The sequence below is a fragment of the Sebastes umbrosus genome, chromosome 2 (assembly GCF_015220745.1).
Source record: "Sebastes umbrosus isolate fSebUmb1 chromosome 2, fSebUmb1.pri, whole genome shotgun sequence".
Classification (NCBI taxonomy): Eukaryota; Metazoa; Chordata; class Actinopteri; order Perciformes; family Sebastidae; genus Sebastes; species Sebastes umbrosus.
In genome coordinates this window covers 10,931,438-11,003,526 of record NC_051270.1, presented here as the reverse complement: position 1 = coordinate 11,003,526, position 72,089 = coordinate 10,931,438, and the positions used below count along the sequence as shown (strand labels likewise).

At 38.5% G+C, this 72,089-nt stretch overlaps 1 long non-coding RNA gene across 1 annotated transcript; it reads left to right on the top strand.

Moving 5' to 3' along the window:
• Positions 1–45,361: 45,361 nt before the first annotated feature.
• LOC119479829 lies at positions 45,362–58,554 on the top strand. The gene is made up of 3 exons (XR_005204764.1): positions 45,362–45,583; positions 50,165–50,349; positions 58,427–58,554. It is a non-coding gene; the product is annotated as an uncharacterized LOC119479829 (long non-coding RNA).
• The last annotated feature ends 13,535 nt before the right edge of the window (positions 58,555–72,089 follow it).

The window sequence follows — 72,089 nt, the reverse complement described above, 5'->3', positions numbered from 1 at the left end:
AACACCTGACCAAGTACTCAAAACCACCTCTGTGGTAGTTCCCGCTACAGTAGGTGTCTTCAGGACCACATTTTGCCATGATGACACACACATAGATTCACAATGTGAAAACAATACCAGCGTCGCTGTCGTGGCTGGTGAAAAAGAATACAACTTTGGTACAACTCGGCTGAATGTTATTCGACACCCAGGCAGGTCTGTGTTTCAGTGTTCCCACAAAAAGCGTCTTCCCCAGCCTATTGCACTGGTTCCTTCTTTAAACCATCTCATTAAAAATCAGTTCAAATCAGTCCAAAGAAAATAAAAAGACAGTTGGTCTAAATGAAAAACTGTGCAAAAATAAATTTGAAAAGTAACTGTAGAAATTACAGAAATGTGTTTCAAACTAACAGTGTGTTTTATGTACCACTCCAGATTATTCATAAGGCAGCAGCTGCTGAATTTTCTGACTCAGCATGGGCATAATTACACAGGACCATTTTCCTATCTCTACCTCTTGTGTAACTAAGACACTACCAGCCATCTTTTACTCCTATTTTTGTTCAGAAGCAGGGCACTGAAAAGCGGCTCGGCTGGATCGGGTACATTTTGTCAGAGAGGTTCCATTGTTTCATTTCTATGAAACGCTGCTCAATGAATTCCTCTAATTAACATTTGGTTAACAAAGAATTATGCAAATACAGTATATGTTCTGATTTAAATGAGAGTCAGCTCACTATGCTGTTATTTAATAACCTGATCAGATGGTATCTAGGAGAATACATGTGTTTCAGGACTACTGTGTATAAAACATTTCTGTGATTCTCAGTTTACCAAATGGTGCTCGTTTTAGCGTTCTGCCAGACAATATGTTTCCCATTTCCATGCAGCTTTTTATGAGAGAGGGAGAGAGTGCCATCACCATTTGACATCCATGAAGTGTCTGTTTTATTTTAACTGAATCTATTTCGTAAATCTCCATTCACTACAATAAATCCAATGATGCAATGCCCCAGCTGGCCGCGGTTGTCAGGCTGTTCTCATTTACTTTTCGTTCTTATACAAACACGCAGGACGTTCACCCAGGAGACCGCTGTTTGTGTCCTGTGTGATACCAAAAGTCAACGTTGACTTAATTTAACTTACTTTTGTTATGTAGCGTACGCAGGTGACGTTAGTTAAGTAGGCTATGCAGACTACAAACACACTTTTAACCCAAACCACAATCTCTACCTAAACATAACCAAGTAGTTTGGTTGCCTAAACAGGTTCGTCACTGCAGGGGCTTGCGCAGGCGCAGTGATTGCTCGTGTCAACAAGTTCTCACTCCCAACTTGTTAAATACCACCGTTTGCCCCTTGGCATCAGAAACCAATGTACGGAGGCACACTTTAGCAACAGTATGTGACGAGACGGGCTTTCAACTAACTCCACCCGCAGAGTTATTTGACAGTCAGAGCAAGTGATGTAGTTTTAATAGTGCAAGAGTCCATTCGGGGTGTTTGGGGGGGTGGTGGATGGGTCAAACAAGCACAAGACTTTCAACCAGGAGATCACTGTTCGTGTCCTGTGTGAAACTAAAGGTAACATTGACTTATTTTGTCACGTCAGTCTTTAGTCATGTGACTCGGCGGAATCGGCAGTCGTGTGAGTCACATGAGTCACTAGTCACGTGAAGTTAATGTCATCCACAACCGTTTCCTAACACTAACTAAGTGGTTGTGTTGCCTAAACCTAACTTCCTGTGAAAACGTATGTTTATTTTTGAAAGGACACCATGTAGCCTATGGAACGAGCATGTATTTACACGCCGTCGCTGCCGCAAGAGAGAAACAGCGTGCGCCGGTCTCCAATACCGAGGGCCACTGACCAAGTAGCGGTATTTGACGAGTTGTGAGTGAGAATGTGTTGCTCGTGTTGCTGGACGTTCGTAGGAGAATACATGAAAAAAGCAAATAACTTTTCATGAGATATCATAAGTACTGTTTTATGAGGATAGGTTGAGGTTGTACACACTGTCTGTGTGTCTGTGTCAGCAGATCAGGTTGGTCAGTCACTTGAAACAACTTTAGTCTGGATGGATGTAAAGAGCAGCACAGCCTCCAGAGGGGTTTAGTTTCTTTGTCTAGTTTTGTTGTCTTTTGTCTAAAAGTTTAACCTGCCTCAGTCTTTGCCACAAAGCAGTGCAACTTCATCAAGCAACATACTACACTGGCCAATCAAACACGTACAAGCGCACATTTCAGATAAATTACAATGTAAATGGTGTAATTCTACTGTTTACTGTACCTCCAGATTGTATAAAGCGTTGGGCAATATGGCCGTTTTGTGCTAATGAGCAGTGAAAACGACAGTTGAAATGCATGTGTTTCTCAGCACGTTTGGAGTGAACAGAAGTAGCGGACTCATTCTCACCCTGATGAGGAACAGTCTAAGCTCGAGGCTGCAGCTGCACTCTCGACAGCATTGAGGCAGCTGTTCGTGCACCATGCAGCAGCTCTGTTCAGTGTGATAAACAGGTTTTCTCTCTGTGTTGTCTCTCCGCTTTTAAAAACAAACTGATTTTTTTTTACCTTCCTGTAGACCAAACATTGTGGACTCAGTATTTACCATTATGAGTCTGAGAACATGATTGACAGCGCAAAAATGAAAGCAAACACATGGATTTTTTTCTTGTTTAACAAAATACTTAAACATCTGGATTTTGCAGATATCGATAGACAACGAGAACGGATTATTTGTGTTACGAACAGTATGTTAGGATAAAGCAAAATTGTTAACCACTTGACCTTCACATAAGGATGAGGTCTACCACAAAACAAACCATCAAAAGAGGACAGACCCACCGCCACTCCGACAATACAGCGGACTAATGGCGTCTGTGAAGAATGGGATTGTAATGATGTGACCTCTGCGGGCGTCGAGCGGGGAGCAAACAAAAGGATGAAAGGTTTTCCCTGTAAGACCTGTAACTGATGCCATGTTAGGAACCATCTGCCTCATACTTGTCCGGCCTGTCATCTCTGATTCTTATCCAGCGTAACTCAACACAACCGGAGCCAGCTCTGAGACACGCTGCTGCAGGCTGTCCTGCTGACTGGTCAGACCTACAAACTACTTAACAGAGACCGTGGAAAGAAAGAGGGACACCTGCTGAATTACAGAAGCTGAATGGTGATGCCAGTTGTGCTTATTTGGGATGTGTCTAAAATGGTTAACCCCAGAACTGAAACACTGTGTGATGTCATGCAATGTAAGTTAACATCATGGCTGTAAGGTGTTCCTGATTTTTTGTGTGATATTCTGCCGAATCGGTGCCTTTAATGTCCCCACATGTATTAATATGCATAGCAAATATCTGTATAATACATTATATTATCAAGCAAAGTGTCCTGCATGTTTTTCTAATTACAATTTAAAGATACATCATGTAAACCTTCATAAAAACTATCTAGAATGCTGAAAAAAATATGATTTTAGCCCATCCCCACTCTTTAACATTACACTTCACAATGACATATAATGATTAGAGTCCTTCAGAAATCTTTTTTTTTTTTTTATTATTATTGTGTGTCTCTATTTCCAATTTAGACAGAAAATACATTTTCTCATGGAAATTCATAATATGTTAGTTAAAATACACATGTTAGTCATGTTTCTTGGTTTTCACTCAGTCCTTTTACCCCGTCTAAAAATGGGACATTCCACATGTCACATGATAACCAGGAAATAGCACCATTTGAGTCTCCTGAAGGCCATGGGAAGACCTAAAGTAAGTTCTCTCACTCCATTTTCTGTATTTTTGATCATGTTCTAAGTATGACTGAGAATGTCAATCTCAACATACAGTCCTGTTACCCTAAATTATTTCTTAGATGTTATTACAGTATGTTGTTGTTTTTTTTAAAGAGTTTTGGTAAACCTGGAAATCAGAAAATATATCTGAGATTGACCGTTACACATTTTGAATAGTTAAACACATGTGTTATTAGATATAGTGCTGAAAAAAGATTAAAAAAAATAAAGTTTAAATTGGAAAGTTACAGGTGTCACTTGTAGAGACCAAGCAAATGAGAATCATCATCCAACTCTGCAGTTTACACTTTTCATCTTTCAGCTCATTGTTTTGGTTTCATGGCCCACAACTTTACTGTTTTGGTCGACTCCCATGGTTCTCATCAGCGTTGTTTCCAGACAAGAGATGCTGGCAGATGTTTTCAGTAAAAAAGCTCTGATAAACCCACAGTACGCTACCTGACATTCATGAAATAGCAAAAAGACACAGTTAGCCACTAGCTAGTGAACATCAAGTATGAGTTGGTTAGAAGCTGCAAACCATTAAAGCCCCTATATATAACTTATATGAAAATAGCCCTCAGCTCATTTGTGTTAATAAACACAGCCTTGACTGAAACCCTGCTAAGCATGATCAGTTCACCCACTGCAAACCCACTGTGCTCTAATTCAGGCAAGGTAAGCTGGGTAATTAGGTTGTAATTGGCTTGCTAACAATCAAATTAGTTCTTTTGGCACATGCATGTTCCTTGTAGTGTCTATTAGGCGGTAATTAGTCCTAAAGTTACACATGGAAAGACAAAATGGCTGTTTTGTGTTGTAAGTTTTGTTTCGCCATCTTCTCACCTGCCATGGAGAATGTGTAACACAACGTACATGATAAGCATTAGAATTCAATAGGTGTTTATCTGCCACAATCTGTTTTCTTTGCTGTCTTGATATCAGTTGTTAGTGAAGCCAAACAAGACAAGGACTTGTCTTGTGACTGAGCTCCATGCCCTGGAGACAAACACGCAGTGGTGATTCAGAGCTCTTTCTTTCCCTTTTTTTAACTCAGTATGTGTCTGTGCATGTAAGCTACAGTTACTAAGCTAAAATGTATATAGACAAGGACCTTTGTTTTGAATGTTCACAGATAATGTGAATCATGATGTGACATTTCCAAACTGTTGGTGAACATTCAATTAAGAATAAAATACAACTTTATTCAGTCCGGTCGCATGAAAAGGTGTATGAATGACACAATAACGTGCAATAAGAACAAAGGTTACAATATTGTAACCCTGGTTCTATAAGCACAGGCGGAGCACTCTACTGGACTCTATGGGTAATACTCTCAGTGGGCGAAGGCGTGCGTGTGATTGGAGTCTTACCCATAGGGTCCAGTAGAGGGTGCATGAGTTAGAACGCTTTTAGTGTGTCATTTTTATGCTCTGTATTGACGGCAATGTAAACGCATCTGCTCAAATATGCTACACTCAGAGCTAATTACATAGAATAAAAAGTGCTTCTGGTGGATGGGGTAGGAGGTGGATGGGTCCAACAAACACAGGACTTTCAACCAGGAGACCAGTGTTCGACTCTGTGTTCTTTTTTTGTAAGTTACGTGACGTTTGGGATGTGTTTTCCGTACTTATGTTATGTTGTTTCCATATGTATTTTATGTGGTTTATGACATTTTACCTAAACCTAATACGTGGTTTTGTTGCCTAAACATAACTGCAGATGTTACCGTAGTTTCGTGGCGTGGCGTACAAATGACATGTGAAAAGCCTAAAATGCGTCCTCATGACACTTGGAATATCCTTGTATTGATACGCCTTCCTGTGAGATTGGTTTGCTGTATTATACAGCTGTATTAATTGAATCAGAGAATCAGAGGAAATCTTCATAATAAGGTTAAACGAATCCTGCTTTCCACCGTGTTATTTACTGCAGAGACAGATTAAAAACTTGATTTTCATCATCAGTCCCCGATGAATGCTGAGAAGGAGTTTCACAAGTTTTAAAATGCTTATTACTTGGTGCATTAGGACACATGTTTACAAGCAATTAATTTATCCTTCTTTTTTTTCACGCCGCACCATCTGCGCCTTTGAGAGATAAACTTAAGAGCTGATGATCAGCAACACTGCTACGACTTCATCTGATATTATAGACAACCTGTAACGTTGAAGGCATGAAATCAGTTTTCAGAAAAAGTATTGAAGGGTCTGAGGAGCACAAAATTCTCATTAACACTCACAAAGTCTCATTTTTTTGCTGCACTTGTGGTTGACCTGGTTCACCGCAGAGCCAAAGCCATATCGCTGTGCAGCCTCTCAGCGGACTAACAGTAACAATAAAGCATTGTCTCCGTGCCAAATTGCTCATTAGCAGTAAAAAATACAAATATTTTCCTTAGAAAAACAACATTTGGCGATATACAAAATGCAGGGTTATTTTCCCTGTGCATTAATCTTCTCCACAAAAGTACACAAGCGCATATTTTTTATGGAGGTGAAGCTTAGAAGTGATGCCCTCAAGCCACTGCGAGGCAATTTAATGTAAGCCCTTCAGTGTGTGATTCACTTTAATAGAAGGAAGCTATTTTGAACAAGAAATGCTACCGAGTCACAACAGCTGAGCTTTGTCTGTTTGATTCGCTTGGATGGCCTCTGGTCTGATAACATTTGCTTTGAAAACAGGTGTGTGTGCCGGGGGGAGGGGAGATAAAGACTGAGATATCTCTTAAGTAAAATGATCTGGAGAAAGTTGTACCCTGTGTATCTCCACCATTTCACCTCCTGATCGAAATGTTGAATGTCTCTGCATCTGGGCCGCCTCGAGTCCTCGTCCTCGTCTTACATCATGTGCCTGAAACAGTTTCTATTCTCCAAATACGGCAAACACACACCAGAGGCCTGTACTACGAAGCAGGATTTGAGTTTAGCGAGGTAACTTCACGTTTAACCCCTCGGTTTTCAGTTCTACGACGGTGGTTCACTTCTTACTGGGGTAGTGTTGTGTTTGTGTGGGTGTTGATGCTGAACACCTAACCTGCTCCGGAGCAGGTTATGTTCGAGATAAGAGATCAACTTGTGTGCTGAACAATCAGAACTCGATGTGCGGATCATATGATAATATTACACAAAGACTAAGAAGTTAAAGTCATAATCCAGACTAAAAGCAACATAGTTTAAACTGACAAATACAGAAAGGACAGCTGGCTAAAAAGTCGCCAACAGTGTGAAACGGACTTGGGAGCAAATAAAAATAAATTTGCATTTACTGTCCCGCAGACGCATTGCCTTGCGTTACTTGCTACCGATACTTTTATTTAGCCTCTTTGCTGTGGGTCACTATAAGGCATGAAAGTACGCCTGATTACCGCTTTGAATTATATTTTTATAATTGTTTTTTTATTTGCTCCCGAGTCTGTTTCACACCGCCGTGTTTGGGGATGCAGCTGAAAGAAGTATAAAAGTACTAGTAGTAGAAAAAGTAGTAAAAGGGTAGGCCAGATGATGAGAAGATACCCTGAGTTTATTGAACTCGCTTCGTAGTACAGGCCTCTGGAGTTTGCTAAAAACACATTTCTCATTCTGTTTGCATCGCCTGTGACTATATTAGCATAAAAGCTGCAAATTACAATACAAACAACATCCTCCTGTGTGCATGCAATTTCAAACCTTGACTCGATTGTGAGAGATAAGTAAATACTAAAAACGGTGGGTTTTTCTTCGATGATCACACCGTGGTCATGGTCACAGTGAAGGTCTGTGAACCATCTAAGCAGTTTGCCATTCACCGCTAATGCTTTCAATCACTGAGTGCAGCTGAAAACAATCCCCTCTGTGAAGAGCATTGGGTAAGTGGATGCATTGTTGATTACCTGTAACCACTCATAATACAAAGACACAGCTGTTTACTCTTGGTGCTGCCCATGGAGACATTACTCTCTCCCCGGGGGAAAGAGATGGGTGATCAAAAATGAATAGAAAATGCTGCACGCAGCACATCAAAATAGTATTTTACACGTTTGCAGAGAAATTGCTTATTCAAGTTCATCTCCAGTGATTTCTGCTGGCAAAAGCAAAACGCGGTTTTCATTGGAAAAATGCAACACTTTCTGTTTTCATTTGCATTGTCATTTCTCTTCATTTTCTCCACGAAGGTATATTTTTCATGTGTGTTAAACAACTGGTTGGAACACAGTTGCTGCGAAGCCGCAGGTTAAGAATTAACTTTCCCAAAAGAGCCTATGAAAGTGTTCTTCATGGTTGTTTTGCTTGTGGAGAGATTCATTTTCCCCGTGCAGCATTCAAACATGAGTAACCGTCCTCTCTAGGGAGCTGATGTTTATCCTTGGATCTCAAATTCCAACCTTCCCAAACAGGGCATGACTGACCTGGAAGAGTACAGATGCCTTCTTTATTCTGCAGCTCCAATCTCTCAGGACGGGGCCGAAGCAGCCGAAGAGAAGATATTTATTTTTTTCTTTCAGGGGAGGTGTGTTGGAGATGCTGTTTGCATTTTAACAACATGCCTCGCTTTATCCCTTATACTGTATCCAATTCACTTTAATTGATTTCTCTTTCAGTTTTTTCCCCCCCCTTTAAATCAGTAGATGGCTTTGTAAAAAGAATGGTAATGTGCTTGGCAGAATGCCTAATTTATCTCTTTTGTACGTGTGTGCAACCATGTACGTGTAAGTGTGTGTTTGTATTAGGAAAGGCAACATAAATAAGGGAAATAAAAGCAGAAGTGGACATTGTCCTGTTAAAATACTTCTCTATAGCTCAACCTGCTGCTTAATTCCACTCATTTAACATACATATAACTGTAACTGTGAATGGGATGTGGACTAAACTCCTCAGTCATTGTCAGAGGCTGAAATTTGTCACTGTACTCCACAGTGCTCCGGGACGAACACAAAGATCCCCCTCAGGGAAGAGAACAAAGGGGCAGGTGCAAACTTCCTTCTCTCATTCACTTGTATGTAAAACTGACACGGTGCCAGCCACAAATATATGAGCTCTAATACACGCAACAAGGTGCCAGCTTGTGTTTCATCACTTTGTGCAGCGAGATAGAGCTCGGCTTTGCAGACAAAGCTGTCCTGAATACAGCAGTCTAATAATGCAGCCATGATGCTAACAACTTTATACATTAACACGCCAAACGGCAGCAAAAAGTACGTTTTGAACGACTTGCTGACTCCAATCCTTTAAGGTGATGCCATTACGCTGCTTTTAGGACACTTGAGTTAACCAACCTACCCAGCCTGAGATGATTTATAATTATAAGATAAAGCAATAAGAGACTAAAAGATGTGATTTTGTCGAGGCCTTCTTGACAGCTAGCTCTCTCTCAGCTGTTTAGTTTTAGGTTTTGCTTAAGATTAGTTTTTATGGTTGTTGGTGGCCTGGTTTCTGAACTGTTGCTGATATCTCGGATTTGTTCTACAATTCAGATAGGTCTGGTGTTGTCCCCCTTTCTCTCTCTCTCAACCCTGTCTCCTGAATATTGCGTTCCCATACAACGAAACCGCATTGTGAATAATGTTTCAAGGGAACTATTTTGTTACAGATTACGTTTGTTTTTGACGTATCACATATACATTTGTAATGATAGTCCGTGTAAGTCCGCCTAGGGATGATGTCGGGGTGGTTGACGGGTCAAACTACACAGGATGTTCACCCAGGAGACCGCTGTTTGTGTCCCGCAAACTAAAAGTCAGTGATCACTTATATATTTATGTCTGTAGCTTAATAACATAACAAATGTAGCAATTTTAAGCCAAACCTTGATGTGTTTTACTAAAACTAACCAAGTGGTTTTGTTGCATTTTTTGTTTTGTTTGTTTGTTTGTTTTATTTCAATTTACAACATTAACCATGTGTTTACATTTTGGGGAATCTATTAGCAGAAATTGAATATAATATTCATAACTATGTTTTCAATAGTGTAGAATCACCTGAAACTAAGAATCATTGTGTTTTTGTTAGCTTATAATGAGCCCTTCATATCTACATAAGGAGCGGGTCCTCTTCATGGAGTCTGCTATGTTGCTCCGCCATGTTACAGTAGCCTAGAACAGACAAACCAACACGTCACATTTTACATTACCTGAAAGCCACCTTAGTTCTCTGACCGTGGTTCACCGTGGTACCGCCAGCCGCCGTCTGACTTCCGTCGCTCCTAAAGAAGTGTTATTATGCTAAAGATGGCCTCTGAGCCATCCTTACGTAAAGGCATTACCACGGTTTTGTACTCGACGGCTCATGTTACCTCAGTCCTGGAAAGGGAGGAGTGAGTGGAGGGGTACTCAGATGGTTGCAATCTGCAACCGCGCAGATGTTGCCAAATCCTTCAAGAGCACAATGCCCTGACAAGGACACAATGCCAGGCTGACTAATAAAATGAAACACATTATCAGGCGAGGTTGCCTATAAATTAGTTGTCTGTATGCAGCATGCCTCACCTACATCACCATTTAGCTGTTTACTTTTGAATGATAGTGTGATTTATTTTCATACTAAGTGTGTGTAATAAAGTATCAGACAGCCGGGGCACAGAGTGAGAGAAATGCAAATTATGTATTTTCTGTCCATAACTAGTTTTCTTGTGAAGAGTTGGTCTAGTCCGGGGAATTATGGGCTATTATTGTTGTGAGGAGACATACTTCTTTAAGATCCGGGGTCCACACCTACTCAGTCACACATACCAGCTGTCCTGTCATGTTTTATTTCCTGCCCCTGGGTGATAGGTGATTTCTGACTTTGCTAAGCTGACTCTAAGTCTGTGCACCCTCATCAAGCCTGGGTTGGTTCTGAGCAGCTGAGGACGGCGAATGGGGCATTGATATTTAGGATCACGTTTCCCATCGCCGAAGACTGAAATAGCCCACATTATGTAAAGCGCTGTTATGACAGCAGCAGAGAGCACATCTAATGTGGGCTAGGGTCGACAATGCCCAACTCTGCTATTACAAGTAAGAGCTGCAATTTCAGATGATCCAAACAAATTATCTCCAGTTTTTTGGCTGCAGTTTTGTTTCATAGATGGACAAAAACAGGTTATTTTTAACACATGTTGGCTTTGAAACAACATTTTATGTATTCCAAATTGTGTTAGTTTAAATTTTTGCTTTTGCTTTGGAATAAAAGTAACTAAAACCAAGCAGAAAATAGATGGATCAAACAAAGGTCTGGTTTGACTTTCTCCTACAACACAGCTGGGTGCCCCTGAAAAGACCAACTAGTCATTTAATAAAAACCTCGTGATTATGACTCACCATCAATTATTGACGGCGTGTGTGGGGCACGGCTTTGTCTGGATCAATGCTAATGTTGCGCTGGCTGCTCACCGGTGCTTCTGAGGAGTTGCCGTGTGACCTGCAGTGGCTCGCTGTTGTTTTGTTTGAGCAGCAGCAGGTGGCTTGCGTCCTTGGGTTTTTGTTGCTTGTGAACTTGAGCCCTTTTTGGCACATCAGCAGATTCCCAGGAGACTTGAATGATCAGGTTCAGCTTTCTGTGTTTAGATCTGGTTGCATCGTGAACTGTGGTGTGTGTGTATCTGTGACCAGGGTGCAAAGGAACAACACAACTGGATTCCATTCATGCTGTTACAAAGTTTACTTTGTAAGTTTTTAAAGTAATAACCAATGTGTGAACGAATGAATTAATATGTCACAAAGTATTATAATTGTAGTGTTTATATTTTAGAAGAAATGGCTAATAACTTAAATAATATTTGCGTGTTTCATACCAACAATCACTGAGTATGATGACATTACATATTAAAGTTATACATACAAGGATGTTAATTAAACAAAAAAACAAGTATTCATTGAATCATCCATATTCCTTCTTGCTGTAAAGACTTGAAACTTAACCTGGACTCGCAAAAAATGATGTGAGCATCTTTGCTTTTTAGTCCCTGCAAGTATACTTTGTATACTTCAACGTATAGTGCTTAGCCAATGATTTATGTATTACATAAAGATACTTGCTCCTTTTGCTATTTTACTGTATGATTTGTGATGAGATTAATACAATGTGTTTTTCTCCTATGCTTCTACGGTGAACAGATAATCCAAAAACTTGATGAACTGAAGTAAATTCATATCAAAACCAACTTTTACAAACTCTCACACACTTTAATAGGCTGCTCTATCAAAAAAATAAGCACAACTACAACCAAAGTATTCTTTTCTGTAAGTCTATAAGGCAAAAATACTTAATTATACTTTTCTTGAGTTTATCTTGATCAAAAGATTAAGTAGGGCTATAAATATACTTTTCTGTATACTTATCAGTATAAACCAAGTATTCTTAGACTTTTAAGTATACTTGTCTGTATGAGCAAGGTATACTTAAGTATACTTTTGTTCAGTTAATAGGTACATAAAAAGTAAACTGAAAGTATACTCTCTTATTTTAAGTTCAAAAGAAGTATACTAATTGCACACTTGAATAAACTTCATTTTGGTAAGGGGTATATTCTTTCCCCCCCCCCACCTCTTTCCTCAGCCTGAGCGCGGCCATGACAGACGAGTTCAGATACGGTGTGATGAAGGATGGCTAGCCTGCCCGATAGCACCGCACAGTTCAGGGCTCTGTGACAAAGTTCAAATTATTTCCAGGTTGCCGGGAACTTCTACAACCCTTATCAATAAACTCTGCCAGTTGCAGCAGCAGTTTGTTATGACAGATGTATTTTTTTCACTTGACAAGCAGAACTACCTCTCAATTACAACAAGTATGCATGTTATGAGGCTGCCGGCACCCGGCCATGACAGCTGCTGTTAAAACGCAAACATCTGCTCATTCAGGAGTTATTTCGGAACCTTTAAAAGTAGGGCAGGTAGTTTAATTATAGGTTTGGAGAGGACATTTAAACTATACTGCACCAATGCCAAAGCACGCCTCCCACTCTATATATTTTTTCCATGCAGTTGAGAGTTCTCTGCAGAGGTCAGACCTCTCTGTTTCTAAATGCATCATTGTACACTCATTATAGAGACAGTGGCATTGCATTATTACTCACTGTTGGAGTGTCTGCTAGGAGGAAGTGGGTGGGTGGGTTACCGTAGCTCAGAGGAATACTGCATGTTGATTCACCCCCCGCTCACAATAATTTGCATAGTTCAGTTCATATATCAAACGAAACAAAAGTGTCCTTGACAGTTCTTCAAAGTTGCACCAATCAAGATTTTTTATATTAACAAATGACTACTTGTAATGTGAAAGCGGTCGCTTGTACTGCCAAACCCACAGAGAATTATCACCCGACTCTGTCGTTTCCCTCATCTCTATAGAGCATCTTTCGGTTATTTTGGTTTCACGGCCTACAATCTTACTGGTTTTGTTTCACGCCCACCATTCTCATCAGCATCGTTTTCAGCCGCAAACAGCAGACAAACAAAGTTATTGACTAGCTGGTGAACATAGTGGAGCATTTAGCTGCTAAAGAGCCAGATATTTCCCCTCAGTAGTTGGTGGAAACCAAAACAAAGCTAAAAGAAAGTCAGTATTGGCCTTTGCTATTCATCACGTGGCCAGAAACACAATGTCAGATAAATGCTAAAGTTGCTCCGTTTTTGCCGCATGTCAATAGGAAACTTTTTGCTAACCTCTTTGCCATATCATTTTTTAAAGTGATAATATGTCAGTGTTTTGTTTGCAGCTTGTTGCACCGTCAATCAATTCAAATCAGTAGAAATATTTCTACTTAATGGATTAGGACAAAGTTTTATAAACATTCATGGTTCCGAAAGGATGCATGACTATGGTGGTCTTCTGACCCGATTCGATGCAGGCCATTAAATAGGCGTTATCACTCGCTAAGCACCATATATATGGCTCAATAGGGGCCTACTACGCCTACTACGTTGTAAAAGTGAAACTTCAAAGCAACACGTTCTAATGTTGTAAAACTGAATGAAACGTTACGTTGTGAACACAAACAACATGGCTTCTTTAGGTTTAGGCAACAAAAAAAATGTTTTGTTAAGTTTAGGGAAAGACATGTTGTGCCTTAAAATAACCACGTTTCAAAAGTGAAAGTGAAATGTATCATTTGTGAATTTCTGTCATCTTTATCTTTTTTTTTCCTTCTTTTGGGGATCTAACATGTGAATAAATGATGAAACCTACTATTGGCCCTACTGACCCACATTTATGAGGCTTATGACCACTGATAATGGCCCATTTAATGACCCGATAACAGTCTAATCGGCTGGATTTTTAGCGCAACCATGATATTGGCTTGGTTTTGAGTGAAAGGTCTAAACAGTTATTGGATGGTACAGACATTCATGTCTCCCTCAGGATGAATCGTAATCACTTTAATGATCCCCTTGAACTTTCATGTAGCTTTGGTTTATGACAGCATACATTCCCATACAGTAGTTTGTGTTTAGTGCTAATTAGCAAATGTTAGCAATGTTAACACCCTAAATGAAGATGATGAAATTTGTGTCTGTTAAACATCAGCATGTTAACATTGTAATTGTAAGCATGCTGATGGTATAGCCTTTAGCTCAACATACTGCCTACAGCCTCACAGAACTGCTATAGCGATGTAGACTCTCAGTCTTAATTACATTTAACTTCCTTATTTTTGTCATATAGTGTATTTCATTATTGTAAATCTCTTAACTTCATACCAAGCAGTCCAATAATAGCCCACTTTATGCAGTAGCTAGTTATGTATTTCCCTAACAAATAATAACAAATGTAATATATTGCTCTCAGTTGAAACACTAATCCTGTGTTTTTATCTCAGCTACTGTACATTACCATTAGTGTATTCTCACACAGCAGGATCCTTAAAGGGGGAGTTTAGGCTCATCTGGTTGTTCATAAAGAAAAGACTCCATTCATTTCACTGGTGAAAATGTATCTTTGAACTGTCTACTTAAACTACAATAACGCTCCTCTCTCCAGCAGAGGCAGTTCTGCGGCTGCTCCCAGAGCTCAAAGGGATTTTTCATCCTCAATTGGGTATAGGGAGGGTGTGGGGGGGAAGAAGTGGGTCACAACAAACACTGTCCTTGTTAACAGAACATGTAAATAAATAGACACATACCCACGCTGAACTAATCAGGAAAACAATTACACCCCCATTTAAAATGTTCCAGTGCACTGCTGTGAGGATGACAAGTAATTTCCCACTCTTTCATTTTATGTCCCACGGCATCCAGATGAGAAGATTAATGATGCCTTTCAAAGGGATTTACAAACGCTATACCTATCAAACACATCGCCTCAACCTGTCATCTCTGACAACAACAGACGCTTTATTAAGGCAACCAGTTATTAATTCAATTCCTATCCTAAATCACCGCAGCGCATAATCTCCTGGCTCCTCCCAGATGAATGTAAATTTAACGGACTGGAGATTTTAAAGAGAGAATAGGGGCCTTGTTGTGCCTTTTCTTTTGAAAGACATGACACACATTTATTGTGACATTTTAAAGTGGAAATAGAGATCTGTAGTCTCTTTGTAGGCTGTGTGATATCCCCGTATTCCACTGTTTATTGTCACACATCGGACCAGCCGCTTGTGTTCTTTGAGCGCCATCAAATCTGACTTCACGACATCAAATGTAATTGAACAGTGCAAAAAAATTCGGCGAAACACATTCTCACTGCCATCAAAAATAAAAATCAGAATACGGCTTCAGAAGCGAAAGGAAATCACAGCATGCTAAATCAATTTCTACATTGTGATGAGGTCATGAATTTCAGCAGTATGTGAAATTGTCAGGCGTTGTGGCGATAAAGAGAGAGGGAGTGATGATCATGCGTTTTGACTGGAGGCTGCCGAGACAAGAGAGACCCCGGCGAGAATGGAGGCAACGTTACCTCTCTGCCCTCCTCCTAGCAGGCCAATGAAAAATCCATCTGCATTGCAGCACATCACAGTTTGGTCGCTTCGGAGCTGGGCAGTTTTCACTGGAGGATATGAGCAGGGAAACTATTACCAGCAGACTGAGACTGATGAAAGTGTTTTTTTTTCTTTTAAATAAGTGCTACTGTATACACATTATGAGTTGGATTTAATGTGCTAGTGTTTGTTCCGTTTGCAACTCTACAGATACAAATTGTTCTTTCTATATTGTAGCCTTTCCTAATGGGCTTTTTATTTCTAACCGACACCTACATGTAGTGTTGCTTCATGCACGGTGTGTTGCTACTAGGGCTGTCAAAGTTAACGCGATAATAACGTGTTAGCACAAATTCGTTTTAACGCAGATAATTTTTTTTAACTCATTTTTTATTTTTAGGTTGTAGCGGGCTCAGTTTTAAAGCTGGAGGGAAGATACTAAAGGAGGCTAAATAACGCTCCAAACTTGCGCTAAATTTGGTGAGGAAAAACTGACGGGGCCATTTTCGAAGGGATCTTTTGACCCGAAAATGGGTTCTACTACAATTCTCCCCTTTACAGACATGCCCACTTTATGATAATCACATGCAGTTTTGGGCAAGTCATAGTCAAGTCAGCACACTGACACACTGACAGCTGTTGTTGTCTGTTGGGCTTGAGTTTACCATGTTATGATTTGAGCATATTTTTTATGCTAAATGCAGTACCTGTGAGGGTTTCTGGACGATATTTGTCATTGTTTTGTGCGGTTAATTGATTTCTAATAATAAATGTCTACATAAATTTGCATAAAGCTAGCATATTTGCCCACTCCCATGTTAGTAAGAGTGTTAAATACTTGACATATCTCCCTTTAAGGTACATTTTGAACAGATAAAAAAATGTGTGAATAATCGCGATTAAATATTTGAATCGATTGAATCAGCCCTATTTGCTACATATAATAAAGACGTCATTATAAATCATAAAAAGGGACACTGAAGTCAAAGAGAAGAAAACATTTCTGTTTCTTGTCACAACCTTTTCTTTCAGTTCCACCTAAAGCCAACGTTTTGTTTGACAACGTTAGTAAAATATTTACCAAGATCACTTCGCTCCAAAACTACACTTCATTCCAAGCCACGCCTTTTTAGGAAAAACAAAATGTACAGTTTGTTTTAGCATCATAAAATATATAGAACTGAAACAGTATCTTCGATGGTAACCTTATTTAGTATTCCCCCCTCATTTAATGTTGCTCCTGCTTTAATCAGACTTAATGAATAGGCAAATATTTCAGATATTGTCACATATTATTGCTACCCGATGGAGTCTTTGAGTCTCGGCCGTGTCTGAGACCAGATGCAGTTCTTGTTATTAGACAAACTCTTGATACATGCCTCGTGTTTGTCAGGTTTAATTTGCCAGCGTGACTTCAGAGCAGGGTTCACTGGCATCTGGCCGAACAGCTGCATGTATATAATTGCCTCTCCAATTAATTAGCAGCAAAGACAAGACTTAAACATTATGCATGCACTTCCAGAGGGCTGAGATAGAGGGGAAGGTTTTTATTGTCCAGACATGTGGGCCTGTGATCCACTGTAATGGATCGTGTCTACTGTTACGCTTTGATAATTACCTGCAGGCAAAATCATTAGCATGTCACTGCAAACAAAAAAAATGTGACAAAAAACTGTGGAATACTCAGTTTTATTTATCCAAGGAGGTGTTTTTCTGAGGACTTGTTCTCTGTTTAAACACAGCTGAATAGAGACCCATTGGAGTAGTTTCAGTGTAACATGCCTGGCTAAATGGCTCCTCAGCTGTTTCCTGCCCAAAATGTCTAATCAAGTTTAGGGACTATGCGCGTCAACATTTTACGTTTCTTTACAAAAGCTACATTTGTCATTTTTACTGCAATGCCATCTAAATGGACACAGAATACCTGAACAAAAATGTAAACAGTGATGCATGTTCTTGAACTAAAATGCTCCCAACAATGTGAGATTTTACAGTAGCCACCTTCGGCTATTTTTCAAATAAACAACCCTCAAATGGGTTCAGGGGTGTGAAGTCCAGTGTGATGGAATGAGTGTCACACGGTGAATTGTAATTTACAAGAATATCATTTTTCAAAAAGAACATTTTAGACCATTTTGCGCGCAGCACAAGACAAGAGCTTCACTCTAACAAATGATGTTGAGCGCACGCTACATGCCTCTGTTCACACTAATGAAACACCAAATCCTTCAATCACTAGATTATGCCGCCATGACAATCAATCGGGTTAAAAATGTTGTCACAACAGTGGATTACTGGCTATTCTTGTTGTAAAATAAACTGCTGAATTTGGCACTCTCGTTGAAGAACAGCTGTCTTCGCAAAACTGCAGTCAGTGTAAAGAAACACAACCCACTATGTGTCAAACACGATCAAAAACCTTGCAAAACAACACCTAGGTTGAAAATAAAAAAATAATTATGCTCTAAATCATATGAAAAGGCTGTCAACATTATCAGTTGCATGTACATTACTCATGGTTTTTAATTAGTATTCAGATCAACACAGAAAAGAGAAGTCAGACACTGTTTTTAATTAACCTATGCAAATGAAATGATGTTTCATGTTGACAGTTTGTATTATTCAAAGGAGCAAAGCAGACTGAAAGATGAAGTTACTTACTGTATAAGTGTGTGTTTATTCTGGCAGTTTAAATGTCATTGCCATAAACCCCCCAACTTTCAAATCTCATTCACTTGGCTGCACCTTAGTTATAACAGATGGGAATATATTAGAAGATAATCAGAAAAAACACTGTCAATGTACCATTTATGTCATCATGGTTGAATATTAATCATCCTCGGATTCAGTGGCTGTCGGTCTGACGACGGATAAGCCTCTCGGGGCAAGGAGCCATATTTCTGGGTTTCCGATGTAGCCCGCGGATATCCGGGCCAAGTCTTCCTCTTCATGTGCGCTGCTCATTGTTTACAGTCCGATTAGCAACTTGGAATGCGAGACTGGAGTTAGAGTTGAGAGACAACGTGTGCGACCGGATTGTTCCACAAGTAGCAGGTTTACAAGCTAATATTAAACTAATAAAAAGCTAAATCATCCTCAGACGACAGCCGGTGGGTTCCAAGACTATACTTCGGCCAATGCGTTCCGCCTCTTTTGCCCTCCGCACGGACTGTTTACCTGCATTTAACCAAAGCCTGCTCAAACGTGATTGGTCCATGCACTGTATATAAAGATGGACGACATGACAACACCCCAAACGTGCAGCCAAAACATCTGGATCGCCCCCTGGTGGCCGGCTGCAGCATAGGTCATAAATCCTGCCCCCGCCATGTTAGCGGATGGGACATGGGCCAAACTAAAAAGTCGAAGTACACGTCAAGTACATTTTTCCCGAAGATGGTTTCTCTCATTTTAGATAGTTCTTATCACGCTGATGTATGTTCAAGTGTTAATTTTTCTGATAAGTTTGGTTTTAAATAGATATTTGATGCTATAAAAAGGGGGTGAGACGTCATGATTGTCAGCTGTGATTCTTTCTCACCGCAGCCATGCTCGGCTCACAATTCGGGCGGGTGACCACGTTGATACCGCGGCTCTACTGCCCGATTACTACTGCTCAGACTCTTAATTTCTGTACAGTGGGAGGAAGTGGAGACGCGTCGCCCATGTTTATATACAGTCTATGGATTGGTCGATACTACTCAAACGGAAACCAGAACGCCTCCGATGCCAAGATCTTGTGCCGTTGCTCACAGATTCCTCATGTGAATGCAGAATCTGTTTATAGAGATTAAATATTTATTATCTACTCAGGGATTTGACTTGATGGATCAATAAATATCAACTGACCAAACAGTCTCAATACAGTGTGCTCTATAAGGAGTCTCCAATCCACAATAATAATGGCTGACATCTCAACAATGAAAGGTCTTTACCAGTTTCTCCAGTGGGGACTATTCTGTCACCTTGAAATATTCATGTTGTGGAGCAACAGTGATTTCTGTAACCTGGAATTGCCTGCTGATACTGCAACAAATGTGGAGATTATAGGCAGAAAATGATCCCCTATTCTTTTGATTATGAAACATGCAATCACACACTACATGCTCACCTGAGAGAAACGCATTACATGGCTGCCCATTAGTCCCGTCTCTCCTACTGAAGCTTTCACACAAATGAATATGTTGGGCCTGAGCAGCCACGGGAAACTGCAGGTCTTGTGGTGCAAATCTCTCTTGTTGTGCTGCCTCCTGCGTAGACCTCAATAATAGGCTTGCATTGCATGTACGCTTTCTGAAACACCACAGTGCTCAGGTTGATGCAAAGCTTTGTTGAACAAAGGCAGTCTTTGTATGCTGCGGCAGATGCGGATGTTTTTTTAAAGATCTGCCACAGTAAAGCAGAGGTCACCTTACTGAGAAGACACAGTCTGCAGTCTGTGTGGATGGATAGCTGTATCAGAAAAGGCTGAATGATTATCATCTCAGAATCATACTGATCATACAGTGTGCATCATTGGTATTCTCTGATGCTAATGGTAGTGGAAATCTCCTCATTTGAAGGAAATTAATGGAGGGCAATATTTCCTTGTAAATTTGTGAAGTGATGATACCATTTTGAATTTTTGTTCTTTGAGCACAAGCATGATCATGTTTATTTTGTGAATCTGCTCCGTAGGCATGATTTCTCTCAGGTTAATTTGGTCGCTACTCAGCTCAGCTCTCTTTAGCGTCTGAATATTATATTCCATTTCTGACAATCAATCCCCCTTTAACCTACACACTGGACTTTTAACACCAGCTAACATCATCTTTTTTTTGCCAGTGTCCTGTGGTAGGACTCCTTATCATCACTGTCTGATGTGGTTATAGTTGCAACATAGCACACTTGTGACGGCGCTCATCAGTGCACCGGTGTGGTCAGACGTGCAAGACACTTCAAAGGAGATCAGTGACAAAATGCTTTACAGCTTGGTGTTAAGGTCTTTGAAATTCAGCCTGAGGTAGTATGTGAGAGAACTCACAACCTTCTTCTTCCTTAGTGTCATTTTTACCAAGCACAGTGCTGCCACCGTGGTGAGGAGGACACAAACGTTGTCTATCTTCTATCCAGTCGTATTTTAGAAAGGAGTCAATATGGAGCTTATTTTTAACAGAGACAAAAATGCATCACTTTAATTTACCTCAGCAATGTTACAGATTCATGTCTAGAGCTGGCTTCTTATCAAAAAGATTCCCTCTAATGTAGAGCAGGAAATGGGCATGAAAAGGCCTTGAAGCAGACATAGATCAATATAATTGCTGGCATTTAAATCACCGTGCTCTTCAAACCTGGTGCGATGTGTAAGAATACATGATCTCCTGCGGGATGTACACCTCGGGTGATAAATGTGTAAATATGTCATGTGTAAAGCAAGTGTGCATCATAATTCACACTATGTGACGTGGACTGCAGTTTCTTATGGAACCAAAACCTTACAGCACACTACAATGTTTCTAATGTAGCTTTCCCTTTTTTTTTCTTTTCACATAAGAAGCCGTCTACATTCCAATAAATGTAATTTTAAATTAAGTTTTGAGTCACGACACTTGAATTGAGTTAAACTAAAGATACATAAAGAAAAGCTCACTATAGATTTGGTGTTCCATCTATATCAGAGGTTTTCAAAGTGTGTACAGTGGCATTGTGGTGTGCCTTGAGGCAAGGTCAAATGTCCGCGTGGGTCTGATTCATATTCTCTGGTCAATGGGGGTGAATAATTATTATCAGTTTACAGTCACTAGCTGGTGACAGCTGAGAAAAAAGCATCGAAAGTCTTTATGGATCACCTTATCATCATCAGCACAGAGTAAATACATCATCTCTCACCTTGTTTGACTACACACACACTGTTTCCGTTTATGTGTGGAGAGAAATGATAAATGAGCTCCGCGTTCCCCATTGCTGGGTTTGTTTTCAAGCTACAGGCCTGTCTATTTAGACTATTTTCACCAGTAAAAAGGCTCAAGTTAGCAAATATGCTTGCTATGTTTAGCAGCACATGAAATGCCACAGATGCTGTTAATTATACTCTCTCACAGTCTCTTTACAAGCTAACTTTATTTGTTGGCACGCATCGGTGGTATTTGTTCTGTTATAGAAATTGCACTTTTTGTAGAATCTTAATACACACATGAAGAATTAATTTGTCCTCTAAATTAAGAGAGAGAGAGAGAGAGTAAGAGAGAGAGAGAGAGAGAGAGAGAGATTAATACAATATCATTATAACCATAATGTTGGTCTTGGCTGGAAGCTGCTGTCTGACAGACTTCTGGCTCAATAACATCTCAGAGGAGAGTAGTTAATATTCCACAGCAGTGCCAGTTTTAATAGCTCCGGCATTTGTTAAACAATATCGTCAGACAGGGAAATGCAGTTTTGATCACACACTGTATCTTTGAGCGGTGCAACACTGTTAATTGTTCTCTGACTAATTGGAATGGCATTTAAGGCAATTTAATGACAGTCTGCAACAGAGTTCCTCTCTATGTTCTAGCCAGTGACCCCGTTTTGGGGTCTTAAAACTCTCAAACCCCCAGTTGTCCCAAAAATACATTGAATAGGTGAAAAGGTGAGATATGCCATCCTATCTGTGTAGCGCTTTTGGAGCTTTCTCTACGCTCTTAAAAACAGATTACAATAGTATATGACACGCTCAGATTCACATGACAACTTGACAGCTGTTTTTTTAAATATATACTTTATTGCAGGAGTGCAATAGTTAACATAAATTGACATTTGCTTACATACTATGTTGTTGTTCATTGTTCATTCCTACAATGTTTATATATTTTAAAGTAAAAAAGTAAATTTATTATAAATTAGAAAAGAATTACGAGATAAAGAAAGTAAATAAATAAATAAATAAAAACACAGAAAATGGCAAAACAAGAAAAGACATTAAATCAAATTAAAAAAGGCTAATAGGAATAAAACAAACAAACATCATTCTTTGAAATGTCCTGTGTCCCTGCATATTAAGCAACACCATGCGGGGTACCCCCAAGGTTGACAAAGTGCTCGACAACCAGGCAATCAAAATGCACTCTGTCATTTATGTGCCAGGTTTTGTAGGGGCGTTGAGGGGGACAGCACCACCAGAGTGCAAATAAATGTGCGTTTAAGTACCTTGTGCATCCTGAAGTTCAGAATATATTCACAGTGAACATCCTTCCCATGTCACACCAGGTAAAAGCCTATCTTTCCATCTTTGGAAAGCTGCACTGGTGTTACGAGGAAGATCTGTCTGCTAGACACACCAGCCAATAATATTGTACTCCTCCATCTGTATTAAAAGGGTTGGACAAAATATCTTTTAATATAAAGCAACTTCAGCCTCAGAAATGACATTGCATTGAAATGTCACAGAGCTGGTATTCATAGCAGGGCGACTGTATTAGTTTGCTTTACATCACACAGGGTGTTTTCTTTTTTTTTCAATCTAAGCCAGTGAACTTTGACTTGCAGTCTCTAACACATCTCAGCCTCAAATATTTGCACATAGCCTCAGTGTACACATCTGAAAGGCCACGGCTGAATACTGGATTAAAAACTCAAATTAGGTGAAGACCATTGCTACTTCATGCAGTGTGAGTTGAACCCTTTCTGTTTGAGCATCAGCCGAAACACTTAAAGCACATGGAGGTCAGTAGTGTGCACACCCAACCCCGTATCACACCAAAGTGTACAACAGACCCACCTGTACACCAGAGGATAACGTGTCAGTACCAGCAGGGGGCAACAAAACTACTCACTTAGGTTTAGGTTTAGGAAAAACATCATGGTTGGGCTTAACATGAGTAAACTAAGTAGAATACGTACGGAAATAACGTAACAGAAGTACAGAAAACACATCATAAAAGTCACTAACAAGACAAATGTCACTATTGTAAGTTACAAAACAAAACACCGGTCTCAAACACCGGCCTCCTGGTTGAAAGTCCTGTATTTGTTGGACCCATCTACCTTCACTTTTTGTTCTACATCGCTAGTTCTAAGCGTAGCATATTTACATGAATGCATTTACATTTCAGTCAGTACAGACTACATGGCGTACAAATGACAAGCCAAACGACGTTCTTATTGCACGCTTTTGCCTTGCGCATTGGTGTGAAATTCATACGCCTTTTGGTGCAACCGGGTTGGCACACCACTCTATCCTCCAAATTTTAGCTGGACTTCTGGTCTCACAAGACTTGCATTTTCTTGGGTTATGGGTGTAATACATGTGTGTCAATGGGCTTAAAGTTACATCTGATTGGATTCATCTAGCCAGTAGTCACTGTCACCATCATTTTAGGAAATCTTTATCATTTGCTGATTGGTCCAGGCTCAGATGATTCTACTGATGATGATCTACTACTGATAGTGAGATTTATGTTGGTTTCTGTGCAGCTTAATATTTTTAACACAATGACTTCTCTCTATGTTGTTGGATTCACACGTTACTTGTCTGTTAGCTCAGTATAATACTATAACAAGCAGTCTGAATGTACTTGACTGCCACTGGCATTCTTTACTGCTTTACATTTTGCTCACCATTGCAAACCATTTAACAGAATGATTTTTTCATGCAAAATAGTTTCCAGTGCAAACATTAGCTTTCATCTGCTACTTAGCACACTGCTGAGGCATTTTGCTTAACAAATTGGGGAGGAAAACTAGGCCCATATTTCAATACCACCAATTTATTTTTCACAATGACCCAATTTTACTTTCCTCAACTCAGCAGATGGAGAGAGCCACGGCAACAATTAATTAACAGGAATTAGTAGCATTAATTAGAAGGAAAACGTCTAGGAACTCATTAGTGTGATACGGATAACATTTCCACCGAGAGTCAACCAATTGAACTTTTGATGATAAACAGCGGTTTACTTTGAGAGAATGAAGAAAACGCACTCAATTTGACTTAATTGAACAAGCAGAGGACGCTGAAACAATCCACGATTAGTAAAGTGCCTGTTATCAGCTGGGTCTGTTCAGTTTTGAACTTTATAATTCACATAAACGTGCGTATGACAGCTGATGGCATCAGACTGGTTGGTGCCTCCACTACAGTAATTGCATTTAACCACCAGAGGTACTTTATCATTAGAGGCCACACTTACATTAAGTCATGTAATTATAAATTTACATTTTATGACTGCAAGTTCATTAATGCAGCCTTATAAGAAATTTTCTATAATGAATTGTTTAGATGAGGACTTTTATAATTATTATCTATATTTGCATCCAGTGTACCACTCCTGAATGCCAGCAGGGAATTGGGAGCCAAAGGATGGAAGCATCATTGAATGCAGTGTATGTCAGGATGGAAATGACCGCGTTAGGAAACATATAAAATTGTATGTTAGCCTCCTGTTGTGGCCATCCCTCCTGTGGATTGGACATCAGTGGAACTAGGTAGTGGAGGTGTAGTTGTTTCTTGGAGTGGGACTGTGTTAAGAGATTTCTCCTGTTGTTTGTCTCTCCTGTTGTTTTCCCAATTGTGGGTGCTAGATGTGCACCTGAAGAGATTTAGCTTAATGCTGGTTTAGTCTCATTTCCAGCTGTGAGCCACAGATGCAATATCTCTTTTGAGGAATAAAGTTGTTGAATGCATGGAGAATGTCAACATGTCCTTTTTGGCCATGCTAATGGCATGGCTTGAGGTAGTGCTGTCATACAGTATCATATTTTCACAACATGATTATTGTGGCCAAAACAATTCACAATAGCGATATTATCGCAATATCTATAGAAAATTTGAAAAAAAATCATAATAATGCTATCATTCAAATTCATCTTTAACTTTGTTTATTGTGCGTTTTCTCTCTTTTTTGGCAAATTAATTAAAAATACGAGTGAGGTGGAGAGAGAGTCTGTAACCATAACTGTATATATAAAATAATTTACGAGGCGCTGGATTATTTTACACAATATTATCTATGTGTAGCCTATCATTAACATGATATCAATATTTCATGTTTTAGATATCAACATTATCGTCAATAACGGTATATTGCGACACTCCTAGCTCGAGGGACCGCAATGTCAGTCTGTCAGTTGGTCGGTCAGTCCACCACTTTGGTCCAGATAGACATGTCTTGTTAATTATGGATGGACTGATGGATGGATTGCCATGACATTTGGTATAGATATGCATGGTGGCCAGCAGATTAACCCTAATGAATATATGGATCCCCAGACTCTTCGTCTAGTGTGCAGGTCAAAATTGTCACTTACCCAGTGTGATATCTCAACATCTACAGAATGGAGTGACACTTACTTTTATAAAGACATTCATGGTTCCCAGAGGATGAATCCTAATGACGTTTCCTTCTAGGGCAATCATGAGGTTGACATTTGTGGTTTGCAGTGAAATGTCACGACAACTATAAGACGGATTGTCGTGAAATTTTGTACAGATATTCACATGCTCCTCAGGATGAATTGGAAATGCTTCAGTGATCCTCTGACTTTTTCTCTAGCACCACCATCAGGTCAAAATGTGTCCATTACTTTGGTTTATGATCAATATCGGCAAAGCTAATGACAATCCTCAGCTGTACATCTTGTTTAGTGCTAATCAGCAAATGTTGAAAAGTTAACACACTAAACTAAGATGGTAAATCATTATAGGCTACATGCAAAAGATAAGCATGTTAGCATTGTCATTGTGATCATGTTAGGATGCTGACATTAGTATTTAGCTCAAAGCATCACAGTGCCTATAAGTACAGCCTCACAGAGCCGCTGTATAACAGTTGAGAGAAGAACTTAACATAATGTAACTAAATGTAAATGAAAGTCAGTTGGTCTGAACAGTTAACATGCGTAACAGATGACTGTGACATGTCCAGTTTTGGCCCTGGAGAGGCTGCTGAAGAATATCTCCTCTGTGGCCTGAGGCGTTCCTGAAGAACGAGACTTTTCTCTCCACTTTTTTTTTTTTTATACGAATGTTTGACAAGACCTGTCTCCTCTGGTTAGCATCTTCTGTCAAGGGTAGCAGCCCTTCCTGTAAAGTATCAGGTAAAACCATGATGTCTGCAACCTCCTATAACACATGCATATCAGCTTGCACCATCATGTCCTATTTCACATTTTATTCTGGGGAAGATCAGCCTACAAATGAGATGATGAGGATGGTGTTGAAGTCATACAGTATTTATGATGTTATATGACATCTACAGTATATAGAAAATAGCACATGATCACAGAAAAAAGAACATTTCAAATGCTTTAATATCTATTTGCTTATTTTGGTAGTCAGCAATGCTTATTTAGGTATTTCATATTGTAAAATAAGCTAAATTTACTATGTTGATGTGCAAAGTAAGAAATAGAAATTATGGTTTCTAGTTTTAGCTCTGACAATGCCCGTTTTACATGCTGAAAATCCTCTATATTCATTTTTATCTGACTGACAGGATTTGTGGAAGACCGCAATATTGATCTTCTTTCATCTGTTTTGAGCAGTCCTTTTATGCTTTGCCGAATGTCAAACTATTTCGGTGATGGTTGTTACTGTAAGCTGAGATGTATATTATTTATAGCAGGGCAGAAGAGCCAGCAGTGATCTCTGTTAATAGAGACATTCAGTCCGGGAACAACTGGACATGGTTGGCTTGTGTTGTGATTTTTCGTCTTAGCAGCTGATCTCTGGTGGGATTTAGAGTGAAGAATATATCACAAAATAAACAGCGGTCCAGCCACCACACTGTCACTGTCATTCAACGCCGTGTTTGTGCCGATTTCCATTATACTCTGTGAAATAAGTGATACTGAATTCTAAAGACAAATCTGCATCATGGCAAGCATAAGTCTGTTTTGTTTAAGGCTGCGATATTACTGTATAAAAGACTAGATTTAAAACAACCTGCAGAGTGGAAGGAGAATGCTAATAATTGGATGGAAATGTATAAATTCAGTGTCAGTCTATTGAATTCCATTAAAATGTATGGTGACAAATAACCCAAGAGACAATTTTCTTCTGAAGAAATAGGTCACAGATTCAATTACAGTCACTGAAGCATGGACTCAATCTATCATGCCAAATTAAGTCCATTTTAGCAACCTACTTTTCTCTGAGAATTTTATAGACACATTCAGTCAAGTGGAGAGATTCTGCTCAAACAAAATTATATCAGCCTCTTTTTCTTTTTTCTAATTTATAGTGGTTTTAAACAGTATAAACATTGGAAAGTCATTCTCTCCCCACAGAAAGCTGTTAACTCCGGGAGCTGAGTTCATCTGTCTGGAGAAGCGAGCACTTCGCCTTTCTCTGATGCTTATTACAGGTTAAAGAGTGGCACTCTCACTTTTATTCTGCCGAGTTTCAACTGCAGTGAAACAAAGAGAATTTAGTGACGTTATGTTCAATCATGTTTAGGGTACTGCAGTATATACAGTTCACTATGTAGAGTGTTGAATATATGCATGTCTCGGTTATCTGTTACATTACTAAAACAATAGTTCACAATAGTATGTATTACTATATCCAAATGGGGTGCAAATGTTTGAGAAGAGCGATGGTATACTTGATGGCATCACAAGTTTGAGATTTACTTCTCTGGTTTCTGGCTTTGAGAGAGAGGAGCTCATGTTCACATATATTGATTGAACTTTCCCTATGGAAATAACATTGGAATTATCAATTTAGGTGGTGATCCTCTTTAATAGGTTTTGGATGATAATGATATTTGATTATTTTATTTATTCAAAGAGAGGCTTGATGTACAGTATATCAGACTGGCTACACAAGCATTACTTGTTAGTACTATAAATTCATTATTGGTTTAAGGTTGGATTTTTAATGGGATTTCATTGGTTTTGTTGATAGTAATAAAAAGAAAACAATATTTCTAGCCGTATCATATAAGTGAGATGCAGAATAGCCAATAGCAGTCTTATTTTGCTTGGCTCTTTTATGTCTAAATGTAATTTATGCTCTGGCAATATTACAGTTAGAGCTAAATCACAATTTATCCTCATTTACCCTTAAATCCTGAGCACCACCAACTTTAAAATCTTTCATATTCATTACATTTGAAGTTGTATGCCTACTTTATACAGTACAAAGGCCGAACTAACTAGAGTGCATTTTATGGGAAGGAAGTAGGAGACAGCACTGAATATTCACAAATGTGGTCAAAACAGTTGATAAACATACTGTACTTTGTTCCACCCATCTCATAAACTTCTATTTCAGTTTTAGGCTGTGTGCCGTGTCCTAAATCAAACCAACTAGCACAACGCTGTGAGAAACTAAAGACGCCTTTTGATGTAGTGTGTGCTTTGAAATAAGTGCGCGACCCAAAACACTCCACAGTCCAAATCAAATGGATGAAAAGCCCATAAAAAGACCTTTGTATATAGCTTTCCCTGCAGGAACTCAACTGAAATGCCATTTAGAAATACTTTTAGGGATAAGATAAAATGTTTTGTAAATGCGGCTCTGACTCTGAAAAGCAATTTCACAAAGGCATGCAGAGTTGGATGACACAAAGAGGAGTGACTCATCCACAATTGACACTCACCTCCAAACCAAAACTATTTATTGTCTACAGCGGAGAAAAATCTGCTCTCCTGTCATCGTCTTGTTATCTAAATAAGGCGCGCCAAGTTTTCTCATTTCCTCTGCATATGCATTCAAACGATGGTTGCCATGGAAGAGACTGGCCATGTGAAGAGAGACCAGTCCCTCTCTCTCTTTTCTCTCTCTGTTTCCACTCAGAATCATGGAGCTCTCTCCTCATATTTCATCTGACTGAAGTTGCCGTTATGTTCAAGTGCAGAACAACGGCAAACACTTTGGTGGAAATACTTTCTGCATTACATTTGGCTCCTTTTTCTCTGCTCCGTTTGATCTCGGGCTTGTACTATACTGTGCTGGATATTCTCCTCTGAAGAAAGCTCCATAAAGGGGGGCTTTAATAATTCATGACGCCAGATTTAGATTTGTGCCTCACTGCTCAGAAACTGAAAAATTCTCCAGTATGTTACTTTGCAGAAGAGCTGTGGATCAGCTTTTTTTAAGTTTGATGTACAGTTCAACAACTTTTTTACCAAGCATGATATATTGTTGACCACTTTATTGTAAATGCAACAGAGCGAGTACTGAAGGATGAATTATATCCAGAGTATGTGCTGTGCCTGTTTCCATTATTAGTCTCATACCTCAGAAGATTTTTACAAAAGCCTATTTATTCTGGGAAAAGTCTTCCTATAAGGAGCCTGATAAAGTCTAGATATATGCTTAATCAAAGTCTCAAGGCACCACAAAGAACAGACGCTCTCTTTACGTCCCCTGAACATAAACTACATTATGGCCAAACAATACATTAAGAGCGTTATCTTCAGCATGTATGATAAAGTATTTCATGCCAAAGTGTCAGTACTAAACAGGCATGTAAAAAGAACTTTATCAGCAGAAAGAAGTACCATCATCCATCATTCAGGAGTCACCTAAATACTTTATGCTGTATTATTCGGTGCCCTAGCTTTTCCCAACATACACATCGTTGTTATTTGATTGTCCAGCATGTTGTAACATTAATCAAGCTGCAGTGTAATGAACTAGTCTTTAGGTGGATATGGTTTATGTTTCTGGCCTAGTTGCATTTTAATGAAATGAACATGATTGAGGAATATGCACCAGTCAGTTTTGCAATGTAAATGGAGCAAAATAATCCGCAGTGAGTAATGTCTGTTTACGTATGCATCATGCATTCTGTGTTTGGTTTCCCCCTGCATGCAAAGTATTACCTAGGTAATTGATTTCGCAAGGTTCATTAGGCACAATTTGTATATCAGATGGGCTGGAAAAGAGAGTTGTTGATTAGTTAGCTCTTGCTTTCGGAAATTGCTTTTTTTCACATTCTTATCTCTGTTGCAACCCTAATGGCGCCGTACTTTAGTAGTTTTGCTGTGTTAATAAAGTAACACTGGTGAATCTCAACAACTCGTTTTGTATTCATACATGGTTTGCATGGGGTCATAAACAGAGGAGATAATACTCTGGTTTATCAAAGGTAAAAATAACAACATGTGCCCTGGCTTATATAAATATAAACACACACATACACACATGGCATAAGTACATATATTTTCACTCAGTTATAATGTAAAATGGTAGTAACACTTTTTTTCATTTTCATTGCTTTCCAGGATCCAGATTACATAAATACTGAATATTTACTATTTACCACCCACTTGCTTGTTATTCCTGTTTATGTTTAAACATTACAGCCTCCATGTTTCTGTTATTTTCATGGTAATGAAAAACCAAAAAGCTTCAAAAGTGTGGACAGAAAATGTAATAAGAAGAAATGCAATACAGATGTGGTTATTTGGCCCGGGTAATCAGAGGTGATCACTAGGGATGGGAATCACCAGAGGCCATACGATACGATATTTATCACGATACTTAAGTCACGATACAAACTTATTGTGATTTTAAACAATTTGCAATAAATGCTTTGTATTGCAATAAGATATATTGTGATATATTGCAATATGTTACCGTTTTTCATTTGAGAATTATGCAGTTTGTCAACATCTGTTTTTAATAAGATACCGTTTTCACTTTGTTAAGCTCAGAATTTTTAATCACATACTGTATCTTGAGGTCAGAGGTCATGGGACCCTTTTGATAATGCCATGCCAGTTTTTCCTCACCAAAATTTAGCATAACTTTGGAGCATTATTTAGTGTTACTGTTCTTCCCGACAAGCTAACATGACATGGTCGAGAGGCTTTTATAAGGACACACAGCAAACTTAGCCTTATTGGTTTTGGTTTGGTATGGATTCCTTCGCTACAACCTCTGAAAGACAGAATAGCGTCCGTGCCCGCCGTGGGGCTGTCGGATTGTTAAGACGTTAATAGTTTACATAATAAAAGATCCATACTTGACGTCCGTGTATCGACACAATATTACCACGCAAAATATCGCAAAACTATGCTGTATCCATTTTTCCCCCACTCCTAGTGACCATGCAGGTCAGTGACCTCCTGGTCATTGGGTCAGCGCACCAGTTCACTGATGGTTTCTCCTGGGATGGAGGCTAAAATCCCAACACTGGTTCTACAGAGGTTTTTTCTTTTGGGAGAAAGTATGTTTTTTTTCTTCTTTCAGTCATTCTTTGACCAGTTCAAAGCAAATACCATTTAGCCAGAAATGTTAGATTCACAGCCACTTATTAAAGTATGTCCTTGAGCAGCACATAGGTAACCGTCCTTTACAAGAAGATACTCTCCAGTAATCACTTTTCAGTTCAGCTCAGAATGAAACCTTATCTACAGTATCATGGATCTGAGTATCTAAAAAGGTTGAAGCTTTTTTTTTGTTGCTGTCCATTTGTCGTTCACCTTCAAAATATAATTTGGATGGTATTCGGAGCTCTATCATTAATGATTCTGTGTACTACTTTGAGCAAAGCTCTGGCTTTTACTGGCAGCCAATTTAGCTGTAGAATTTTCACCATTTCAAGGGCCCCTTCAACCTCTCAATGGTCCTTTGCTGATGTTTGCAAAACCATTAGTGCTTCCACACAGAACCTGCTGGTTTAATAGTTCTGTACTCCAGCAGACAAAAAATAAATCTGGCAGATTGGAGGTGAAGTGGTTTAAGCATTTGCTTGTGGAAGGAGTTAGCAGCTGAAGACCTTGGTTTGAAGCTTCACACATGCACCATAGTGGTTCTGCATAGAGCCGCTGCCTGTATAGAGAGCCTTTCTGAATACCATTAGGAGGCTTCAACTGCCGTGCAAACCAAGAAAACTTCTTTTCAGAATTACACAGGATCCGTATGGTGAGAACTGTGTTTCCCAGCTCCATTCTGGGTATCTTAATGACCTATCTCTGTGGTGCTTTAGTACTTGCAAGCTCAATTTGCTGGCTCATGAGCCAGCTTGCCAGCATAATGTTCTTTCTCCTCCACTTATTAATAATAACCCTGACTCTCTGTCCCTCTGAGCCACCGCTCATGATGCTTTGCTTTGTACAACATGACAGACTCCTCATACGAACCACGGCATGTTTTTAATGTGGAGCTGGGTGGAAAATATTGAATGTGTCTTTGTTCGCAAGAAAAGTCTACAGGGGGCCTTTAGTTGGTGGTTTGTGAACATACACTGTACATACTTCCTATGTGTCCACAAAAACTGGGTCTTATTTATTGTCCCTGAGACATTTTCAGCCGTAGTTCTCAGCTGTTTTGCCTCTTTTTTCCTGCATTATCTTACTGTTCAGCACAGGAGGGGACATTAAAACGTACATCCTATTTTGGTGATTTTCATGCTTTCAAATAAGTTGAAGGATTACATGCTCCTCCGGGGGCTGAGACAATCTTTCAAAACCTTCGGCTCATGCAGTCATCCAAAAGCACTTTGGATATAATGGCAAAATGTATTGTCATGCAGCTAAAATAAGGCTGCTTTTGTGATAAGTCCACAAAATTAGAGATAGAAGCCTGACAACAGTGGTATTTGCTCTCACACACTGAAGGAGGAATTTGTTCTCTATGCCACGTCATTTCACAGATAGATAGATCAATGTATTCTCATACAGCGGTTTGTATGTTATCTTACAAAAAGTTATTTCTAATTTTTCATGCGTTTTCCTAGAAATGTCCTGCGTCAGTTTCTGCTCCAGTCTTTTCAAAATAAACCTCCGTCTTCACAGGAAACAACTTGGTTAGCATTGGGCAACGAAAATACTTAGCTAAGTTCAGGAAAAGATCAACTTGGTTAGGTTTAGGCAACAAAACTACTTAGTTAAGTTTAGGAAAAGATCGACTTGGTTAGGTTTAGGCAGTAAACCTACTTAGTTAAGTTTAGGAAAAGATCGACTTGGTTAGGTTTAGGCAACAAAACTACTTAGTTAAGTTTAGGAAAAGATCGACTTGGTTAGGCTTAGGCAGTAAAACTACCTAGTTAAGTTTAGGAAAAGATCAACTTGGTTAGGTTTAGGAAAATATCAACTAGGTCAGGTTTAAGCAGTAAAACTACTTAGTTACGTTTAGGAAAAGATTGACTTGGTTAGGTTCAAGCAACAAAACTACTAGGTTAAGCTAAGGAAAAGATCGACTTTGTTAGGTTTAGGCAGTAAAACTACTAAGTTAAGTTTAGGAAAAGATCGATTTGGTTACGTTTAGGCAACAAAACTACTTAGTTAGCTTCTGGAAAAGATCGACTTGGTTAGGTTTACACATTAAAACCACTTAGTTAGCTTTAGGAAAATATTGATTTGGTTAGGTTTAGGCAACAAAACTACTTAGGTTTAGGAAAATATCGTGGTTTGGCTGAAAATAACACTGAAAGTGGCGTAACTTAAGGACAGAAGTTACATAACAAATAAATCAACGCTGACTTAGTTTCACACGGGGTATGAACACGGGTCTCTTCGTTGAAAGTCCAGTGTTTTTTGACCCACCCATCCACCCTGACCTCCTCTCTACATGGCGTTTTTTCACTCTTTATACTTCCTGGTGCACAATTATGTGGATTACATACAAATTGATTTCCTGGGATATATACGAATTACAGTGCATTTACTTTTTGGAGGTATAGCTATGAACAGCCTGGATAGATATACACTGTAACTATGTGTTGTGCATCTACCAATTCTCATGTGTAAGATATATTACATCATATTGAAAGAGGTGTACTGTGTTGTAGCAGAGTATTACAATGAGATCACATTACAACCCATGTTACTGAGATTGGATGATGAAGTCTTTACCCACACAGCCAACCTGATTAGAACAGCACATGAAATATGTAACTTGACTTCATTTTCCTCGGAGCTATTTTCATCAGATCCTCTTGTCCACTTAGCTGCGCAGGTTAATTGTCTCCTCGTTTCAGCCTCTGCGTGTGATGCAACTTTAAAAGAGACGTGATTACAAATTCAAATGCTAATTTCCTCTGAGGCTCAAGAGGTGAAAATGCATGGAAACACGCTTGCTGGTAGTAACTATTTATAATGCAAGGTTATTAGAATAGGGAAACAAATTAACCAGACATCACTCTGGATTATGTTAACGTGACAAACTGCCGTGGTGGGGCCTCTCGCTGCGTCCACGATGCTTCTGTGAGAGCAAGCACAGCAGCGGAGTGAAAGCGTTTTAACACTGTGGGGATAAGTACAGTAAGGTCATACCCCAGAGCTACGAGAGCTGACCCTTGAATCCATGGACACTGTGGTAATCCACCAGAGGGATCAGGGACACACTGCACACAGTTAGATGCAGTGCAACGGAAATAATTGTCTTCATTTTGCTCGCAACATGTGTAAAGATTCGTATTACCCCTGTGGCATCCTCCACTCAATGTCTGTTGGCTAATACAAGCTAACGATTGTATAGTTGATCTCTGCTGTGCCAATGGCATTACAGTAATTGGTGGGATGCACCGCAGTGTTAGGGTGTGAATTGTTAGCAAATTTTATTTGCGACATACTAGAGACCATCCCGTTTGTCTTATTTGTAGATACTATAGGAAATAAATGGCTTGTCTGTGGGAGAGTGATTGATTCGCTGAATTGAATTGGCAAATTGGGAATCATTTTTCAGGAATTTCCCACCATTTTTCTCGGCAATCCATCACATGGATGGATGTAGATGATGTTCATGTGTTTCTATCAGGTGACCTTGCATGGTGAACTCGCATTACTGTCAATCTCTTGTTTTGCTATCCGCCTCAATACAGATCACCCGGTCCAGCCGAGCAGAAATCAATGATTAAGATTGGAACATGTCACACAGAAAACAAGAATTTCTCGGACTGGAATTAACTCTTCATATGATGGCAAATGTCATTCTGTTTTCTCACAGAATCTGATGTGGCTTTATTGCACTCAACATTTACTAAACATCATGCATCATGAGGGTTTCTTACAATGTGTTGTTCAAGCACAATATAATAATTGCTGCTACGTATTTGTTAACCCTTAGATGCATAGGTGAAATGTATCATTCTCCTCTTTTATTCTTTTTTTTTTACACCATTACCCCAACTTAGTGGCTTAAAAGTGAGGTTTATGCATTTCTTCTGGAAAATATTAACCTTTCATCCTTCATCAGTTATGTCTGTCAGGTATATACAATATTTACTGTGCCCCAACTGTCCTTAGCATCACTGCTCAGCTACAGTATTATTATTACACACCATAAGCAAGACAATTGTACATGTGACACATACATTATTAAAGAGTACCTACTACAACAGTAAGCTTATCTTACTAACTTTACTGTACAGTAGTTGTTTTGGATTTACTGACATGACTAAGTAGCTTGTAGCTTAGCTACTTAGATTAATGGATGAGTAGCATATTGCTTTTACTGTAATATTCACTAGTTGAATAATTTCATGCTAGGTATAACTTAACTGTAATATATATATATATATATATATATGTTTATTGATTGGTAGATGGTGTGCTGTTGTATGTATCTACAGTATACAGTATATGTATTAATGACCCATTTTAAACATTCTCTTGTTTTTGTATTCCTTTATATTTGGTGTTGACATGGCTGATACATATACAGCTGAGATGCTGGATGAAGAATCAGACTCAGGCTCATTTAACATTTCAGATAAAGACAACCCAAACTAATCACTAAATTATCAAAGCACTTCCACAAGGAGCTCACTGAAGAGCATGCCAGACCACACACATGAGGAAGTAATTCATTTAATTAAACATTGAAGCAATAGGAAGGTGTTGGGTGACAAAAGCCACAACCCAGCACAGAAGATTAGCAAGTAAAAATATGGTCATATCTGACCAAGTAAACGTGAATGCAATAGTGAAAAATGCAACACACCAGTTGCAAAGCAATTTGTCAAATGCAAAAAGACTTCTACTTTAAAATGTTTAAAAAGGATAACTAAACATTGAACACACAAAATATTCATATCACTGTATATTACTGTAAAGTAAGTTAAGTGATTTCTTCTAATACGGGTAGGTTTTGGTCCACTAATGGAAGAGTGTAGGTTCCAATGACGTATGTATCTAAGGGGTTAATGTGGCTTCATACTAAATCCCACTCTCTGTCATATTTTAGTACAAGAAAGGAACATGCAGCTTGGAAAACTGAAGAGTTTAATTCCAAAACATGATGTACTGTACCCATCATTTTTAAAACAATGACACCTATAAAAAAGGATGCCTGGTATTCAAGTAAAATCTGAAAATAAAGCAAATGAGAAAATAAAGCAGTAACATGTAACTCATGTTTTGAATTATGTGTGCACCTCACTCCTTTTCTGTTTCTCCCCCCTTTTCTTATTGTATTTCTCTCTCTGTCTGTCTCACTCTTACACACACACACATGTACACACACATACAAATGCACACACAAACACAGCACCCCATGCACTGCGCCCTCTTTGCAGGAAATTTAATGGTCTCATGAACATCAGCCGGGGTCATGCTTGGGTCACAGCCAATTTATCTTAGCAATGTGCGGCGAGGGGGGCTGTGTATGAAAAGCATCTTTGCATTAGCTTGGGGGTTGTAATTGATTAGCTAGTTTATTTATATAGAATAGATTGTAATAGTGCCCTGAAAAGGAAAGGATGTGATCAAATTGAGTCTTATTCTCCTGACAGGATATAATCATTTGCTCCTAGTTTGCTGTGCATTGTTCCTACACTGTAGTCTTCATTATTCACCCTCCTGTTAGCACGGACGTTTTATTATTCTGCCTGCTACAACCACTAGCAAATCATATTGTTTGAATATATGACAAATTAAAGATAGATATATGTTTACTAGATCTTGCACATATCATCCAGTGTCTACTGTGCTGTTGCTGCATACACACAACATTGGCTAGCTTGCTGGCAGACATATGGAGGGGCATGTTTGACTTGTGCTATAAAAAGCAAACCAAACAGCCCTCGAATGAGGCAATCCTTTTACCCATGTGTGTCACTTTGCTGCTTATTGAATTAAAAAACATACTGTTTCCAATCCGACTCATGATGTGAGGCACATCAGTTTCTGCACTCTAGACTAAATTATAGTCCACTTGGATGGTGTTGTATTGAGTCCTGCAGTATAGGACTGCAACTAACAATCATTTTCGTTGTCGATTAATCTGTCGATTATTTTCTTGATTAATTAATTAGTTGATTGGGCTATAAATTGTCAGAAAATGGTTTCCCAAAGCCCAAGATGACGTCCTCAAATGTCTTGTTTTGTCTACAAGTCAAATATATTCAGTTTACTGTCATGGAGGAGTAAAGAAATCAGAAAATATTCACATTTAAGAAGCTGGAATCAGAGAATTTTGACTTTTTATATCTGAAGAAAGTACTCAAACCGATTAATTGATTATCAAAATGGTTGGCGATTAATTCAATAGTTTACAACTAATCGATTAATCGAATAATCGTTGTAGCTCTTCTGCAGTATCACTCAGTCCCTCTTGCTGTGGCTTGTCAGCTTGCTAGTTTGACCAAAGCTCGCACTGGTTCTAAATTTAATTTGCTCTCCTCTAATTTACAGTGTGCTATTACAATATTATAATGCAAATTCTGTAGACTGCAACAACAGCGTTGGACTGGCATTGTCCATCTGCATTTATCTCTTTTCTCAGATGACAAGCAGCTTCATTGTTTATTCCTCTGGTATCTCTTTAGTTGGCATGCGTAGTCTGCCGGCCAATCGTATCTGGGCTTGGACAAAAGCCAGCTGCAGATAGTTATAAGGGATGGAATTGCATTATTAAGTTCCGGTAACCTAATATGTTGAAACGCAATATGGTAAAATCAACCATTGGCATTTCCAGTATGTGGTTGAGGCCTCTGCGTATTCCATAAAAGCATTCTGGGAAACATCCCCATTGGAAAGAGCGGAGGTCTTTGTGGCTCTGCGGTGACACGGACTCACCACAAGGCAAAGCTTTCGTCTATGTCCTGGTTTTGTAATGACTTCTCATGTCTACTCACAGTTCTAAATGCATTCCCATCTGTGAAATGCCAAACAAATTAAATCTAACGCACGACGATTGGATTCAGTCATACTGCTCATTATGGCCATTAGAAGCCAATGAGGTATTGCAAATATTTTATTGCCAAATTTAATGAAGCTGCATTTCTCCATTTGGATCTCTGGGTTATTTGCATATGCCAGCTCCACACGGCTGACTGTAATGAAGCTATTCGGCAGACCTTGATCCAGTTTTATGGCATAGTCCAGGTGTGTGCAAGCAGCTTTAATCCACTAGATCAAAAGTGTGTATTAGATCACAACCTCTGCATACAGGTCAGCCGGGATGATTATCAGTAATAGCAAAAGCTGTGCAGCTTAAGGCCTATGGAGGAGTGGTTAGCGCAAATCTATGCAGGTTCACAGGTTTCTACCCCAAAGGCCAGTTTCAGCGTGCCTAATTGAGTTGCAGATGTAATACATATTTATGTGCTGAGAAGCTTTGTGGGATGTATGTCCAAACGGCCTTAAAGCTCCTGATTCGTTTTGTTTTTGTGCACTTGTTTGGTCGCACGGCACCGTTTGTGAGGTTCTTTTTGAATGCTGGATAATAATGTGTACTGATACTGAATTGGTAATTAATCACTGCTGCATTTTTTTAGCCAGTGCATTGGTAAAGGGGGAATAGTGTTGACTTAAACAATGGCAACAGCACAGAGGCCTGTTCCTCCAGCTGTGGTGCTACACTAGTGCCATCTAGTGGGATGTTGATGTTGCCAGGGAAGACAAACCGGTATCATGCCTCACAGTTAGTGCACACGCCATGAAACTTATCAAGCTTTCCAGGCCAAGACGGAAAATCTAGATGCACTAAAAAAGCACTAATAACACAAATCCCCCTTTATTCAAGGAACACCTATGATAGGTGACGGCAGTTTTTATGATCACTTTGCAGGTGTGATGGGATTTGTTAGAATTAAACTGGGTCTTTTAATAAACACATTAAGATCATACTTCAACAAATCAGAAAAAAAATATATTATATATTATAACATGTATAATATGCAGTCTGAAATGAGAGAATTCTGCAGTGCAATTTGTTTTCTCTGCCTTTTTTTTTGTGAATGATAATCTCTTATTTTACACAAGACAAGATCGCCATCGTGTGGTCGTCTAGGAGTCAAGCACAAAGGCAACAGACAGAGAACAATGAGATTAATATTCGTTACATTGAGTCATTTTCAGCCCTGAATAATAAAAATGGGACAATTTATACAAATGTTTATGGTGTATATTTTACAAAAACAGAGTCATCAGTCAGTTGGGAAGATAATTGTTCAAGGTGTCGTTGAAGCATTAAGCTACCGCAGGATGTTGTATAATGTTTTTTATATATAATTCTGCACTGCTGTAAAACAAGTGTAGGTTGGAGGGATTAAGTGGAAGCATTCAGTTGTAAAATATACCTCAAGTGGTATGAAGGGTCCAGTGCATATGGATTATTTCTCTGAAAATAAGTCAGTTATTTATTATTTTCTGTTGCCGTTGTTCTCTGTCTGGAATCCCTGTATATTTTATACTACTACTGATATTGACAGATTGTTCTAGTGTTACAGTTTTATATCATATGATACAATACAGAAATGTGTTGTTCAGAGTGAAACCAATGTAGTAAATCACATCTGTGGCAGCACTACCTTCCCTTAAGCACAGCAGTGTAACAAAAGTGGAGCAATATTTGAGTCACTTGGCTCTGCAGCTGTTTTGACATCATCCAGCAGAAGAAGGCTGTGCTGTAGTGGCTTTCCTGTCCCCAGGTAAGCTGTACATCATCTTTTGTTTTTCGCCATTACTCTGAATTTGGTCCAGTGTTACTCCAACAGTTAGAAGCAGCAGGTCCAATATATTGGTTTCTCTGCACAGAGCAAAAATGAATGAGTATTGCTCTCCTCTCCCTCAACAACCAGCTGTCTAAATGCCCTCGAGCAAGGCACTTACTGTAGAAGAGCTGCTCTGTGGTTAACAGTGGAATGTGCTGCACTGAGCTACAGTACGGTACCTCTCGAGTCTAAATATAAGTAACAAATGCAAGCGCGTTGTCTAAAAAAGAACAAGCAAAGTAGCAAACTTCACTTGGATTAAAAAAAGCTTCAAGAAATGTGAAGCAGGCAGCACTGCACGCACACAGCAGGAGATCCGGAGCCTTACTGGCTGCTGAATCAACACTTTTGCTTTAAGAATAGTTGCTACAGTATAACTGTCAATGTGACAATTCCCATAAATAATATCCATAAACATACAGTAGGTGAATCCACATTCTAGACACAGTAAACAGCTGATATATGTGTGTCTATATATACTGTCTAATTTCCCTGTTCATTCTTTTTATGTGAAATTATACTATTTTATCTGCTCTGAGGCCAGGTAGCATAATCATTTCAGCAAAATGATCCTCATATTTCATGATTTACTGCTGCACATATCCTACTTTTTGTACGTCTTCAGATTTTCTTGCAAAAAAAACAACAATTACAATTAAAAACCTTCAACAAGCATACCACTCTTCAAAAGCATTGCTGTGCCAACAAGGACAACTTTACCTTAATGGCTTTGTAAGTAATAAAGATGCCCTTTGAATGTAAATGCAGAAAGATTAGAGCATGAACATTCAGTCTCAAAATACTCGCCTCCTCCTTTACACCTTAGCAAGAATGTACTTCAAAAAGTTTTACTTCTGTATCATCCTCCTGTTTTTTGAAAAGAAAAAAGTGCTGTAGTTGCACATACACTTCCCACTCATATATTTTACCAAATGAAACATTGATGTTCCCTCTAAAGCCTCCATCCTTCTTACTACATGTTTCACAGACAATAGCACTTTGCCAGCAATTTGTTTCAGCCAAGATGTATGGTGTGATAAATATTTAAAATCAAATTTGGCAAAAAGACATAGATGGATGTGGCACCCCAGGCTGTCGTGGGAGCCACACACTGAAGTACGGGGACGTCCCTGCCGAACTCTCTCTCATCCACACATACACATATACAGTGCAGTACCTGTAGATGTGCACATCAGTCATTGTTGCACCAAAATCCCCCTTTTTTCCTTATTGTACTGTATGTAGGTGACAGTGCTTGCATGTTTGTGAGGACATGCTTGTGTGTACGACAGGGAGCTAAAAATGAGAGATTGGTGGCGTGTATAACAGATAATGCAAAATGTATGAGTGTGTACGAGCAAGAGAGAGTTGCTGGCATGGCTGTGTGTGCGTTTGTGCAACAAGGGTTGGGTTTTGAGGAAAGAAAGCCCGGTGCATCATGGCTGGATGAATGCAGGAGGCAGAATGGTGTCGGTGTGTTTACAGTCCAAACACTCCCGCTGCGTCTGCTGAGAGAGTTGTCGGCTCTTTGCCAGGGATTCGCTCCGCTTGCATGACCCCCACGCACGCTGTTGATTTGTTTGAGTATGGGTAGAGAGAAATTAGTCAACAAGCAAAACCCAAGCAGAGTGACTATACATATTGACTCCCGGCTCACTGATTGAGGCAAGTCTTTCACACTGAGCGCTAAGTTGAGAAACTAAAAGCATAAGCCAACATCATGCTGCTTTTTAACTGCAAACATTTCATCTCAGTGAAATGTTCTCTCCTTTCAGAACACACAACAAAAGATTGCAGTGGAGGGTATGAAACAAAATACTCAGTGTACTCTTATTTGTGGGAACGATGCCAACCCAAATAAAATAAAATAAAAACTAAAATGATGTGCAGTATTTAGCATCCTTTGTGGTATCAACCTACTGCTGTTATTTTATGTTTTTAAAGGATTTAAAAGCTTTATATAATGATACTCAGAAAATACAGATTCTGTTTAGATTGTAAGTAGTTTTCCTTAGAGGAACAGTGTGTAACATTTCAGGGGATCTATTAGCAAAAATGGAATATAATATTTGTTTTCAGTAGAGAATCAGTGTGTTTTCTTTAGCTTAGAATGAGACGTTTATATCTACATAGGGAGCGGGTCTTCTTCACGGAGTCCGCCATGTTGCTCCACCATGTTTCTACAGTAGCCCAGAACAGACAAACCAAACACTGGCTCCGGAGAGGGCCTTTCATGATTTTATCTAAAGGCCACCGTAGTTCTCTGACACGCTTGGTGGTAACGTGAGCCACAGAGTGAAAACCGTGGTATCACCATCCGCCGTCTGACCTCCGTTGCTCCTAAAGTAGTGTTATTATGGTAAGGATGGCCTGATCGAGGCTAACGGCGTTACCGTGGTTTTGCGCTCGGCCGCTCATGTTGTAAAGGGAGGAGTGTGCAGAGGGATACTCAGTCGGTTGCAATCTGCAACCACACCACTAGATGCCACCAAATCCTACACACTGTCCCTTTAAGATAGCCAGGACTAAGTGGAAATATTAGTTTACCTGTTTCTTAGTTTCACTTTTATAGCCTTTTATTATCTTTATTAAGACTGAATATGAGTCAAACAGTGTTACATGTTTAGTATAACCATAACTTGTGAAAATGTGATGCCCAAATGATGTGTGTACTAAATATTAACTCTATCATCCCAAGAGAGATGAGAGATCGTGTGTAGGTGACGCCTGGTTGATGTATGACCATTGAAGTGCTGCTCCATTCATCACCATTTAACAGTAAATGCTCAGTTTCCGGGGCTTGTCGTCGGCTCTGTGATGACTAATAGCCTGAGTTTAGATGGCTGATAAAAGCACAGTGTAAATAATCTGCTTGGGAACAGATGATGCTCCCTGCACTGTACCTGCCCGGCGCCCCTCGAGCAGCTTTTGTAAACCATTAGGAAAAGAGCATTGAAGTGCCCACTTTGGGAGTGGTGTGAAAAATATAGCCCCACTTCAGTCATTAATCAACTTACCTGTGCTGACCACGCTTCGCCTTTATTAAAGTTGTGTTGGATTGTGAAGAATGCACTATCTTTTTTAGTTTGGTGAACATTTCAAGAATTTATTTTGAGATAACTGTCATGAATGCAGTGCAGTCCACTGACAGGATACAAAAGAGAGTGTTTCCTGCTTACTTCAATGATTTGCAATAATATGTTTGCAGATAAATAATCATTAAACAAAGTGTAATGATGTGTCTTAAACCACCAGTACCAGTACACCAACCAGTGTTTTTTAGGTGGACAATAAGTTTTACAGACAAATGTTCCCAGCAGCAGATACATCAAGTGACAAAATCTTATTTCACTTTCTCCTGGCAACAAGATGTTCCTGTGTGATTAAAACAACAATGCTGTGAGAGGTTGTTGCTATAAGAGTATCCCCAAAAATGTATTGTATCTTTAGGAACGCTATCTCAACTGAAATATGTCAACACATACCTCCAGCTTACAGTAGGACAAAATTAACTGGAATTAACTGCCTGTGTTTCCAGCCTGAATGACTCCATAAAACAATAGCTGAGAACTGAAGGGATGGCAAAATACAATGATGTGATGTGAAGATAAGGTTTTCTTTTAATTGAGCCCAGTCCAAAACACATGCTGGAGACATCAAGGGTGTGTGACATGGTTATCCAATTACACAAGGGCTAGTAAATAAAAAAGGGTTGGCAAGGTTGCTTTAAAGTAACCAACAAGGTATTTAAGAATTTTTCCCATCAAATGTTAAATTTGGGTGACAGATCCCTCTGTAAAACAAGTGTGTTAAAGCAAAGAAAAAAACAATTAATTCATGTCATTGAAATGTTTATTATTATTATTATTATTATTATTATTATTATTATTATTATTATTATTATTATTATTATTATTATTATTATTATTTATTATTATTATTCATTTATTTAATGTTGCCATTGATATCTTTTAATTTCCCATTTAGCCTATTTCTTAAATTGTAAGAAAAATTAATGTGACTTTAAAATAAATTCAGTTTTTCATTGAAATATAACTGCACCCACCTCGGTGTTCGTTATTTTCGTAGGTTACTATATATTTTCATAGGTTACTATATATAATTGTAATATTTAATATTGTAATATTACAATTTGCGATGTGTTGAAAGCAGGTAAGTTAAAATAAATAAATGTAACTTAGGCTATTAAAAATGTACAGCACAAACAACAACAAACAAGTGTTTACAATAACAGTAAATAAATCAGGACTGTTGTTTTTATTCACTGGGGGGATGCAGCGAGGATGACGGTCACTCGACTGAGAATCGGACATACAGGTCTTTAACCACACATTATATAGAATAGGCAAGCACCCAACTGGGAAATGCACATATTGTAATAAACCAGAAACTGTCAAATATGTACTGATACACTGCAGGAATTACAGTATCCAGAGGAATCACCTTTTACAGTCACTAAGGAAGGCAAAACATCAGGACTTTTCATTGTCAGGTCTATTGGGGAATATAGCAAATATAATATATACAGTGAAATTATTCAGTTTTTAAGAGAAACTGATTTAGTTAAACGAATCTAGAGTTTTCCTCATTATTATTATTATTATTATTATTATTATTATTATTATTATTATTTATTTATTTTTAATTTAAATTTAAATTTAATTTTTTTTAATTTTGTTTCTGGACAATCTCTTGTTCCACACTCCAGTCCAGATGGTGGTAATGCACCTCTAAGATGGTTTGCCAAAACACCAAAAGAAGAAGAAGAAGAAGAAGAAGAAGCAAGAATGATGGGAAAAGAGGCAGAGGTCAAAGGTCAGAGGTGAAAGGTCAAGAAAAAAAAGTCCAGAGAAAATGTCGCTAAACTTCGCTCTTGTTTCTCTAAAAAGTATTTCCCAGAAACGTAAAAGACGAACGCAGAGAGAGGTTGTTAAACTGACCACAGCAAACTAAAACACGGTTCAGCCTCTTAATGGATTCACCTGTCGTCGAGAGGAGCAACCACGAGGGCTTACTTTGTTACCATGGATACTGACTGAACGCATGCAGCCTCGTGTGAGGTAAAATGTTAGCTCAGTTTGATGGACATAGTTTTTGATAATATAAATACATACACACTGTTTTAAATGCACTCAAAGTAAGTGCTCCAGCTATTTTAAGCTGACTTACTTAGCTCGATAAAACTAGTTATGGTAACGTAATGTTAGAGACCTACAGGTGTAAATAACGTTCATCTAACTCAGGTCTCTAAGCCACCTGCAGCTCTTCAGCTCCTCTCCACTGGCTCCCTGTGGATTGATAAACATGGAAATTAATAACTGTTTTTGTTTACATTTTCAATTTTATTTATCATTGTTGTAGGTCTATGGTACGACGGTACGACGGAGTGTTAGGACCACATTGAGGGAAAAACAATATATCTGAGATTTCGAGAAAAAAGTCATAATATTATGATAATAAAGTCATAATATTACCAGAATAAAGTCATAGGTTTATGAGAAAAAAAGGCATAATATTATGATAATAAAGACATAGGTTTATGAGAAAAAAAAGTCATAATATTATGAGAATAAAGTCATAATATTACCAGAATAAAGTCATAGGTTTATGAGAAAAAAAGGCATAATATTACGAGAATAAAGTCATAGGTCTATGAGAAAAAAATCATAATATTATGATAATAAAGACATAAGTTTACGAGAAAAAAGGGCATCATATGAGAATAAAGTCATAATATTACGAGAATAAAGTCATAGGTTTACGAGAAAAAAAAGTCATAATATTATGAGAATAAAGTCATAATATTATAAGAATAAAGTCATAGGTTTATGAGAAAAAAAGGCATAATATTATGATAATAAAGACATAGGTTTATGAGAAAAAAAAGTCATAATATTATGAGAATAAAGTCATAATATTACCAGAATAAAGTCATAGGTTTATGAGAAAAAAAGGCATAATATTACGAGAATAAAGTCATAGGTCTATGAGAAAAAAATCATAATATTATGATAATAAAGACATAAGTTTACGAGAAAAAAGGGCATCATATGAGAATAAAGTCATAATATTATGATAATAAAGTCATAGGTTTATGAGAAAAAAAGGCATAATATTATGATAATAAAGACATAGGTTTATGAGAAAAAAAAGTCATAATATTATGAGAATAAAGTCATAATATTATAAGAATAAAGTCATAGGTTTATGAGAAAAAAAAGGCATAATATTATGATAATAAAGACATAGGTTTATGAGAAAAAAAAGTCATAATATTATGAGAATAAAGTCATAATATTACCAGAATAAAGTCATAGGTTTATGAGAAAAAAAGGCATAATATTACGAGAATAAAGTCATAGGTCTATGAGAAAAAAATCATAATATTATGATAATAAAGACATAAGTTTACGAGAAAAAAGGGCATCATATGAGAATAAAGTCATAATATTACGAGAATAAAGTCATAGGTTTACGAGAAAAAAAAGTCATAATATTATGAGAATAAAGTCATAATATTATAAGAATAAAGTCATAGGTTTATGAGAAAAAAAGGCATAATATTATGATAATAAAGACATAGGTTTATGAGAAAAAAAAGTCATAATATTATGAGAATAAAGTCATAATATTACCAGAATAAAGTCATAGGTTTATGAGAAAAAAAGGCATAATATTACGAGAATAAAGTCATAGGTCTATGAGAAAAAAATCATAATATTATGATAATAAAGACATAAGTTTACGAGAAAAAAGGGCATCATATGAGAATAAAGTCATAATATTATGATAATAAAGTCATAGGTTTATGAGAAAAAAAGGCATAATATTATGATAATAAAGACATAGGTTTATGAGAAAAAAAAGTCATAATATTATGAGAATAAAGTCATAATATTATAAGAATAAAGTCATAGGTTTATGAGAAAAAAAGGCATAATATTATGATAATAAAGACATAGGTTTATGAGAAAAAAAAGTCATAATATTATGAGAATAAAGTCATAATATTACCAGAATAAAGTCATAGGTTTATGAGAAAAAAAGGCATAATATTACGAGAATAAAGTCATAGGTCTATGAGAAAAAAATCATAATATTATGATAATAAAGACATAAGTTTACGAGAAAAAAGGGCATCATATGAGAATAAAGTCATAATATTACGAGAATAAAGTCATAGGTTTACGAGAAAAAAAAGTCATAATATTATGAGAATAAAGTCATAATATTATAAGAATAAAGTCATAGGTTTATGAGAAAAAAAGGCATAATATTATGATAATAAAGACATAGGTTTATGAGAAAAAAAAGTCATAATATTATGAGAATAAAGTCATAATATTACCAGAATAAAGTCATAGGTTTATGAGAAAAAAAGGCATAATATTACGAGAATAAAGTCATAGGTCTATGAGAAAAAAATCATAATATTATGATAATAAAGACATAAGTTTACGAGAAAAAAGGGCATCATATGAGAATAAAGTCATAATATTACGAGAATAAAGTCATAGGTTTACGAGAAAAAAAAGTCATAATATTATGAGAATAAAGTCATAATATTATAAGAATAAAGTCATAGGTTTATGAGAAAAAAAGGCATAATATTATGATAATAAAGACATAGGTTTATGAGAAAAAAAAGTCATAATATTATGAGAATAAAGTCATAATATTACCAGAATAAAGTCATAGGTTTATGAGAAAAAAAGGCATAATATTACGAGAATAAAGTCATAGGTCTATGAGAAAAAAATCATAATATTATGATAATAAAGACATAAGTTTACGAGAAAAAAGGGCATCATATGAGAATAAAGTCATAATATTACGAGAATAAAGTCATAGGTTTACGAGAAAAAAAAGTCATAATATTATGAGAATAAAGACATAATATTATAAAGTAGTAATTTTATGTGTTATTTTCTTTTTTCTCTTAAAGTTATGACTTTATTGTCGTAATATTACAACTTTTTTTCTCGTAAAGTTATGACTTTATTCTGGAAATCTCAGATTTCTTTTTCCCTCAATGTGGCCCTAATACTCCGTAGTACATTTGCACTTTGGCCCTCACTGCATTAGACTTACTGTAAGTCTAATGCAGTGAGGGCCAAAGTATAGTATATACTAATATATACTTTGACTGTAAACTGTTACCTTCATCACAATGCTCAAATGTTTTGCGGCTCCAGACAGTTTTTTTTTTGTGCCTAAAATGGCTCTTTTGATAGTAAAGGTTGCTGACCTCTGATCTATATGTATTTTCATGAAATCATAGGTATGCTACATATGGTAATATCAACAACAATAGTAGTTGTAGTAATTGCAGTGGCTTTACCCTCAGTGTGTTCAGTATTTGTTTTACTGAGGTGGTTTTGATGTAACACATAGCAGCTTACTTTGTTCCATCCAGTGAGTGAAGTTGCAGTAGGCTAACACAGGCCCTTATTGTCACTCCAGAAGACATTTTGGCATGGCAGGAAAAGCACAGGTGTAATTATTCACATTAATAATGATGGCTAAATTCCACTTAGGCCTTCCAGGTCGAGACTCATGCTATAATAATAATCGCTGGGTACTTAAATGGAGCAGAGCTATAATTAGTGTTATTATTAGCCTACTCACACCTGTGCTTTTTCTGCTATGACAAGTCAAAATGTCTTCTGTGAAAAGGGCAAATTCAGTTTTGTAGATGCAGCTATCTGACTAATTGATTGATGCAGGTCTTTGACACATGGTGAATGACAAGTTTGACAAACAGAACAGACCCTGGGGTTTAAGACATACTGTTAACAGGAGGGTTCTTCAGTCATATCCATTGCTTTTAGCCAGATAACATGTAACTCATACTCACCAGATGTAGCATATTTTTTTTATCCTGACTTTCCACAGGGACTGTGGTAGATTTTCTGACACTTGAGGAAATGGATGCCGGACACAGTTTCTTTCCAACCCAGTGTTGACCTCTTAGAGTATCACCTGCGTAATTTCCATTACTTCGCCTGGTTTCCATTTATTAACCTATCCGTTATGGGTTTTGAAGACAAATTGTCTTCACAAATTTGGGCCTTCAGATTTAAAAGATGTCTGATGTAATATACAGCATTTATATAATCGATTTGAAAACAAAGTCCCTCTGCTGTCAAGTGTTTTGACAGCTAGACCTGTCAAGAAGCATTGGAAGTGTTTCCCAATAGTTACAAAGGTATGCCATCATGCTGGAAGAGTGACAGTAACGTAAGATTATAAAGAAAGATTATAACTTTCTTACATCTTCCTCTCTGATCTTTTCTTCCTTTTGTAGTCGATTTTGAACACCCTTCATAGCAATTGAATATGTTTTGCCGTGAGAGGATGAGGCAATAACACTGCAATCTCTCTTTTGTTGTCACCCCCTCCAGTATGGCGGTGTATTCCTTCTTATCTTTTGTAACTGCTCTCCAGATATTCCTGATATGCCTGAGGTGACATTCCTAGTGGGGTTTTGATCAAGCCATTAGCCGTTTAGGGGTCAATACTGAATGTGTTTTTCCTGTTTTTCCCTGACATGTTAATCTTTAAGGCCCAATTGTTCTCCATTGATAACAGAATCATCAGAAAATTACCAATATCTAACTGCTATATGTTCCTCTTTAAAGGTGTAGTGTGTAGGATCTGACGGCTGAAACTTCTCCCGTGTGCCAAACGTGTAGGAGAACTACGGTGGCTGATGGGAAAACGAGCCAGTGTACGGTTTGTCCATTCTGGGCTTCTGTAGAAACATGTCAGCCAGCTCCGTGTAGAGGATCCGCTCCGTATGTAGATATAAACAGCTCATTCTAAGGTAACGAAAACACAACAATTCTTATTTTCAGGTGGTTATACACTAAAGAAAACATACTTATTAATATTATATTCCATTTCTGCCAATAGATCCAAAGAAATGTTACACACTGTTCGTTTAACATTAGATTTAGCTTTTATTTTGAACAAATCAAAAAAAAAATATAAGAATATTATATAGAATATAAGAAAAACAACCAACAATACCCAGCAAACGTATACAACAAACTCTCAATAACAACATAATTGAATATTGCATGTCCGAAAGAGGACATTAGATCTAAAAACAATATCGCTATGCAATATTTCAAAAAAAATTCACAAAAAATATCTTGTAAGCCATATTGTACTGTAAGTTTTTGACATTGCTTTTTAACTCGTAGTCCAGCATCATATTCACAGTTGTTTTGGCAGTGGTGAAGACTATCTGAAATATAGTTGTGAATATCATTTGTGGTAACATCACCTCACAATTCAGGATTTCAGGCCGTCAATATTTCACAATTCCGGCCATATAGAACAACTACCGGCCATAAAATAGCCTACATTTGACATAACTTGAAAATAAGTTAAATGAAGAAGCGATATAAAAAAATAAAGTGATTTGCGTTTGTCAAATTCAAAATAGTGCTGTGTGGCTGGTAGCCTGCAGAATAGTTTGAAGCTTCATTCATTTCTTTGACATTCAAATTATTATTAATACCTTACCGAAACATTGCGTGCAGCCCATCTCCTCTTCCTCTCTCTCTCTCTGTCTCTCTCTCACGCACGCATATACTCACAACGAGTGAGGCGTCGTGCTCCTCGTCTCTGTAATAGTCCAAAGTCCAAAAGTCAAAATTTATTGAAGAAACATAGATGTAATCATTATTTATATCATCAAAACACTTTGTTTGTTTCGCATTTACACAGTCAGCTGGCTGTGGACTATGAGGAGATATTTGCTGAATTTGACAAAAAGTGTATTGAATTAGAAGTACAGCAGAGCGGAGGCATTTAAGCCTTTGTATATTTTTATATTTAAGTTGTCTTGGCAACATATCTAACAATATTAGGCTATTTAATATGCTATTAATTCATACATTTATTTATTTGGCATATTTCCCAACGGACATTTTGGCCGTTGATCATTTAATCTGCTAGACAACTGCACGTGATACCAGCTCACGTAAACCTTGACACACATGCCTTGGTTTTTAAGAATAGATCATGCTGTAATGACACATTTTAATTTCTTAGGGGCCTGCAATTTTGCCATCATTTAGGATGCAGTTACTACAGCTTTACATGATGCAAAGATGGTCAAATTTTATTGTCTTTTATAGTCAAATGCTGTACATACTTCATCAAAAGTATTTATTCATCCAAATATGTTGCTGTTAACATCCCTTTTGTAGATTCAAGGTCAAATTGGCGCTTTACAAATACTGACACTCTTCGACGCAGCCCGACTGTGCTGGCTAAGCAGTTATTTTAGTACACTTTACCCAGCATGGCAGGCATGTTTTTCTTTTCCCTTAACTAAACAAACATCCCACTTATTTTCAGCCAAGCAACTTCCTAAAGGTTCTGTGACAGCGTTATCACCCAAATGAGTACAGCGGAGGAGGAGAAGGAGGTGGAGTAGGAGGCAGGCCGAGGAGGTGGAAACAGTAGAAAAGGAGCTTTTAAAGCAAGCTGAGCCACCAACTGCTCCTGCACATCTTTTCTCTTATCTTAATAAGTAATGAGGCTGCCACAGGCTGACAATGAAGTATTTTGAAAATAGTTCTAATGTATGGCTTTGAAAGGAGTGGTTGGGCATTGATGTATGGCACAAACAGGCTTGGAAACAAGTGAAATATTAATGGGCTGTTTCCCAGGAGTTAATGTGGGATTTACCTGATTGCTTTGGTGAGAGACCGGGGCTGGGATGAGGGTGGAGGGGTAGCAGGACAAGGATATGACTGAGAGACGAGACTTTAGGATTTGGAGTGATGTGGAGGTGTGGAGATGGCTTTCAGTAATAAGATTTCTAAAATACAGCCACATAAATTAGCATTTATCGTCAAGCCAACTCATTGCCGTGGGTCTAATTGGCAAATCGAGAACAATTACAAGAGGCAAATATCAAACCAAACAGACAGCATTTCTGTACAATTAGGATTTAAAATAATTTATATACTGTTTTGTATTATTTCTATTTAAAAACTAGTTCAACTTCTCTTTATTAACTCTTGCAACAGGGATAAACACAACAATCCATCTCTTTTCTTGCTGCTAATTAATCACCTGAGACTATTTGGATTTACACTTTGTCAAAACAGCCTATCATATCTGGATACACCACAAGGGAGCAGCAGTGTAAAAGGAAGCGAGCTCAGCAGGTTGTTGAAATGCATCATAGAGCACGGAGGAGAACTGAATTCTGTTTCTGTTTTGATATTAAAGTGACAATTTTCTGATGTGATAAGACATGCAATGAAAAAATTGTAAAACAAGTGGCAAAAATTCAATTTTCAGTGAAAAGTCAAAACAAATATATACATTTTGAGATGCGTCCCTTTGCTTGAAATATCCTCCCCGTAACTGAAAGTTCTTTGGAATTGATTTCATAATGTGTTACCAACAGTACAGGAATAACAGAAAGGCTCACTGTTCAAATAGTGTGGTAAAAGAGTGCGCATACAGTAATAGTTTAAGTGCTTTACCCAGGAGACGAGGCCTAAAACAACACTGACGCACAGAATTAAAAAGTTCCGTTTGAGAGCGGCGGTGGCATCCCAGAATGCCATTCAAGCCCTGGAAAGGTCAATAGTTAGAATAACTTTCGTTAGAGGAAAAGGAAAATTTGGCTATTCTATCACAAATTGCTTCCAGATTCTTTTTTTTTCTTCTCTCTGAGCAAGTTATTACCAAAATTGAGTGCAGACACTGACACCATTTTAACGGAATCATACATTTCTCTTTGAAGTGTAGAATGAGTGGGCACTCTCCTAAATCTGAAACATGGCCCTCTTTCTTGTCGAGTCACCCGCCTCTTATTTGTTGCGTGTGTGAAATCAGTGCTTCTCTGGGACTTTGTTGTGCATGAGGTCAAGGAATTATTTTTGATTGGCGGAAAATTGCCCAATATTTCAACAAATGGCCTAGTTTTCCTTCTGTACTTGTCTGTGGTTCCTGCACGTGTTGCTAAGAGGAATCACATTTTTGGTACGATGTAGAAAGCCTATTCAATACCTCACATTACCACTTTAGGGATTCATTCACATCAGATAAAACAATACAGTGGTTGCCATGGCATATGATACATATATGCAGTATGTCATGCCCCATAATATTTTCAACCTCAATCTTGATGTTGTAGTTTTGACCAATAAATGGGACATCATAATACTACATTCCCCAAAGTTATTGTAGGAGCTGTGGACACAAGTACTCTTTTGGACATTCAAAGTTCAATTTGGCCAAGGAAGTACAAGCCTGAAACCTGTTTTTTTATACAGCAACAGACAATATTTGTTCTCCTTCATTTCACCAAAATTAGTTTTATAATGCAAAAGATAGTCAGGGTAATAACTTTTAATGTTTAGCTCAAAATTGCTCCTTTTACAGTTTGGTTATAATTCAAACTAGGGCTGGGCAATATATCAATATTATATCGATATTGTGACACAAGATTAGATATCAGCATAGATTTTGGATATCGTAATATGGCATAAGTGTTTTCTTTTCCTGGATTTAAATTCTGCATTACAGTAAAGTATATTCCTGAACTTACCAAACTGTTCTAGCTTTTCTATTATTTGCCTTTACCCACTAATTCATTATATCTACATTACTGATGAAGCTCATTGTGTAAATATTTTGTGAAAGCACCAATACTCGACTCTACCATATTGTTGCAATATTATATTATATATCAAAGTATTTTTCCCATATCTCCCAGCCCTAATTCAAACAGTATTAAAGCCCTCTGAGGTGCATGGGGCTCGATTGTAGCATATTTACAGTCTCTACAATAATAATGATTAGTTATGATAAACCTAATAGGTAAATTGGTCAGAACTATGACAACAGGACCCACGTTGTAAAAAAACCAGAAGTTCTTTCAGTGTGTGCAGGGCCCCCACTGCTGTAAATCACTTACTGATTAGCTTCCTTGTGATGTTTCACAGCGTTCGGTGCTTTGGATATCAGCTCTCCAAACAGGGTCTATTACTTAGGTTTAACTTCTCCGTTTAGAACCCAAAGTGCTTCCACTGCGCGATAGCTCTTTCACGTTGTGATTGTTCTCTTTGTGAGCGGAAGTGTTATGTGGGGTGTTAAGTAAGCCCTCCCTCCCAACACTAGTGCTACTGCTTTCAGCTAGTCTGAGAAAGACGCATGGTGGCAGTTGCTGTGACAGGGCGACTTTCTCATCTTCTGTCAATCATCGTCTCCTGCACAAAGAAAGCCTTTACCTCACAGTCGGCTCTAATGAAGCCTCACAATGTGAGTCTTCATTTCACCTTTGGAAAAATATTAATTAAATTACAGTAAACTTCTATTTCACTGGCCGATTAAGCACCCTTAGTCACTATAATATCCTGTCTGAAGGCCACATTTGCCACACTCAGGCTCTCCTCCCTTTTTCACTCCTCCTGAACAGAGTGCCACTGCTGCTTCAAATGAAAAGCAAATATTAATATTCGCTGGTGTTACTCAGGAAGGTAAAATATGGGAGGCCCAGGGAGGTGTTATACATTCCCCACTTAATGACACATTTACTTTCCTGTTCTGTGGGAAGCCCCCCCCCACCAAATAACTGTATCATCGAATATCTGCACTCATAGCAAATGATAGCTATCACACTTCCAGTTTTGTTTGCTTTTAAGAATCTATAAAGCAAAAATTGCCTTTTCACTTTATTCATCTGTAGTCTATAGATTTAAATAGTAAATTTGTTTCTAATGCTTAAATGGTAAAAGCGACCTTTTCTCTCTATAATATGTACATTTAACCATTTAAAAACTATATACAAACCTATTAAAAGCACATTAAATCAATATACAGTTAAGTGCACATTTAGAGGTTTGATAGTAAACAACAGTATCTCAGATAGTCTTTGTTGTTTTGGTTGAGGTTTTCTGAGTATCACACAGTCAAGTCCTTGCGGTTATGAACCAATGATCAGAATAACTCTAAATTATAAAAAGAAATCAGAGTTTTTCCAGTTTAAAAACAGCAAAACACATTTGCAAGCTTTAATTATTTGCTTTAGTCCTGCACAGTATCTTTTTCAATGTTTCAGAGTGTAGGGATGCAACGATATCAGACTGATACTGACTGAAATAGCTGGGTATCGGTGACAATGGGGCCAAACTATTCATTTCTGTTTATATACTATATACTGTACATTAAGTATGTCCTGGAATTTTTCATTCCTGTTTAAGCTTTGATAAATATATTGCTGTATTAAAAATGTTAACACTTAATTCCTGTTAATTTTGAAGATTATTAACCAAGTTACTGGCACACAATTTATTATTTTATTAATTCATAATTCAATAAATTAGTATGATTTTTTTTGTTACATTTTGTTTTACGAAGTTAAGAGAGCAATATTTAAGTCTAGCCTGATGTTACACATAATAATAAAATTATGATCCAAATCACTTCCACACAGTGAGGCATACTGCTCATTAATTAAACACTGATATCGGATCGGTTCTCGGTATCAGCCGATACCCAAAGCCCAGATATCGCTATCGGTATCCAGACTGAAAAAGTCAGATCCGTGCATCCCTATTTCAAAGAACCAATCCAATTTACATTAAGTGCTAAATCTCTATGTAAGCAGTTTATCTCCAATATTGTGTTGAACACAGAGACACAATAATTTATCGCAGGTGCTAGCTATGAGTTTTCGTGGGCTGTTTTTATTCTATTAATGCAATTTGTTTAGCCCAAAGATGGACAACTGTGCACAAATGATTTAGAACAGTTGCTTAAAGCTACAATCCCCACCACTGGAAAGCTGGTTAGTATTGAAGTGTCTTTATGAGAAGAAGGGAGCGCATGCTCTGTAATTTCAGTCCGATGGATGGCCTTCACACCAGTGCTCTCACATTAGGGGACCAATTACTGCATGGGGAGATGAAAGAGACTTAGTAAATATGAAATAGGTTGTCCGGGGTGACATTAATAGAGTTAACCCAGGGACAGGGTGAGATCAAAGGGGCCTCAACCATATTAACCATATTAACCAATCTGTCTGTGTCTGCGCACACAACAGCTGATCGAAGATAATGACAGTGTGTGTCATCAAAACACAATGACCACTAACACAAGGGTGTGTGTGTGTGTGTGAGCATTGGTGCTGGTGTGTGTGCATTTTACTTCGACTCATCCTTGTCTATAGATGTGTGCTGCTGAAGAAATAGAAAATGCTCTGTATGCATTTGCTCTCTATGGGAAAGATGTCTGTTGCTACTGTCAGCTCCTTAACTGGTGAATCTGTTAACACACCAGCATTGAGTACAGATGGAACAGTTCCACGTTTTTGTGGTGGTAAGGGAGGTAGACAGTAGAGGTTGTGAGTGGATGGTCTTTAATTAGATTCATTGTAGCATAGGTTGTTTACCGTAACACCCCTCCTCCTCCTCCACCCCCCTGCTCCTGACACCACCTTTGAAATATGGCACTTTTGCTTGTTGGCTTTCTTCAGCTTTGCAGTCCAGATTTAAAAGCATATTGGTGTTTATGCATAGAGAGCTATAATGATCCATCATACCATGCGGACGAGGGGGCTGAGTCCTCTGCTCCACATAAATAAGCGGCAATTTGGCCATCTGCTTGGATTCTTTCCGTCTCCCTGGAGACCCCCATCTGCCTTTACATTATCAATTACAGTTCAGCCATGCCACCACCCCCCACTCCTCCTCCACCACCACCTCCTCCACGCACGGCCACTTTTATCACTATCACCCCCATCCTCCAATACTCAACAAGAAACCCCATGCACTCCTTTAGTCATCGCCAAATGTTTTTCTTATTTTGTTGTTATCTTGTTACATGACTTGCTGATAATGTGATTTCACATAATTCTGTTTGTGGCTCGGACAATATTATCATATGACATGGATTTGCTCACTTAAATAACTGTTGTTTTTGTGACCGTGTGAGTGGTGTAACATTGTAAAGGTTAAAGTCCGGGTAAAGCAAACATATTTGTTCTAAATTGGTCACACCACAGAAAAATGTGTTCTTAACCATCCAGACATTTTTAAATGATTAAAAAAATCACCAAATATATCAAATTAGGTTTCAAAATCGTGGAAAAATAAGCAGTATTCTCTGCTCTGAAACACTGGAGGCGTGTCCGCTGAAGGTGCTGAAACCACGCCCAATCGTGGGTGAGGGTTGATTACATATGTACAGTATATACAACACTTCTTGTTGGCCATCTCACTGCTGTGCACTATTTTTACAGAAGGTTAATGCACATTCTCTATGGGCAGAGCATGCGCACAAAAAAGACTTCCACCGGCCGAGCCGGCTAACTTCCCTATGCCCTTTGCTAACTTGAATGGGGATAAAATAATTCAATCGTGTGGCTCTTTTAGATTTTCCAAATGTTAATTAAATGCTGCTCATTTCGTGGGGGTTGTGTGACGCTCAAAATAATTTATCCACAGTTTTACAGCCACAACAGTAGCGACGGAGTAGGCTACGGCAGAGACTATGACATAAGCACAAGTTTAGTTAACTTGGCTGTGACTGGCCAGTGAGTCCAATCCCGGAACTCGCACACAGCAATATTCATGCGCACCCTGAACATGGATGCATTATAGAACTGGATATCAGGAGTAATTCACCATAGAAAACGTAAAACAGGCAAAAAGAATGCCACCTAGAGAGCGAGAGTCAATTACAACCGGATATGCTGAAAAATATGCTTTAGATAGTGTTTTACTACCACAGGATTTTTGGTCAAGTGCAGAAGCTGTTCAGTTGTTGAACATACACACTGCAGACTATGTTGTAGGATGTGTTTTCAAATATATATCTGCGCCGTTGTCTTCCTAACCATCGTTTCTGGTTCTTTCTACTTTCAGTGTGGCACTCTGTACCTTGGATGATCTGGTGAGTTTGGTCCAAAGCGTGACTGTGGAGAGACACCAGCTCGGGAATGAGAAGCACCCTTGGTCTGCGGTTTCCAGGAAAAGCGGCGAGGTTCTCAAGGGGACAGGTATGTGTGGGAAGAGGACCCTTGTCAAGAGCATGGCGCCTCATTAATATGGAGACAGGTGCTCTTTTGATGAGTTCATAAGCAGTTCACCAGCAGCCTGGAAGTAGTGCACTTTACAAGGCTGTTCAAAGATCTTTGACATCTGAGGAGAGCCAGTGAAGCCAATAATCCTACTTTCAGAATGTGAGTCTTTCCTCTGAGATCAATCCCAGATCGAAACATCAAATAGAACTGCTGCTTTTCTCTTTTTAAACCCCCCTCCTCCCTTTACAAAAATCACTTACTAGATGGTATTAGACAAGCTAGCAAAAGTGTCATTACCGCTGGGAAGAGGGGATGGATAGATTTCCGTCAAATTGTGGAATATTTTCCACCAATTTAAGCCTATAGTTAAGAGCGCAGCATTATTGATAAGACTGTGCTCTGGGTCCAGCGCTGTACCCATGGGTCCAGAGAGAAGCAATCCACAGAAGTGGGCTTTCATGTTCATCTATGTACAAGAACAAAGCGAGGATTAAGTCTGGGCCTTTCATCCACAAAGCGGGAGGAGTATTTTTTATTTTTTTTTACTTTCTTACTCACCCCTAGGGAAGGCCTGTGCTCGGCTGGAGCCATTTCAGGAGTGCCACAGCACTGTCGCCTCTGGCAGGTTTGACGATCCCCCACACTGTCCTTTGCCTGGCAGGGAAGAGTGTGGGAAAATATCTGGTACCAATAGGCCTAATGGCAGTTACGCTGCAGTACACACAAAACATGACTTTTTTTGATTTACAATATGTTGTATGAATCCAAACATGCTTGAGGTCATACTTACAGGTAATAGTTTAAGTAGCACAAGTTGTCGTACCCAATCAGAGCAAGCTGTTGTCTTCATGCACTGACAGGAAATCAGGTTAATTATTTCTACCCTCTCTTTTAATTTGAACGGATGTTTTATTCTGACGACAGACCGGTCAATCTGTTTGTATTGATGCTGTCATTTCTGGAGGCAAGAATGGGCCCAAGTTAAATCGTAGATATGTTGGGAATCATGTTTCATCCGTCTCTAAGGTTTATAAGTAGATTACCTTTTGTAATTCGTTTTGTTACACCAGTCAATAAGCGTCCAATGCAAATGTGGTTCATTTGTATTTGAATTGATGTCCTGTCCCCATTAACTTATGCCTCTAATGCATTCTGGTACATTAGTAAATAGACCTGCCGGATTAATCATTAGTTCATTGGGATCATTTGCTTTCCTCGTGCTTAATCGAATCTCTGACATTGGTAATAAGGGCAGACTTCACCTGCCTCCCTGGACACTCAAAAACAAGGAAGAGTAATTTCAGGGGAATGTTGAAGTCTTTTGTTTGTTTCAGTTGTGCACTATATTTCCATTTTAGAAAAATGGCATCTGTCAGACAACCATAAACTCAAAAAAATATATCAATAGTTTTGATGTTGTTTCTCATATGTAGCGATAAAGTTTGCTAGTTTAATCGACATTTAGAATTCAACCTGTTTCACTTATTTCGATGCACCCACGCTCTCCGTTATCTCCCTCTCTCACATTGACCCTGATAATTAATGGCTTTTATGTCTTGAGAATAAAACCCCTAAATAGGCTCCTTGCACATTATTTATTTAGTTCTAATTAATTGAAGCATACCTGGATTGAATTCAACAAGGCTAAGTTTGTCGTGTTTCCTTATAAGAAGCCTCTCGTCCTATGTAAAGTCTGCTTGACCGCCCTCTATCTGCCTTTTTACAGCCTGACAGATTTGAATAAGGAACCTTTTAATGGATAAGAGCACATGTCTTGATTATATTTATACTTCTGGCTGCTTTAACCCCTGCTGGTCATTTGGTCTCTCTAGGGTTCAACAATAAGGACCTTTACTGTCTTTACATAAAGGATTTTGATGCTATACTGTAATTGTCGAGTTAAAACGCATCATTGGCCCGTGGTTTAGTGTTTGTGGCCTTACAACAGGGACATGTCATCACCCCTTGAATCACCAGAGATGATACATGGGTCATTGCATGTCTAGAAGTCAGCGTTGAGAATAAATACGGGCAATATATGCTGTGGCTTGTGCTGGAGTCGCAGAGAATGATCTCGGTGAGTTGTTATGAATACATTTAGGATAAAACGATTGCAGATTATCTTTTTCAAGCAGTCCATAATGTTAGCAATAGTGATTCATTTTTCATGTTAGGTATCTGTATTTAATGCATTGCAATACATGCTTAGTGGCTGTTCTGAGTTTTGAGATGTGCCTTGAATAAATAGGACTGAGACCCATTCTGTGTGAGGGACATGACCGGGAATACCAATACCATGCAATAGCATGCTTGCCAGTTTCCCAAGTGTGAATGTGTGTAACTGTATTAAAGTGAAGTAGCCTGCTCCTGTTATGAAAGTCATATTTAAAATATGGACACTTAACCCAGGTGTAATAGAAACAAGTTTTTTTTCTTGTAGCAGATTTCTCTTTGCACTCTTTCCACTGGCGAGGACTCACTCATCAGTTAGCGAATTGTGTGGATTTACAGCAGCCGTTATGGCCTGTGTGGCATCCCATCCACACAAAGAAGCCCATTGTAAATGTGCCCTTAACCCATAACCCACCCATTCAGCACTTGTGTGTTCCTTTTGTTTTCCAACCATCCCTAAAATACATCCATCTCCTTAATGGATTTTTTTTTTGTTCGCATGAATAACATGGATCAGAATATAGCAACACCAGGCTAGGAGGATCATAGATGGAAGTCAGGCCACACAGGCCCTTAAAAAGCAAGATTAATAACCCAGCGCAGATGATCTCATAGTTAAGTGTTTTCTGTTGTATTTACACATCCGCCTGGGCTGTCAGGCTTCTGCTCGTCTCTGACAAATGGAACCGACACATCCTGACACTAATGCATCACTGAAAATATTTGAAATGAATAAAGCTCATGCTTTCCAGCAACAGAGAGAGACATTACAAACACTCCATTTGACATTGACACAATGGCGCCTCTGCTCAATGCAAATAGTGTTATTCTCCCCCAACCAACCAACCAACCCCCCCGCAATCCTCCTTTTGATGGAGGAGTCACACGGGGGGAAATCTCCGGCACTCAATGCAAACTAATGAGACATATTAATGACATTAGACACTTAATTCAATGCATGTATAATTCATAATAATTGATTGCCCTGGTTTGAAGGGGTACCTTTTGTGAGAAAAATGATCCTATTAAGCCAGGTTTAATCCAAATCTAAGCTGTCAAAACACCCAGCTCTTATTGCATCTCGCACTGTTAATTGTCATAAGCATTTCAGATTGATTATTCACACGTTTGGGAATGGGCTTTCATTCATGATTTTCACTGTTGTACAATGGGTATGTCACTGGAACACCTTCCTTCAAATGATTCTTTATTTTCACGTAACTAAGAGGGGATATTAGCAAAATCAATTTTCAAGATAAATATTTCCATACTAAGAAATTCATCTAAAATATATCAAGTTAATCTCTTTTTCCTCCGCTCCATCTGTCTCTTTCTGTCCGGCCAGAATTATGCGACAGTGAGATTCTGGTGTTCTCAAATATTTTATAATGCTGCCATGGACCATAATGTAGCCAACCATTGACATTTCATATAGTGTGGTGTAGTTTGCAACGCAGTATATTAAGGAAACAGAACCTAGAAAGTTAACTACTGCCATAGTGTTATATGTGGCCATTTAGCAGCACCTTTTTTTTGTATTCTATTTGCCATTTTAAAGGCATTGTCTTGCCTTATGGAAGGGAAATAATTTGACAACGTTTCGCACTCTAAACAAGAATAGTTTCCCCAGTGAGCCCCCTTATTTTGCTTTCACCCTGTTAGTGGACCATGAGAGAATTTGCTCACCTTAAGCCCTCACCAGAGGGCATTAATCTTGCAGATTTATGCTACTTTTATGTTATTTGATAATCAATTTATCATCAAAGCTAAAACATCATGGGAACAGAGAATGGGTGTTGTTGAGTTCACAAAGGAATAAAGGGATGAGAAAATTGACAGAGCACATTGCAGTGTGACCTGTGCATGTCTCTGCCTCATATACTTCAATCTGTTACTGCTTTGTAGAAGACAGTGTATCATGTGACTAACACAGAATTAACACGTGACTCATGTTCATTCTGTTTTAGGTTTCCCTGGCATAACACCATTGCAGGACCGTTGGTTGAGTTGAATTCTTATTTAACTATGGATGTGTATTTGTACTGGCATTATTGACATATGTTTTTTCACTGCCAAATGTCAGCATGAGGTAAAAGGTTATCATAAATATAGCCCTGACCAGCCAGAATAAGTTTGTGATTTGGCTAATAGTTGGGTTCAAATTATATCTTCTTTGTCTTACTTGTAATACTTGATACTACTCACTTCGTGGGGGAAGAAATAATCCATGAGAATCCACAGCAATAACCTGCTATTACAATCAGAAGAGCATTTAGCATTGTCCTAACAACAAGAATGTGCTGGGTTTGTGTTTGAGCTTCAGTCTATGTGGAGTTTGCACATCCCTCCCATGTTTGTGTGAGGGTCCTCCAGTTGCTCCAGTTTCTTCTTACAGATCAAATTGCCCACAGATATGTCTGTGCTAACCTTGTGATAGATGGTTGACCTGTCAAAGTGGGTTTCATCCCTTCCCTAACCCCCATCCCATACCCCTTGTACTTAACAAAATATTACAATGCCAATGGCAAAGAGAGTAGCATGGGTTGTGTTGAAGCCAATGAACTGATTGTGATGGAGCAAAGGTGGCCGAGTAGGTGGATTGTTGAACAGCTGTAAAAATGTGACCCCTCTTCCATTTTCCTACAATAATAGGCTAACACAAGTCAAGAAAGCTTTCATCTGACTTCATGGGTAAATGACAGAAAATGGATTTCTTAATCAGGCGTGTTTTCAGTGAGGGTGCTCCGGGTGTTCAGCGTTCATCAGACTGTATTGTTGTGAAATCACTGGTTGGCTCCTGACCTCTGATCTCCGTTTTATGAACATACATGAAGGTTGTCAGAAATTACAGGGTTTGTGGCAGATCCACGGGGATGAAAAGTAATAGCTGCTCATCTGTGGACATAAATGCAATTGTATGCTCAGCCTACATGGCAACAACTACATATTTTACTCTATATAGCATGTTATTTCAGTCAGTAGTGGTTTGCATGTCCCCTGACATTGGCAATCTATGTGTCTCACATCTCTGTGAATACATGACCTCATGCAATTCAAATGAATTTATTGTCTTCATGTGATAAAGATTTCACAGCAAAGTATTTCCGTCATGAAATCTATGCCGGTGACAGTGATGCTTGTGGCTCAAAGGACTGTTAAGGCGCGCTGCAAAGCATCGTTGCATAGCATTCTAACCAAGCAGGGGATTTTGATAAATAAGAATTGAATTTAGTTCCAGCTGTGACATGTTGATTGATCAAAAAGCTCATGGCTAAGGCCTCCCTCCTCTCCCGTCTTATTTATTCTTTGTCGAATGGTTTCAAAATCAATACTAGCCTTGTACACAACCTTTTCTGCTGCGGGCACTCAGAGAGGAGGGGGGAGAGACGGGAAAAAGAAAAACACCTGCTCTCTTGGTGATTGTTACTAATTTTTCCTGTCAAACATTTGAACACAGAATAATTATTTGCTCTGTGGTTTCAGGGCACAACAGATTATTGTACAATCCATTTAGATAACTTCTGAGAGGGTTGGAAAATGAAATTGCCTCGAACCACACAAGTCAAGCTGAGAAGGTGATCTATCAGACACTGCAGGGAATAACTCAACCTAAAGATGCTATAGTCTCGGGTGAGCTGGATTCCTCATGTTAGAGTAAAGGGAGCAAGTCCTTTGTCACAGTGCCGACTTAGGTGGCGTTCACATGGGACATTTTGGATCTGTCACATTTACTGAAGCTGTGCTGCTGTGGGAGGGTGTGTCTCAATACCTTTTGACATCTGTATAAACTGAATTGTCTGGTGAAGTCCACCAATGGGTAATGTCTAAGTTAGGGTTATTATGCGAAACATTAATTCATGAAGCACAAACAATTTAAACAAATCAGTTTAACGGTTTGCTGTGCTGCTAATCAACGGTGTGCCGATTGAGTTGAACAACAAATCCCTGTTGAAATCAGCAGAAGGACTGCTAGTTAATGTTAGCTGTTTGCAGCCTGTGGGCAGCACAGTCCTTCTTAGCTAAATAACTGAGCTAACATTAATGGAAGTTGCGTTGAGTTACATAATGGTGCGTTCAAGCTCATTTCAGTAAATGACTATTGGACGAAGGTAAATTATAACATAATCACAATTTGTTCAAAGTAATCTTTACACCTCTCGACCAGCTAGCCCAGACGATCGCACGGCCTCATTGAACATTTCAGCTAGGTTGTCTGCTGTGGCTTTGCTTAGCAGGACCGCTGATTTCAAATGCCAAATGCCAGTCTTCGTTGATGTAGTGGTATGTAACTGAGATGTAACTCTCTGCAGCTAACGCTGTTCAACAGTCAGTCGTTGTAGCCACCTTGTCGGCTGAAAGTAACTGCGGCTTAAGCTCGTCTTTTTTTTTCGTTGTACCGCTTCTCAACGTGGCTAGTATTTGTACTAGAGGGGCTGCGATAGCCTGGTTGAATGTAGTTCAGTAGCTCACGAAATCCCTCACCATCTAACAGGTTTAAAGGCATGTTCTTTTCCACCATGAAGCAAAGCATCTTAGTTATTGCCTCTGCATGCACATCACTACAACCCTTATAGCTTACACCGACATGATGTTCCACTTTCGACTTGCACTGCAACCACCGTGTGCTGAATTTTCAGGTGGTACAACACTGACGTTGTACTGGAGCTGTATTTTTAGATGGTTTCACAATATTTACATTGAGCATTGTCCTCTTTTACAGTGTAATGCTCCCATACTGCACTACATTTTTTCTTCTTCATCATGCCTCACCATTTCCCTCTGACCGCTTCTTCCTTTGTTGCGGCGGCAGTTTTTCCGAAATGCAAAGTTGAAGTACGTCTTCTTGTGGTATAAAAGTTAATATATGTGAGCTACGGAGAAATGGTACACAAAACATACATTGTCGGTTAGTACGTTTTTAATCGGTTCAATTCTTTTATCTATCTATTAATGATTAATCATCAACATCCCTTATCCAAATACTTCATTTTTGATGGACTTGATTGGAATATTTTTTGTAAATCCATAGCATCTGTCAGTGAGAATCGCTTACAGTTTGTGCCATAAATGCTCATGCAATCCATAAAAAAATGGACTAAAGTTTTGCTGTCCATGTTGTGGTGCATAAACATTGGTGGAGCATAAGTTCAATGGGCAGAAAAAACATCAAGGTATGTAAGGCTTTGCTTCTGCTAGTGCTACTTCATATAAACAAAAGAAGAAATGGTATAAAACCACACTAATCAGGCTCACATTTTACTTTTTGTAACCCTTTAATGAGTCCTCAACAGGATTGTGTACTCTGCAATAATGCTGTTACTTATATAGTTTAGATGTTTACTTCAATTTATTCCTAACAATCTTAAGAATGCAACAAATTTGCTAAATACCTCAGATAGTGGCAAATCTGTCCGTCCAGAAAATGTCCATCTTGTCTTTCAAAACCTGTGGCCAAAGTAGTTTGCAATGAAAATTAACTTAAAACAATGGGAAATGGCAGATATAACTCATCAATGTGGCTGCCTTTTTATATTCCGGGCTCGGATTACAGATGTTTTGGTCTGATTTATCCCAAGTGTCACCTCTAGGGATGATCACACATTGAGCACACCAGGTGACAGAGAGAGAGAGAGAGAGAGAGAGAGAGAGAGAGTTGGTGAAAAGGTTTGTATGTGTGTGTGTTAGAGACATCAGCATATGTTTTGAGTATTTGCTCCCTCTGGCAAAATTCTCTTTATTATAGCATTTACCACCTTTATTTTCTTTTCTCACTCTTCGAGAGAGCATGTTTGTGAAAAATGGTGTGTGTATGGTATGCCTAGGCAGGTTTAGGCAATATGGTGATGATATTGATGACGTTGTCATTTGATATTTTTTAACATTATTTTCCTCTGGCATATAAAACGACCGATTTGTAAGGAAGCATTTTTTTGCTAATATTATAGCCATAGCATCTTAACATGTTGGTGATAGGTGTGTCTGTGCACCTGTCAGTTTGATTTTGATGCTTTTCTGCCCCCTAGTGGCCAAAAAATTATTAATGCAGCTTTAAACACTAGATGTCATATCCAAACATGGCAGCCCTTGCATTGTAAAAAAGCTGCTCACCCATTGTATATGGCAATCAATTACTGCTGTGCTAAAAAGCATATGCGTTAGTGGCTTTCTCTGGCTTACTGCCTGTAATATAACATAATTGTAAAAAATATGTTTATGGCTCCATGTGGCTTTTAACAATATATATGATTTATATGACATACATTTTTTATTTTGTGTTAGGAAATGTTCTTTTACAGCTATTTTACAACTTTTGTAGTACATGTAGATGTGTATTGCATATCTTTTTGGGAGGTCTGAGGCCGTCATGCGACCTCTCGTTCTGATTTGGTCACTCACAACTAAGCGGTATCCATAAGGGCTTGTTTACTATAACTAAAGTGCTTAAAAGGCGGTAGGAAAAGGGGCCAGAGATGAGAAATGATATATGTGAAACTCATCATGTTGTGTGGGGGTGTACATGCGAGGGCCTCTCTGACATGGACATCAGGATGAGGTCTGTGTCTTGTTTTATATTATTCTTCATTTGTTTATTTTAGGGTCATCTGTGCTGCCTCTATGCAAAAACAAAGACGAGAACCACTTTTTGAGTAAGTGTCCCTCTGATGAGTAACTAAGCCCAGTGTTTGTAAAAAGAAATGGACATTTATGAGCCATTTGCAAGACACTTGAATCAAGTGGAATGACTCGTCTCAAATTTTAATGAGTTTATTGAAATTAAAGTTGAGGCCACTTTATGATATTATCGTTAACCTGTCTGTGTCTGGCTCTACAGCTGTAACCCAAGCACAGATTGTACATTTTCCCATTCACTCCCCCCTAGGCTATGGCTATGGAGAGCTCACGGAGTGTTTATCGGACAGGGGTGACTCTGCCCTCGAGCCAGCCCCTGCACTGAGACAGGAGACACATCATAACATTGTCTGTCAAATGATTTGTGGCGTGCTTTGTGTATAAAAGCTTTTAAAGGCATTGCTCAATTCAATTTTTGAGCTAATGGAAACTCGGGACAGCTCCATCCTCCTTAAACAATGGGTTAAAGAAATGTAACAGACGTTCTTTGTGTAATAGTTTGTTCAGGTGTAGCAGAACGTAGTTACCCACAGAAACAGATGTAAACTGTAGGTTAAGTGTTGGGAGTCTCTGTGTGACACTTATGGAAGGATGGTTTCTGGGGTTCTTGCTGTTGAAATAAAAAAAAAAAAGACACAAGTGGGGATATAAACCCAGTTACTTGGACAGCTGGGGGACATTTTATTTGCTCTGAAATGTCAATCGTCTGTGACCATTAGTGAGGAAGCTCCAGGAAGTGGCTCTCTGGCTCTTCACAATTAGTCGGGATGGAGGGAAGGCCGAGCCAAACCTTGTTCCGCTTCGGTCAGCTCACGTAATTATTATTGTTTTGGAAATCCATTACAATCCAGATGATGGAGTTTGTTTGAGAAAGGCCGAGTTTTGGTAGGGGTTTATGCAGCTGCTTTGGCAAAGACATGCAGGGGTTTGAGGCTTAGGGTTTTTGTAGTTTATTATATGCAGAGCATTGATGCCCACCTTTAATATAATACACTAAGTAATACAATTACAAAATGTTTTCTTCCGAATATGCATAAATTTGCACACCGGCCTTGACCGCACAGCTCATGTATGAGTACTTACACTGTCTTCTATGGGTCCGAAAATATTCTTCTGGAAACCCCTTAGAATATCAGAATTTACTTTCTAATATTCAGCTGCTCTACCTGATTTCCATATTCCTAAAACAGGCTGCAAACGATTCAGCCAATAATGGTGACAAGGTTTAAGAGCTGTGCAGTTATACAAGCACAGTAGATAAAATAAAAAAACAATAGAAATAAATAGAAACCAATAAACTAACTTGCTGTTTGATGTGTAACACGGCTAGACCAAACATGTCATTGCAGTAAAAGACAAACTCCCGCCTAGGCTATAGTAGCTTTTACTAAGAGACTAAATCCAAGAAGAAATTCTTTGTTCAATTAGTGGAGTTGATTATTCATTTGAAAGCCATTGATTATAGTGGATGTGCTGTCAGCATCCTCATTATTTCCTTTGGAGGATAAGAGTGCTTTGTCAAGATGCACGATGAGTCGATGATGTGTACCTCTTAGCGGTATGACATCTTCATCCATCATGGGAATTTTGGATCTCTCAATCTCCAGACCCTCACCTCTCAATCATAGCTCCCGCAGCCGCTGACAGGCAGTCACTGTAACATGCAGGAGGAGCCACAGATGAGCTCTCCATTAATGAAAAAATAACATATCACACAATACAAATGGGCGCGGAGAAGTGAGAGCACTTCAGAAATGCCCAGATAATTAGACTGTCCGGCAGCAGATTGATGGATGCACTATAATTACCTTTGTGTTATTATTTCAGGGCCAGACAAAAAGGAAAAGCTGGTTTCTCTACTTTGAGCTGCACTGATTCATTAATCCCATTAATGTGTGGAATTAATATCATTTTATCAGACATTCCAGAGCTGCTGGTGGTGTGTGTGGCTAGAGCCATGATTCAGAACTGTCAGACGGCAGGGATGCATCAATCTAATTCAACACGCTGTCAGCTCATCTGCCTTCCAGCCACGAGTTGGGTGAAAAGTGTACATAACAAATATGAGGCTGTGTTTCCCCTTTGTTTATTGTCAGAGCTCTGGTTAAGTGTCACTTCTCTATTCATTTTTTCTGAAAGAGAGGTAATGTAGGCTTGTGTTGGTGCCTGGTAATTTACAACAAACAAATTCATTGTAAAATGTTGATACTAATTTACCGGCATAATTGAGCCATTATGATAATAAAACCTCCAAGTTAATATTGTATGTGGAATAATTAGGAATTCTGGCTTATGTTGCCTGCTAGTCCACTACACTTTTCATTCCCTTTTTTTTTTTTTACTTCAGTTTTTTCTCTTTCAAACATATTCTGGAAAAGCGTAGAATATGAACAAGAATGGAGAAATCGATTCATTTAATTTAGATCTAAAAATGCTTTCATAATGTTACATAGTTAAATTTCTTTTCTCATATACACTTAACCATCTCACCCTAGATTTGGCACTTGTATGTAGATTTTCAATTTCAATACAGCTTGATGTTTTTGCTTTAAGCCCAACACTAAATAATCAAAATGACTAATTAACAATTATTAATTAATTAATTAACCCACATTAACTATTAACTTATTCATTAAAATAACTAACGGTTGTATAATAAATAGGGCTGTCAATCGATTAAAATATTTAATCGCCATTAATCGCATGATTGTCTGTAACTAATCGGGATTATTCGCGAATTAATCGCACATTTTTTAGCTGTTCAAAATGTACCTTAAAGGGAGATTTGTCAAGTATTTATACTCTTTATGCAAATGTATGTATATTTTTATTGCTGCAAATCAATTAACAACACAAAACAATGACAAAAATTGTCCATGTTATCATTCATATTGAGTATTCTGGCCAATGGTGGATGTAAGGCCAATATTCTTCTTATAGCTCTAGTTTTGGTCTCTACCAACTCCTGATGGAAATATCTGGCTCTTTAGCTGCTAAATGCTCCACTATGTTCACCAGCTAGTTGCCGTATGTCGTTTGGTGCTGAGCAGGTAGCATACAGTGGAGTTTTAGAGCCCTTTAATACAGTGTTTTGTACCCAAATGCAAAGCTAAATGTATTACGGCTCTGTTTAGCAGATGGCTTCTTCCTTATAGCGATGGCTGCTGAGGCCTATGGGTACTGAAGTATTTACAGCATCAAAGATGAAAAAAATTACAATGCATACGGTATGTCATTGTTACACAATTCACAAAATGCCTTTACGTACAGTTATGGAACATTTATATTATCATTAAAAAAGCTCCACAAACCCAAAGCTTTGCCTAATTTGCTAATCAATTACAGTTGAGGAACAGCGGCTAACTGAGCTTCCAAATTTCTTTGACAAATATCCTGTCAAGTTTTAGAGTGGACCTTATTGGCAAGATAAAAACATAGAATATTTACATAGAAAGCAATTTTCCTGTTTGAAAGACACAAATGACTTTGACTTGGCTGCATTGTCTCAGATAAATATTGACACATCATAGATAATGCTGCCTAATGCACATGGATCAAGATAATGGAACATTTCATAATGTAATGAGGATTACTTAGTGGAGGTGTTACATGGTAAATTGAATTTTACACTTAAGGTTGATATACTCTATGTGAGCAAGCGGCATCTCCAACCAGTCAGATTTGCTCGTAGGCTCCCTCTATTGTAGCCGTATGATAGAATAGTAATGGAGGCCGTAGACCTCAACGACATCATATCCTATCGCCCTGCAGGTGGTTCAGTTTGTCGATGGGAGGAAATGGGATCTTTACACCCAATTTGAGGTGAAGTGACTCAGAGTTTACATGTAGGATATCCCGTGACCCTGGCGTAATGACTTCCAGACTGCAGGTGGTCCTGCTCTTGTGTGTCAGTGATGGAACTCCATAAACAGACTTAATCACATTCCTCCAGCAGTCTCTCTCTCTCTCTCTCTCTCTCTCTCTCTCTCTCTCTCTCTCTCTCTCGCTCTCTCTCTCTCTCTCCAACTCTTGCTTGGCCACTCATTTTTCTATATCTCACACCCTATGTGTTTTCTCTTTCTCTTTCTTCTCTCTCTGTCTGTGGAAAATGCCAAGTCAATATGTGCACTTTTTAAGGTACCTTTTCCAATAACTCAAACACAAACCTGCACTCACACTTATCCATTTGCTCATACCTAAATTTTCACCTCTGTGCCTCACATATGTACAGTAGTGTGCACACACACATGAACACATCCACACACAGACACATGCAGCACTGTAAGTCTACTCTGTCATATGCGCGCCATGTGAAGAAAGTTTAGCAGGCTGCCGAGGGGGTGTGTGGGGGGTTGTGGTAATTCTGACCCAGTCTCACAGAGGGAAATCATGGTAAGCAGTGTGAGCCGTCACAGAAAACAGCTGTTCACGCATCCTTTCTCTTTTTAATGGCACTTCCGTGGCATCCCATAGGTCGTCTGGGATTGAAATACAACAGCCACTCCTTTCCAAGTACAAACGCGGTTTGTTTTTAATTGTTTTCAGATTTTTTTTTTTCCTTTCCCCCACCCATTGAAGCCTTTTCCAGGCCTTAATAACAGAGTGGTTTTGGAGGGCTAAGTCAGAGTCAAAACTCCATGAACAAATGGAGGTTCCTTGTGGAACAGAATACAATACTCATTAAGACAGACTGGCTTCCTTGG